At 41.2% G+C, this 72,089-nt stretch overlaps 1 protein-coding gene across 2 annotated transcripts; it reads right to left on the minus strand.

Moving 5' to 3' along the window:
- Positions 1-6,321: 6,321 nt before the first annotated feature.
- NPY (neuropeptide Y) lies at positions 6,322-15,939 on the minus strand. 2 transcript variants are annotated; one of them, XM_027102377.1, is made up of 4 exons: positions 15,143-15,939; positions 14,005-14,192; positions 9,864-9,944; positions 6,322-6,894 (listed from the first exon to the last, which is right to left on the minus strand). In XM_027102377.1, exons 2-4 carry the CDS (start codon positions 14,190-14,192, stop codon positions 6,837-6,839), a joined length of 327 nt encoding a protein of 108 aa, XP_026958178.1. In that variant the 5' UTR covers positions 15,143-15,939; the 3' UTR covers positions 6,322-6,836. The 2 variants fall into 2 exon arrangements, with proteins under 2 accessions (XP_026958178.1, XP_026958179.1); XM_027102378.1 differs by lacking the exon at positions 6,322-6,894 and adding an exon at positions 7,789-7,992 and having other exon boundaries at positions 15,143-15,932.
- Positions 15,940-72,089: the final 56,150 nt, after the last annotated feature.

Below are 72,089 nucleotides of genomic sequence, written 5' to 3' on the forward strand. Positions count from 1 at the left end.
ATAGATAAACTACTGAAGGATATACTTTAGGAAGAAGGAAATTGAACACAGAAAGAAGAAATACATTGAAAGTAGCAACAGTAAACCAAAAAAATAAACATGGATAAATATAAATAACCATTGACTACATAAAATAACAGAAATAATAATGTTTGGTTTGGGAGGACAAACAAGCAAAATGGCCAGAGAAGGTTATTGGAGTTGAGCTCATTCTAATGTCCTTATTTTGTTCAGAAGAAGGATAGAAAATACAATAGGCAAACTGGTAGAGGAAAAAAAGAAGAAGGAAATGACTTATTCCATAGAAGGCAAGAAACAAAAAAAAAAGAAGTAAAGAAAAAGTATGGTAAACAGAACAAAATAAGATGGTAGAAATAAATCTAAATCAATAATCATAGTAAATGTAAATAGTCTGAACTTGCTAGTTAAAAGAGCTTACTATTTACTTTTTTTGAATACTATATTATGAATACTACATTTTGTTATAAGAGCTACAAGAAGAACTTGAAGGCTCAGAAAGGTTGAAGGTAAATGGATGAAAGAAGATAAGTAAATACCAATGTTTGGAAAGCTAGTGTAGCTGTATTAGTACTATACACGCTAGACTTTTAGACAAAATGCATTTAGGGAATAGAGGGGGGTCATTGCATAATGGTGAGAAAATCCAGTCTTTCCTGACTCCATGGTCCAGCTCAGCAGTTCTCCATGCTGCCTGCCCCTTATGACCATAGTGATTATATAAAATTAAAGAGCAGAGTAGAATTTTACTGAGAGAGTAATAATATAATGATTTAAAATCCCCAGAGGTAGTCAAACTGGCCTGGGTTGGAGTTCTAGCTCCAGCACTTACCAGCTTTGTTGCCTTGTTTCATTTCACCTCTCTGTACCTCAGTTTCCTCATCTGTAAGATGTAGCCGAGCCATACTTGCATCTCATGTTTTGTATGAGGATTAAAAGAATTACAGTAAATAAAGGGCCAGTTTATACCAGCTTCTCAACAAATGTTAGCTCTCTCATATCCTATTTCTTATCACAAAAAACAAAACCTGCAAAACTTATAACTTCAGAAGGCAAATAGCTATTTAAGATTTCAAGTTGAAATCATTTTTCTTATAAAGAGTTAACTAACCATGAAATTAAATATTTAGGCATTCACGGAACCAATGTGCTCATAACGTTAGAATAAGAAAGTGGCTGGTCTAGAAATTACAAGACATTCTTAATGTCTTCACAGCTGATGTTTTTTCTATCATGGGAATATTTTGAAATCACCTTTTACAGTTATCTAGAGAGAATGGTGTACTGTGAGGTCAATTAGGAAAATAGCATGAAGTTGAGTGTTTGTATTCAGGTGTGTAAACGCTGGTGGCTGGTTGAGATGCTCACTTGTAAAGTAGTTTGGCACGTCAGAGCATATTTTCCCTTAAAACAAGATCACAAATAGTGATTTATTTCCCAAGTGGGGTGACCCATTGCCCTGGTTTGCCTGAAACTGAAGTGTTTTCCAGAATGAAGGACTTTCAGTGCTAAACCTGGGAAAGTCATGGGAAAACCAGAATGATCAGGTACCCCACAAGTCCAACACCCCAAAACTGATCTGCCTGTGTCAGTCACAACTTTGGGAGCCCTTCGTGAGAAGCCAGCTCTGCTGGGTGCCAGAGTTTCCCCTGTTGCACTGCTGGGCTCAGCACTTGATCTCTGACAGTTGCCTGAGCCCCTGGGTACTGATGTTACTCTGGGGTCTGAGTGTGAGAGAAAAGAGAAATATCTCCTCTCTGTTACACTTTGTCACTTAGACCCCAATGCAGCCTGTCCTCTGCCTAGAATATCACTTCTTCCAAAAACATGGTACTTTTAGGTTTGTGTACTTACTCTTCTCCCGTTGTTGCCCAAACGAGTCCCTCATTTTCAGGGTGGAGGATGAGCATTAACAGAACATCAGAAGCTGTCCTATCCTCTCCACAGTCTTGAACCTCTCGTCCCACCTCTCATTCATATCAGCTCAGATAATCAATGCTGACTCCGAGATGGATGGCCAATCACCACTTCCCCAGAGAGCTATCTCAGAATCCCACCGGGAGCTTGCTTGGGGACCTGCACAGCCTCTTTTCTAGGAATATAACATAGTTAATAATGACCTTGAGATCCGCACTAGTAAAGAGCAACCTACTGAACTGCCATTCACCAAGGTCCACTCTTAATAACACCCCCCTCTCCCTACACACCCTCGTGGAAATGTTTTCAGCGTCCCCTGTTCTTTCATAGCACTTGCTTTATGTTTCTGTGTAAACCTTGATCATGATCTGCCTTGTAGTGCAGTCGCTTAAGCATATGTCTATCTCCTTCATAAACTGCAGGTCTTTAAGAGCAGAGAAACTGTCTCACTCATCTTTATACAACTCTTAGAACCTTGCAGATTGCCTGTCGCAGAGAGACTATCCAGTAAATATCTCAGGAATTGATAAGATCCTCTGGACTTTAGAAACTCATCAGAGATCAGCTGGCTCCATTATAACTTGGTCAATAATTCAGTCTATTAGGAGGAATGACTATATTAAATTTGTTCTGCCAACATTGCTTATTCTTGCATTGAAATTCACAGACTGCTAAATTGAAATTTAGCAGGTCACGGTGGTGTGAGAAGACTTGTCAGTGATAGAAAAGATGAAGAAATCACAATAAATAAAATTCAAATTATTCTAGGTAAACTTTAATTGAAAAATCATTTGAACAATGCTGTTCTCTCTAGTAGATAATACTCAAATAGTAAGGTGTTACTGAGTGAGCAGAAAGGGTAGAATATACTTTGATATTCTACTCAAAGGTTCTTATTTCAACTTTAAATTGCCTCATAATATCATAGTACAGCAGCCAAATTAATGAGTCAAGTCAGACTTCAAATAAATACACCGAACAAATCAAGTTTCAAACTCAATTAACTTCTAGGAAAAAGAAGAATTCTGAAATTAGGACTAGATTGGAGGAATCTGTGTCTTGTAGATAAAACATTTTTTTAAAGGCTCAAATCCTTTACAAGTTTAAATATCAAAATAATCTGCCTAAGGACAAATTAGAGTCACCCCAAAGTAGAGTCAGTCAGTACATTAGTAAGACATGTTATATGCCAATATGACATACTTGTAATATGTCAACACATTAGCAATGTAAGTGTTAAAAATTTGTGAGAACTCCAAAATTATCATTAAACTCAAAGCCAGGGAAAAATTTGTAGTGACCTAGAGGCATTCCAGAGAATTTGGGGACCACAATATTCAAGGCTGAAATAAAAGTTCTTTTTGAAGTTGATACTAAAGGTAATTTAAGATGACTCGAACTTGTAAGATGATTAGAAATTAGTCTATTAACCAACAACTCTGAGAGCATCAGGAAGCTGTGGTTAAATAAACTCCTGTACTTTTGTCAAGGCCCTGCATAAATGGTACCTACACCTCCTGAAAGGATGACAGAGAATCCTTTGAGGTTGTTCACCAAACATCCCATTGGTGCTGGCTCCTCTGGGATCACTCCCAATCATCACAATCAACTGCAGGCTGCACTGTCCCTCACTGCACACCTACTATGTGTCAGGCAACAAGGCAGGTACTATCCGCACCATCACCCTGCTCCCGTGATTGTAAAGCGTTTCAATCCCGCAGCATTAGAACAAGTTTAGATTGATAACTCTTACTTAGCACATTAAAAAATGAGCCTGGATGACATACAATTAATTATATGTTATTCCACTCTGATTTTAAAAAGAGAAAAAGATTCTGTGTGATTTCACTCTGTGATAATTTTTCTAATAGGCAGAAGAAAAGGCAATAATTTAGTTGTGACACTATCATAATCCTCCAACCCATGAAACACAATAAAAGAATATTCCACTGAAACATCTCACTCGAAAGGCTGTTTTCTTTTATGATGATGGAAAAAGTATTTGTTGAATTCTGATGACATCGTAACTGATTCCAATGTTCTGCATAGAGGAGAAAAAACATTTTCCATTGTATACACAGTAATAAGTAACCATCTAAGCATAATGCATGTGTATTAGAAAGAGGGGAACAATTATTTACCCTCATGTTTGCTTTCCTGCCATCAGGGCACGAGGGGGCTGTGTGTGGGCCTACCTTCGGACAGCCATCTTTGCTTAGTGGGAAGAAGATTCATACCATGGTGTGGAAGTCCCAAACAAGTGCTGACCTTTCCTTCTCTTTATATCTGCTCCTCTGTCCAGACCCTTATCTGGCAGGGGAAAGAGGCTGGAAGGTGTTCAGGCAGCTAAAATATTGCAAAAGAGATAGCGCGGTGCCTCCTTCCTGAATTAGGGAGTGGAACCAGCCCTAAAAACAGTTATTCTCTGAACTTGTAAGTTTGTCCATAAGATCATGACTAAGAACTCTCAGGCTGAGAAGCTGAGTCCTGATTTGGCCAAATGAATACTATTGTTAGAGGGGCTGGTTTTCCCCCAGAGCCAAGTCTATAGGAAGAACAGGTGGGACTTGAGGGGAGGGAATGCCTGGGAGAAAAGGGTTGGGGGTGGCCATGGGACTCGACTTCATCCCACATTGGATTCTCCCTTTAGAGTAGTAACCCAGTGGTCCAAGCCTATCACAAAGTCAATTACAGAGACTAGGAATCAAGAATAATTAAAAACTCCTCAAAATACGTCTTGCTCTCTCATACCTGCAGATCCTCTACCTTACACCCTTCATCTGGCAGTTGGTGCTCTGCCTTCCAACCTCCGCTCAAGCACCGGTAGCTCCAGGAAGTTTGGCCTGCCTCCTCCAGTCTCACCAGCCTGGGGTGGGTGCCCCTTCATGGCTCCTGTAACACCTCCTGCCCACCTCCTGTTAGAGAGGGCGGAGGTATCTCTTCCCCTGAAACAGTGGATCACAGCTTTGAGTGTATTGAATTCAAAGGGCTTAAGTTTTAGTCTTGGCCAGTAGAGGCTTCTGGCTGTTCCTCCTCTGTTCTCTTTTACTATCTCCCCCTGCATGGAATGAAGCTGCTATTCTGATTGATTCTTGAGACCACATTGCACTGTGGGCAGGGATTTTTTTTTTTTTTTTTTGCGGTACGCGGGCCTCTTACTGTTGTGGCCTCTCCCATTGCGGAGCACAGGCTCCGGACGCGCAGGCTCAGCGGCCATGGCTCACGGGGCCAGCCGGTCCGCGGCATGTGGGATCTTCCCGGACCAGGGCACGCACCCGTGTCCCCTGCATCGGCAGGCGGGCTCTCAACCACTGCGCCACCAGAGAAGCCCAATGGGCAGGGATATTGTCCAGAAGGTAACACGCATTCACGAGTGTCCCTTCTCTTCCCCCCTCTGCTGCTGGACGTGGCAGGCTGCCTCTTCCTGTTTGTGTGCTGTTTGCGTAAGTGGATTTGTGAGACTGCCACACACCTCACTATTCCTGCCGCTCCCCACCAGGGTGCTGAGGTTTCGTAAGGGGGCTGGGCTACCCTAGAGGTTCAGGCCTCAGCCAGGTGCTCTGATTCAGCTTAGGGCAGCCCTGTCTTTGTCTTCATTGGATACTTGCCCATCTGGTACTTTGTTCTCCATTTGCCAATTGATTGTTAAATCTATAGCTCCTTTGTCAGGAAACTGCAAAGGGAGGCATGATGAGTGGAAAAGAGGCCCCTAACATCCCCAAACTCTAACACTCCCATCTCTGTACTTCCAACGATGCACTAATTATCTGTCTCCCTCATTGGAGGGCAAATTCCCTGAGAAACTATTACTGATCTTTGTATGCCCAGTGCTTAGTGCAACGTCCAACAGGTATTAGGTGCTCGAAAATGCTAAGTGTGTGAATGGATGAATGGATGAGTGAGTTTGGCCATTCTTGGACCTGCTTCACTGATCCAACCCTGGCCACTCTGCAAGCTGATCCCCCTCTGTGTTGAGCTCAGCAGGTCACCTCACCCAGAATGTCCTCAATCCCAGCTCAACATTCATGGTCTCTTTGAAGACTTTTCTAGCTAATTCTACCCACACTCATTTCCATTTCTAAATGCCTTTTGTACAGTTTAGTACTTTGTTATTCTCTAATTTGTTTTAAGTGTGCCACGATTATGTTGTTGACAAGGTCATATATGACCTGGTCTTGACTTACATCTTCCACGAGACATCATCGGGCAGGGTAAAGTCTGAAATTAGAGCAGCTGCTGTCAAATCCCCCTAACCTGAATGCAGTGGGGAAAGTCACTTACTTTCCCTGGGCCTCAGCTTCCTCACTTGTGAAAATGGGGGGAATAATCCTCTGCTTGAATGTGTCATGAGCACTGAAAGGATCAAAATAAAAACACAATGGCACCTACAAAAACACATACACAATTTATACCTCTTAGAATGTTGAATAAAGCTAGGATCAGAGGAGAGCTTCATAAATTCTCATACATTTACTTGATAATGACTATGTTGCTCACAGGCATTTCATGAATGAAGGTTGAATTATTCTTACTGTAACTCTCGCAAGGATTATGATTATTATTTGCAATGATATATGGGTGGTATGGTGCCTTTAAACTCATTCCAAGAAGGGTTATCAGGCTGAAAATGTTTCAGAAGTACTACTAGGGAATCTCTTGGAATGTAGTTGTGCGATTTTTTTTTTATACCATTATTGTTATTTCTTAAAGTGAATTTCTGTTTCTCAGGGATGTCTTAGTCCACTCGGGCTGCTATCACAAATTACCATAGACTGAGTGGCTTAAAAACCACACAGATTTATTGCTCACAGTTCTGGAGGTTGGAAAGCCCAAGATCAAGCACCAGCAGATTTGTTGTCTGGTGAGAGCTTGCTTCCTGGTTCATAGCCAGCATCGTCCTGCTATGTCCTCATATGATGAAAGGGATGAGGGACCTCTTTGGTTCCTTTCATAAGGGCACTGGGGAAACATTAGAATGCTTTGTGAACAAAGAATATTTTGTATACCATACAATTCCCTAAGTCACGGTGTGTACAGGGTTTTCGTAAGCAGTTTTAAGACATCACATAAAAATATTTGTGCATGTTTTTTACGGTGTGGTTCAAAGTACAAATATAGGATGAGGCCCATTTTCTTTGATTTAGAAATTACACATCAGAATCTAATACTAAGCCTATGCAAATAAGTACGTGGAGGGAGTATAATAAGTGAAGGAGAGGGGAAGTTTAATAACCTTTAGCTAAATTAATTATCATACCCCATGTTGTGTGAAAAGATAATCATCCTACTCAGTGTGTTTCTGTTTAGGACTCAAATTCTAAGAGTGGTGGCCTAAGTAAATGTGTAGGTCTGAGCTGTCTGATATGGCAGCCGCTGGAAACACGTGGCTATTTAAGATACACTAAAATGTAAAACTCTGCTCCTTATTTGCACTCGCTACATTCAAGTGCTCAAAAGCCACATGTACCTAGTGACTACTGTATTCAACAGAGGACATACAGGACATTTTGCAGAAAGTTCCTTCAGACATCAGTCCTTTCTGCTGACAGCATAGGCTAACAAGGTTAGCAAGAATTCCATATGAATGGGGGAAAAAGTTCAGCAAATTGTTAGAAATTAGCATTGCCCTGCTCTGTGTTTCCAAATATGTCTGTTGTTCACACACACCCACACACACACTCCCCACAGCTGAGTCTTGGTCGTCATAAATCATATCTTTATATCTTCCATAGGCACTGTTTTAATATTGGTGAAACAAACCTTGAATCTGCTACTTGAGGGAGATTGTGGTTTAATGAATAACTTCAAATAATTCTTACTACTGCAACAGCAGATTCTGCATTGAGGAGCATACACTTTTGAATGCGTGGTACTTTATTTAAACGCACATATATACAATGTCGACAAAAGGAAATTCTGCAGAGGTGAGCAAAGGGGCTGCATGCATTGGGAGGACCGGCAGACTCTAGTTTTACAGGATGAAATAGGGGTTGAAAAATAGGCAAAGACCGGAGAGCAAGTTTCATTTCCCATCACCACATAGAAGGGTCTTCCAGCCTGTCAAACACAAGAAGCAAAGCACGTAAGAGAAGCTTCCCAACTTCCTGGGAGCCTTGCCAAGAGTGAGACATTCAGTTCTGAACTGAAAGATGATCAGAAGCTGTTGAAAAGTCTGCTGTTGGCATTCTAAATAGGAGGCCATGTAGACTATCAGAGCGGGAGACAGTGGCATAATGTACAGAGACCCAGCTGAGTAGCTTTCACTCATGTTACCGAGAGTCTCGGGCAAATCTCAGAGGGAGTATTTAAAAGGCTCTGTATTTATCAAAGAAGCCAAAGAACCCTGCAATATTTCTGAAGATCACAACTACAGGAATCACATGAAACTGTAAAAAAAACTTACTGTTATTCAACTCTGAATGTGCTTCCTGTATTTTCCTGCAAGTCTTTTTATGTAGTAAGGTGCTATTTATTAGACTATAAAGAACCCTTTTAAATAAAATAGCATTCACAGGCAACTTCAAGGCTGTCAAGTTTTGTCTCCTTCTAAGTACACATGATTGAGCCTGTCAATCAGAGTACGATTAACTCTATTTCATGCACCAACCGTGTGAGGCTTGGCCACAAAACAAAGAGCAGAAGCAAGACAGTAAGTCGGTCTGGACGATTATATATTTCTAACCCTAAGTAGATAGAGCATAGCCTAAACTTTTTACGGTGGCAAACATCATATGCCTATCAATGAAACATTAAGAAGTATGTATTGCTTAGTATGAGATTTCCACCTGCTTCCCTTGCATTTGATGTTCAAGTCTTGGCTGCTACCGCCAGGGACAAGAGCACTGGAGTTTTATTTCAGTCCAAATTGGTGCTTCCTTCAGAGAGAACAAACCTGACAACTCTACACGTGCACCTTCACCCTGGCTGGCCATTTCACAAGAGAACAGAGGGAGGGTGGGAGGGGAGGCGGGCGGCTCAGAGGGTCATCGGCTCATCCTCTGGGGAGAACCCAATGAAGAGTGACAACCAGTCACACGTGCTGAGCAAGTGTTCTAGTGACCTCTCCTGGGGAACTTGGTTCTTGATGTTGTAGAGCTCTGGGTTTAAGGCGGACTAGCTAGCACAGAACTGGATAAACCATATGCCATGTGATCTTACTGGTGGGTAGGGGCAGGGGGCCTGGGACAGGAGAGTCAGTTATGGAAACGGAGGAGGACCAGGCATCTTTTCACTCACAGTCTCCTCTCAGGAGGACCCCAGCCCAATGTCTGACACCTAGATATCAGAGGGCACCCTTCCTAAGGCAGGTCCACACTCCAAGAAAGCCCCAAGGCTCCAGACAAGCCCTAAGAATAATGTCATTCTTGTTCATTCATTGAATGTGATAAATTATGATGTGACATCAGTTGAACTAAAACATGTCAAAAAGTAAGCAGGAGTACCCCTCGACTTATCTACAGCTTCGTGTAAAACCAGGAAGACTGGAGTGAGAACCAGAAGGGGCATTTCCTAGGATGTGGAGATCCTCCACCTAGGGTATAACAACTAAAGATGACCTCAGCCAAAGATGGAGAGTTGGTCATTTCAATGTAGAGATGGGCTGCTTACCCTATGCTTCCACAATCTAAGCCAGTGAGAAATTCTCTATAGAGTAATTTCTGAGATTAAAGTCACTCATATTTAACATTTCAAAGGAGCATCAAATAATTTGAGCCAGAAAATATTACCCCACAGCAGTTTAGAGATTTGCAAATGAGTGTGTGAAGAGAAAGGTCCTCCCTGCTCTGTTCCCCACCCCTCTTTCTGTCCAAATCCTACCTGGTCTAGAAGACCCCATTCCAAACGCCTCCTCCCAGCAGCCCTCTCTGATTTCCCTCTCCTGGGTACCTGAACTCTGCAATAATGTCCCCACACAAGCGTTTACATACCTAGTTCTGGGAACGTTTTCCGTGCTTTCTCTCATCAAGAGGTCTGAAATCAGTGTCTCAGGGCTAGATCGTTTTCCATATCTAAAAAAAAAAGCGGGGTCGGGGAGAGTAAAAGTCCTTTAAAGCAAGTTTGGAGGAACCATAAAAACCTTTAGGAAAAGAAAAGATTTGTGGTATTAAATATAAAAGTTATTTTCAGTTGATCATCTGCTAATGAGTAATCTAGGTGAATGAAACATACATGATATAGAAACATCATAAATATGATTTCAAATTACATATATATTTAAATTTTGCTTAAATATTTAATAGATAACTTAGCAGATTATATAAGCCAACCAAAATTCCTAGTCAAATTCTTGACTTTTTATATTATCACAAACAATACATATGTATAGTTTTATAACTAGGTGACAGGAAATAAATTTAAATACATCGAAGTATGATTTTAAATGTTTCCATAATTAGATAATTGGCTTACAGTTCTGATGATATACATCAGTTTAAATCAAAGAGACCAGATGATATTTCAGAAACAGGTCTATGAAAAACTCATCAGACTGAAGTTCTAGACTCACCTGTGTCTTTGAATCTCAGTTCTCCCATTTGTAAAAACAAAATCATAACTCCTGCTTAGATTAGAGTCTTGATGAATATCCAATGTAAGTCACAATGCTTTGAAAGTGACAGAGCGATACACAAGAATGCACATTACTGCTGTTGAAATGCACCCATTCTCACAGCTGCCAACAGATCCTGAGTCCATACTTATTTGGGGTGCCAAAAGCTAAAAGCCTTCTCTCATGCTGTGATTTTAATCTGCCCTGAAAATATGAAGGAATCCTTCTGGTCCATGGAAATGTTCTTGGTCTCTTTTCTCCCACAGCAGGATATGGATAGGGCGATACATGAATTCAAGGTTATGTTCTCCTGCCAGGGTAGTATATGCTGCTGGTTCCAGGTAAGTGAGGACATTAGTCTGTCTGTCTGTCTGTCTCTCTCACTGCTAAAGGATCTGACAAGTCTACACCAAGTTGTGTTTTTTGAGGAGTCTGTTTTTCCCTTTCTTAGAAAGGGCATTGGACATCAGCAGCTGCTTTTTTCCACAAGTGAAAAATAAGCCTGGCGTGGATTGATTAGCTAACAGATAAAACAGCGGAACAAAGCTGATGGAGGATATATGCTAACTGCCTATTGAGCACAGTTAAATCTAAATTCTGGGGAAAGATTTCCTATTATTGCTCCTTTGCTGGAACTCAAGGGATGCAAATACAAAGCCATCCACCCTGTCCCCATCATTTGTAAGATTTCCTCAAAGATTTTCTGGAGTTGTAGTATCAGGCTGCAGGCTTCTGCTTATATGTATTTATTCTGTCCATCAGTTGATTTTACTAATGCTAAAACTCTTGGGCAACCTTAAACTCATTTATCCTCATCATACTTCAGTGAATTAAAGAACTGGAGAATATTTTCTCCTATTTACCATTAGAGAACCTAAGTCTGTAACAGCAGAATTTACACAGTCAGAAAGTGGTACCCAGAGCAGCACTGATGACTGTTCTTCCATCTCTAATTAATTCTGGATTATCCTTCTTCTCCACAATGCTTTAACTTTCAAAGATAGCATCTCTAGGGAAAAGAATTTTAAACCTGACCGCATATTAGAATCACCTGGGGAGCTTTTAAAATCACTGTAAAGCCCAGCCCCGTGCCCCACCCCCCACGGGGAGATTCTGATTTAATTCACAAGTTTATTAAATATACTGATGCTGCTGTTACAGCAGCATCAGTATATTTTAAAAGCTCCCAGGTGATAACAATGAGAGACCAAGAGGGAGAAACTCTAGTCTAGGGCTGAGTTTCTCAATCTTGGCACTGTATACATTTTGAGCGGGATAAGTCTTTGTTATCAGGGGCTGTCCTAGGCATTGTAGGACGTTTAGCAGCTTCCCTGGCCTCGACCCACTAGATGCCAGTAGCACCTTCCCACCCCACCACTATGACAAACGAAAATGTCTCCAGACATTGCCCAGTGTCTTGGGGAGCATAAAGTCAGCCCCAGTTGAGAATCACTGACCTAGGAGACTGTATAAATAAAATGTGGTAGATCAGTGCTCTAGAATAAACGATGCCACCTATGGAAGCGATGAGCCAGGAGTGTATGGCTTTAGAACGTGAACTGAGTAGCAGAGGGGAGGAAAGAGAATGATATCACAGTACCATTTATGCCAAATTAAAACGTATGTTCACAAATGTAATTTTCAAAAATACAAACATGCGTATGAGTGGACGTGTGCAGTGGGAAGATGATAAGAGCACAGAATGGAGGTGATGGGTGCAGATCATAAGCCTTTGAGTGTTTCTAAGATGGAACTTATATGAAGATGAGACAGAAAACTGCTTCAGGACCAACTCCTTCCCACCTAACCTGAATCTCATCCCTTTCCCTTATTTTCTCCTCATCAAGGGTGTTGAAGATCACATTGACTGCTGACAGTGGTGACAACATCCAAAGATCGATAGGAGGAGGGCTCCAATTTAATCATCACTAAAAAAGGGTTTTCATGAAATGTTCTTAGTTTCATGATCTGTAAAATGGAGATAATTATACTCACTTCAAAGCTTTGAGGTAAAGACTGAAGAAAATAATGCCTAGGAAAACATGTTGAAATACTAAAGCTTTATACAATAGTAAAGGTTTACAGCAATCATCTCTGAAAAATAAGTTTTACTGTATGCTATAATTAACAGACTAAATAACTAATAAAGGCTTTCCTAGAAGAAAAAGAACAATTCGTAAAAGTTCTTTTCTCTGGTCTGTATGATAGCATAAGCAAGAATTTGAAGCAATTAACTTTCTGAAAAGTCTATTAAGATATAAGACATTTTTGCTTTTCACTAATGAAAATTATCTGACTTTAGGGACCATAAACCAATACTTATTTAATTCCGGCACTTTCATGTATTTCTGATTCTATATATATTGGTACTTTAAAAAAAGATTTTCAGGATGAAACAGCTTTCTGATGAAACAGAAAAGATGTTAAAAATTAAGAAATATAAATTCTCCCCACTTTGGATCCTTTCCAACTATTCCCTGAATATAGTAAAACAACAAACAAAAAACAATATTTTACAAAACGTAATTTAAATATGTTAAATAACATTAATGCTTGTAAAGAGCTCATTGTTTTTAGCTTATTAAGGTCATTTGATCTCAGTAATTAAAATAAGATACTGAATGATTCAAAACTAAGATGAACCAATTTTGGAAACAAATTTTAAATCCTATGTTATTTGTAAAATATTTTGGATTTGATTTTTTGCTTAAGATCTGATGTTGAGAGTAAAATATGGCCTTTCATCTTAGCTTTCCGGGGGTTCAGAATAAAGATGAATGACAATTTCTCAGATTACACGGAATCCCTGGATTCACCCTACAGTGAGTACACCACTGTAAGTTTCTCCTTAGAAAAGCACCAAGTGGGCATTTCCTTTTCAGAACTCACCTGCTATGAAATGGGTAAAGTCTCACCATGTTACATCAACTATTTTCTTGCTAAATATCTACTTATTAGGAGCAGGATTGTCAAGTGAGGGGCTGAGACTGCAATAAAACACTGTACAGAAGGGAAAAAAATAGTTCTATTTGTCTTTTCCTAAATACCGTCATTCACTTCGGTCTGGGCAGGTTGGAAAACCAGGCAATGTCTTTGGCGACTCAGCTGTTTCCTCCTTAGCTTGTGCTGTTGTTTTTCTAGATACGCTGCTCTCCCTTCTCCCTACAGCACCTCCCTGGCGCCCTCCTGACCCCTTTTACGGGGTACTTTCCTATTCAGGTTTGCAAACAGAACCCCCAACTGCTCTAAGAACAAAAAAGATAAGGGGGTGGGTGACAGGAGATGGCCAGCCACCCAGCCTGGGGAACCTGAGTTGGGGATCAGGATTTTGTAACTGTAGTTGCAGAGGGAATGTACTCAGTGCCCTGGTATTTACTGATAGCTGAGTATGTGCCCGATACTGTCCTACCCCGGGATACAAAGAAGAAAAAGAAAAGGTGTCTGTCTTCTGAAATCCCCACGATCTCCGGGTGCGCAAGCGGGTTGGTCCCGGAGTCGTCGCTCCCACGTAGCCCACGTACCTTTGCCTGGTGATGAGATTGATGTAGTGTCGCAGCGCCGAGTAGTATCTGGCCAAGTCCTCCGCCGGCGCGTCCTCTCCGGGGTTGTCGGGCTTGGAGGGGTACGCCTCGGCCAGAGCTCCCAGGCACACGAGCAGGGACAGGGCGAGGGTCAGTCCGGACAGCCCCAGTCGGTTGCTACCCAGCATCTGCGTACACCGAAGGGGCAGCGGAGGGGGCTTGGGGGATTCAGAGGATACACACTCCGCACCTCCTTCCTCTGGACCCCGCGCCCATCCCGCTGCTACCACCCCTACCCCACGTCCACCCCCAGTCCGCGCTCGACCCAGTCACGCCGAGGGAAGCGGAGCGTGGCGAGCACCACCCTGCGGATTTAGGTCCAGATATGCTCTGGCCCGGCCCCGCTGCTCCGTCCGAAAATTCTGAGCAACTTTGGTCAAGTAGCAGAGCCGAAGATCCCGCGGTGAGAGGCGCAGAGTTGGGGGAGGCGCCGGCGCCAGTTTAAAACACTTTAAAAAACAGATTAGAAGTTCCTGCCGCTGCGTGGAGGACTTATCCCTTTCCCACCCTCTTCCCCAAACCCCCTGTTAGAGGAAAGAAGTTTCTTCTTTTCTACTTTTGGTCTGCCCGGCCGCAGGAGCTCGACAGTGATGGCTGAGAGTACTTCAGGGTGGCAACTGGGGGGTGGGGGGGGGGGGGGAGAACTGCTCCCGGGCCAGTCAGTCTCAGATCGGATCCCAAGGATCCCGAGAGGCGGCAGGGAGCGCGTCTTCCAAGCTCCGGGGAGTCCTCATTCTGGGAGCGCGCCTTGGGAAAACTCCCTCCAGGCGGCGACCCTCGAGGAAACCGCCAGCTGCTCTGGGATGCGGTCGTGTTCTCCCTCTTTATCCGCCTAAAGATAACCCAGAGGGGCGAGCCAGCCAGGAGGGTCGGGGAGAGGGCAGATGCACCATCAGAGGGGACAGGAAGGAGCAAGTGGAATTTAGCCGCCGAGAGCCCGGCGCGTAGGGGTTGGGGAGCGGGGCGCGACCCTCCCAGCGCCCCTGGGATCTGCAGAAGGTGAGACGGCGCCCCGGGCAAGTTCACAGGTGCCCGCACTCCCTTCGCTCCCGCCAAGCAAGCGGGTCGTGGCACTCACGGTGGCTGGCGGGCTGGCGAGCGGGCGTGACTGGGCCGCGAGTGCTGTGCAGTCCGGCTCGCCTCTCCGAGGGGTGAGAGCCGGCGGATGGGGTGTCCGGAGCAGGTCGCAACGGGCCTTTTATGGCGTTCCCTCGCCCCGGCAGGAGGGGCTTCGGGCAATCACGTTCGGTGACTCCCACCCCGCCGCTTCCCACCCCCGTTGGCGCGGGAGGGGGGAGGGGGCTAGGACCGCTGCCGCGCGAGATCGGCTCGGGGAGCCACCCACACCCGGACTCGCCCGCGCCAGGCCCTGCCGGGGGGAAGGCAGCGCGCTCCGAGGGCGCTGGACCACGCCAAAGAAGTTCCTGCCCTCCCGCGGCGGCCAAACCTCGCTCTCCTTCACGCCCCACCTATTCCTGCCAGAGATAGGAGCAGCCCAGATCATCTTTGTCACCTGTCACCGTACCAACGAGCTGGGCGCCAGGGCTGGGGGTACCCGAATCCTCTACTTGGTGAAGCCTCTCCGGGATCCGTGCGGCAAGGGCGCGGACACTGCTCCAGCGCGCTTTCAGGGGTAGACTATTCGGTGCCCGGATATTCCTGCGCTTAAAGCAGGTCCGGGAGCCAGCCCGAAGTCCAGAGCTAGAGGGTCCCAACTCCCCGCTTCTCCCAGGGGCTGAGAACAGGTTTCTGTGGCTTCGCCCCTTTACCCAGCTTGTTTTTCGTGGAGATCAGCCCTCCCCAAGAGCTCGCCCAAACGCTAGGCGTTCGGGCGGTACCCGAAAGAGTGTAGCGACTGAAAACTCCTCAGAGGGGGGACACTTTCTGGGTTTGCTGAAAAAGAGCGGAGTCTGAAGCTCGGAGAGACCCCTTAAAGCGCGAACGCAAAATTTTGGTGCAAAGCGACCGGGTAGTTAAATTAACAGCATTTTCTCTTTTATCTGCTGGCCGTTGCATAGTCCCAAATATGTTCGATTAACGTTGATTGCGAATGCGGGCTCTGATCGAAATGAAACAGGTAAAAAAAACAATCACCATTAATTTGCACATCCCACTGAACCTGTAGAATGAATATGAAAGATGCATAAACTATTTTTACAGGATCAGAATTTCATGTAGTGGACTAGGTCTTGAAGTTCCCTGAATGAATGCTTCTAGAAGTCTGAATCTTTCTGAATAAAAGGCATGTTAGGGAATTAAAACCCTAAGTTACACGTTATTTTAATGCTAAAATGACAAGTGAGTCAAACTGACATTTTGTTTTTGTGCTGTTTTGACAGCGTTGAATTAAATATCAATTACTGTGCAGCAAGCAATCCTGAGTGTGTGTGTGTGTGTGTGTGTGTGTGTGTGTGTGTGTGTATGTCTCTGTGTTAGCAATTTTGAAGACCAACATCCGTTTCACTTGGGTGACTGCCTCTTTCCCCATCACCCCAACATATACCAGGAACACGATACCAGGCTCTCAGCTTTGCTCAGGGATGCTTATGTGAAAGAGCCTTTGGTAAAGTTAGAGCAAAACACTTTCTAACTCTGATTCCACTGTTGATAAGAAGAGGCGCTTCTAGCAGCTGAACCGTTTTGTTTCAAAAATCGTGTAGATGTTTATTCTTAGCAGCTTTGTTGAGATACGATTAAGATATACTAGGTTACAAATGTTTAGAATATTCCATTGGGTATATTCTTACACAAATAACGTCACAGTGAAGTCATCACCACAATCAATTTCCTCATGTCCCTTTGTAATTCCTCCCTCCTGCTTCTCCCTACTCCCCTCCTACACTGATCTGCTTCCTGTCATTATAAATTTGTTTGCATTTACTGGAATTGTGTCATAATGCAATTCCATGGTACGTACTCTTTTGTCTGCCTTCTTTCTCAGTATTATTATTTTCAGATCCACCTATGTCATTGCATGTATCAATAATTCATTTTTTAATTACTCAGTAGTATTTCATTATATGGATATATTTTAAACTTAAAAATCTATTCAACTGTTCATGGACTTTGGGTTGTTTCCAGTTTGGACTATAACAAATAAATTTTCTATAAACATGTTACAAATCTTTGTATGGACATATGCTTTTATTTCTCTTGCGGAAATACTTAGGGGCAGAATGGATAGGTCGTATGGTAGGTGTATGTTGTCCCACAGTTCACTGATGGTCTGTTTTTATATGTTTTGTTCTTTTTTCCTGTGTGTGTTTTATTGGATACTTTCTATTGCTATGTCTTCAAGTTGACTAATCTTTTCCTCTGCAATGTCTAATCACTGCAAAGACCATATAGCTTTTATCTCTAGAATTTCAATTTGGATCCTTTTTATTTTTCATGTCTTAACGTGTCCAGTCTTTTCTCTGACTTCTTGCATATGCATTAATAATAATTTGTCTACTACTTTTATCATCGGTGTCATTTCTGTGCTACTTTGGATTGACTGATCTTCACCTCATTACGGCTTGCATTTTCCTTCTTTGTCTGCCTGATAATTTTGGAAAGGATGTCAGGCATTGTAAATTTTACCTTGTTGTCTGTTGGATGTTTTTGTAATCCTAAAACTATTTTTGAGCTTTGTCCTGGGACACAGTTTAAATAGTTGGGAGTAGTTTCATCCATTCCGGTCTTGCATCTAAGATTTTTAAGGTGGGCCCAGAGATGGCTTTAGTCTGGATTTAATTTTCCCCACTCTGAGGCAAGCACCTTCTTCATACTTTAACTGATAGCTGATGCCCCCTGAATTGTGAACACCCTCTGGCTGTTAGTACAGGACTATCAGCTGTTTGTGAGCACTGGACACTATTTCCTCTCATCCTTTTGTGCAGTTCTTTTCCTGGTCTCAGGTGGTTTCTTCAAGTGCACGATCTAATCAGCAGTCCATTAAGCATTTTAGCTGGACACTCTGAAGATCTTGAGTGTTCTCTCTCTTATCTGGTACTCTATGCATGAACTTTAGCTGTTTCAATTCCTCTCTCTGCACTGCAGCCTGGATAATTTCTTCAGGCAGTGGGCTGAGACAACTGTAGGGCTCCCCTCAATTGTTTCCCATCTCTAAAAGATCACTGTCCTTTGTTGCCTGATGTCGAATGTTCTGGGTGTTGTTTCAGGTATTTTTGTCTGGTGTTTCAGTTGTTTCAAATGGGAGGGCAAATCCAGTTCCTCTTTTTATTTCTTAACCAGAAGTGGAAGTCTCATAGTAAGGCTTTGGAAAAAAAGATGTTTCTGTTCATTGTCTCTTCGTCACCTTTGGTTCTGGTCATGAAACCACAGCAATACAGGTTCTGTCTGAATCTACCTACTGAAACTGCCATCAGTAAGACCCTCCTAATTGCAAGCTGCAAGGCCCTTTACTAGTTATCTGACTTACCTTCACTGTTGCCTTCACTGGTCTCCTCTGGGTTACTTCCTTGCTCTCTGAACTGGCCACAGTCTCCTTTGCTAACTTTTCCTTCTGTACCCCAAGCCCCAGGCTTAACCCTTCCATTCTGCATACACTAAACAAGAAAACTCATCTATTCTCATGGCTAATGAGTCTGAAATCTCTACCTCCAGCTAAGGGCTCATATCTGGAGTCCAGGGCTATATGTCCAACTCAGAAAATCTTGATCAAGCCTCCAGTTTAGATTATCTAAAATAGAGCTTCCATTAACATAAATTCCTAGTTTTCTAATTCCTAATTCCTAAATTCCATATGAAGTCCAAAATATTTTCAGAATCCTTAAATTGAAAAGCAAGGCTCACATATTTTGAGCCTTACCTACCTCCTAGGTTTATCTAACTTTTTTAAAAAATTAATTAATTTATTTTTGGCTGTGTTGGGTCTTCGTTGTTGCATACGGGCTTTCTCTAGTTGCGGTGAGCCGGGGGCTACTCTTCATTGCAGTGCACAGGCTTCTCATTGCGGTGGCCTCTCTTGTTGCAGAACACATGCTCTAGGTGCACGGGCTTCAGTAGTTGTGGCTAGTGGGCTCTAAAGCGCAGGCTCAGTAGTTATGGCACATGGGCTTAGTTGCTCTACGGCATGTGGGATCTTCCTGAACCAGGGCTCAAACCCATGTCCCCTGCATTGGCAGGCTGATTCTTAAGCACTGCACCACTAGGGAAGCCCCAGTTTATTTAACTTAACTTTCTCCTTCATTCCTTACATTCCTGTCCTTTGGCTTTCTTTCTGCTCCTTAAATAACCTTTCAATAACCTTTCCCACTTGGGTTTTCAATGTGCTATGTTCTCTCTCTGAGATATTCTCTCTCTCAACTTTTTACCTGGCCAAGACTTACTTACACATCCTTCTAGTTTTACCTTGAAATGTCACTTCAGATTTTCCTAGTCCTCCGGGCTGGATTAGATCCCCTGTTATAAGTTCTCAGGGGACCCTGAACTTCTCATTAATTGCCCTTAGTTTCAGTTGAATTTTGAGGTATTATCTAGTTATTATATTGATATTTGTTAATAACTGCTAACTCTGTAAGAGAAAGGACAACACATTTTTAATTTACTTCTGTATCCCTAGTATGATACCTAGCACTAAATAGATCCCTAATAAATATGTCTTGATCAGAATAAATATTTTTATGAAACTGAGGTTTATAACTGAGTTCTAAAGAAGTCTGTTATAATTAAGAACAGGGATTGGCAAACTACCGCCTTTGAGCCGCTGCCACCAACAAAGTTTTCCTAGAACACAGCCATGCCCATTAATTTACCTATTGTCTGAGGCCACTTTCCTGCTACAAAGGCAACATTGAGAAGTTACGACAGAGACTGTACTGCAGAGATTCTAATTCTGGCCCACAAAATCAAAAATATTTACTCAGGCTCTCTACAGAAAGAGAAATCTCTCTTTGATTTAGAACTTAAGCATTTTACGTGAGTCACAATCTGAGGGTCCTTAATATGCCAAACTGCTTCCTGCTCAAGGGCCCTTGCATATGCTTTCTCTGCCTGGAACACTCTCCTTTCCCTTGACTCTTTGCTGGCCAACTCCCACTTATCCTTCATGTTTTACTCTGCTTGTCATTTCTTCCTAATCCCTGAATCTAGAATAGGTTTCTCTCCACCTTGCCTCATTGTGTGGTTCCCTAAACTTAAACTTTCCCTATAAAGATCCTTTCATAGCTGTCATTGTCTAATTAGGTGTACAGTCATATGTATTATTATTTGCTTGGTGTCTCTAACATTTCATAAGTGTAAGCTCCAGGAGAGCAAGGGTGTATGTTTTGTTCACCATTATACTCCCAATACTTAGAATAATGAGTTCTATGGAGAAAAGCAATAAGCAGAGAAGGGAGATTGAAAGTGCCAGTGGAGGGTTATAGGAGAGTCGGGTGGTAAAATTTTAAAAACACGTGTTTTTACTCTATTCACAACACTTCTGACAGCAAATGTGTGGGTGTTTATACATCAAGCAATTCTCCAGTTCTCAGTGGACATCGACTGTATGTCCTACCACTTAACTTAATTCTGACACTAACTGCCTGGACTTAGTGCAGACCTCACAAGTTAAGGGTTCAGTCTCATAAGACTGCCCCACACTTCAGATGACAATCTGAAGTCCAAGGTTGTTAACTATACTTCTGGCCAAGCAGCTGTAAGTTGGGAGTTCCCACAAGCCCCTCCTCATGTTCAGTAATTTGGTAGAATGGCTCACAATACTCATGGAAACATCTACTTAAGTTTTTTTTGTATATTATAAAGGATTTTACAAAGGACACAGAGGAAGGGGCACATAGAGCACGGTATGGGAAAGGGGCACAGAGCTTCCATGCTCTCTCTGGATGTACCACCGTCCCAGCACCTCCAGGCGATCACCTGGAAGCTCTCTGAACCCCACAGTTTAGGGATGTTTTTATGGAGATTTCATCAGAAAGGTGTGATCAATCATTAGCTCAAGTTTTAGCTCCTCCTCCCTCCTCAGAGGTTGGGGGTGAAGGGTGGAGCTGAAAGTTCCAAGCCTCTAATCAAGGCTTGGTTTTCTGTGACAGCCCCCAACCTGAAGCCATCTAGGGTCTCCCAGCCAGTCATCTCATTAGCATACAAAAGACACCCTTCTCACTCCAGAGATTCCAAGGGTCTTAGAAGCTCCCCTGTCAGAAACTGGGGTTAAAGACCAAATATTAGAACAAAAGATACTCCTAGCACCCTTATCACTCAAAATTACAAGGGTTTTAGGAACTCTGTTCCAGGAACCGGGAACAAAGACTAAATATATTTATTATATCACAGGTGGTCAGGGCAGATCTCACTAAGATGACTTTGAGCAAAGACTTGAAGAAAGCGAGGGAGGGAGCCAGGCAAATAACAGTGCAGAGGAAAGCCTGATTTAAAGATGCTAGGGCAGGTATGTACCTGGCATCTTCAAAGATCAGAAAGGAGACCATTGCAGCTGGAGCAAAATAAGAGAGAATAATAATAATAATAATAATAAATGAGGTCAGAGAGGAGTGGAAGAGGAAAGATCATATAGGGCTTTGTATTACATATTTTGCCACTTCCATCAGTGAATTGGAGAGTCATTGTAGGTTTTGAAGCAGAGGAGTGATATAATCTGACTTATTTTTAACAGAGTCACTCTGGCTGCAGTGTTGAGAACCTGATGAGGGGCCTGGATAGCAGTAGGGAGGCCAGTTTGGAGGCTACTAGAGTAATCCAGTGAGACATCATGGTGACTAGGACCAAGGTGGTAGTAGAAGAAAGATGAGAAATAGTTGATTCTAGATATATTTTAAAGGTAGAGCAAAGAGTGTGAAAGAAAGGGGAGAAGAATGATTCCAGATATTTTGGTCTGAGCAACTGAAAGGCTGGGGTTGCCTCCCACTATAATGGAAGTAACTGCGGGTAGGTTAGGTTTGGGGTTGACATTGGAAGCTCAGCTGAAAACATGGTAAGATCTTGATGTTTATTAGCCCCCAAGGGGAGAAGTCAGGTGTATGTATGAATCTAGAGTTAAGGAGAGCGATCTAGCCTTGAGACTTAAATTTAGGAGGCGGTTGCCTTTAGGTGACATTTAAAGCTGTGATAATACATAAGATCATCAAGGAACCGAGGTAAGAAAGAGACAAGAAGAGCCCCAAGTTGAGTCGTGCTGTGAGTCAAAATTGACAGGTCAGGAGATGAGAAGGGATGAACAAAGTAGCCTAGATGGAGCTAGGGACCAGAGAGGTAGAGGACCAAGAGTTTGATGTTTGGTGTTCTCGAATCCAAGTGCAATTTTTTTTTTCAAGGAAAAAGTGAATACCTGCAGCAAGTGCTGCTGAAAAGTAAAGCAGGACACAGGCTGAAATTGACCTCTGTCTTGAGCAATGTAGGGGTCTTGACTAGAGCAGTTTTGGTGGACTGGCAGGGCTTAAAGGAAGGAGCAAGAGAGGAAAGATCTTGGAAACAATTCTTTCCAGGAGTTTCACTGCAAAGAGGAGTAGAATACAGGGCAGTAACTGATGAGAGAAATGGGGTCAAGAGAAAGGTCTTTTAAGATCGGGAAAAGGAGCAGGAATAATGAGGGAGAAGGAAAAAATAGTGGAGAGAGTTCTAGAAGTTTTATATATTAGGAATTTTATCCCTTTGTGAAATGAGTTGCAAATATTTATTGGTGGTATGTCATTTTATCTTTTGACTTTGCTTAATGTGTTGTTTTTGCCTTGTAGAAGTTTTTAATTTGTAGTTCAAGGTATCAATCTTTTCTTTTGTGGCTTCTGAGTTTTGAGTCTTAGTTTAAAAGGCCTTCCACATGGTACATCAGGGGTTTGTGAAATATGGCTCAAGGGCCCAAATCCAGCCCTTTCATTGTTTTTATAAATAGAATTTTATTGGAAAAGAGCCACACCCACTTATTTACATAATGTTTGACTGCTTTTGCACTACAGTGGCAGAATTGGGTAGTTGCAAGAGTGACCCTCTGGTCCACAAGTAAAAAGTTTACTATGTGGCCATTTACAGAAAAATACTGCCAACTCCTGTTCTATAGTTAAAAAAAAAGACTTTGCCCATGTTTTTTTGGTTTTGGTTTTTCCTTGTACTTTTATCATTTCTTTCTTTCTTTCTTCTTTCTTTCTCACCCCCACTCCTCTCTTTCCTTACCTTGAGACCTGGAATCTACCGTGGTATGGTGAATATGTTAGGGTTTCAAATTTCTTTTCCTCTAGATTGTCTATTAGTTTTCTCATACCACTTATTGAAAAGTCTGTAATTTCTCCATAGATTTGGGATGCTAACCTTTAACACATACAGTAATAAATTTCTGTAAATATGTGTGTCGATTTCTGGACTTTCTGTTTTATTCCACTGAACTTTCTGTCTGTACAAGCACCACACTGCTTTAATGATACAGGTTAATATGTAGTTAAGGTTTGCTCCATATCCTCCATCATGACTCTCTTTTTAGAGGTTTTGATTTACTAGTAATATTTTTTTGTTAAGTTAGATATATTTGTAATCTTCTATCATCTTACTTTACACTGTGGGATTTTTAATTTGTTTATTTTAATAGAGCCTTGCCATTTCCTTTGTTTTCTACTTTTGCTTTATGACCTGTGATATTTTTTATATCTTATTTCTGGCATTTTGGAAAGTATATGATCTGTTTTATTTCTTCTAGTGATTCTCATAACAAATTTGAATAATTCGAAGTGAACAATGGCTGTTATTTTGGCTGCCCACCCAGTCGCCACTCCTGCCTTTTTCTTTGCTAACAGATCCCAATTTGGTTCTGATATCAATATTTCCAGCCAAGGGACTGAATTATGATCATTCTCTTGCCTTTGCCAGTGATTGGTTTAGGGGTGAACATGTGATCCACTTCTGGCTGATGAAAACCAGGATAAATAAGCTGAGGGCTTTTAGGAAAGTGTTTCCTTTCTCAAAAGGAAGAGTCATCCTTTGCTGTGATCCCCCTGTCTTCCTGCTTTGGATACTACTGAGTACAGATGTGAATCTTAGAGTTGTGGCAGCCATCTTGTGGTCATGAGGAGCGATATTGCAAATACATGGAAGGTGACAGAATGCAAAGACCAGATGGGCCTAGATTATTGATGCAATCAGTGAGCTGCCAAACTAATCTTTGGACTGCCTTCCCCTGGATGTCTCCTTAAGTAAACAATAGATGTCCACATAGTTTAAGCCCCTGTTAGCTGGGTTTCCTGCTACTTGCAGCCAAAAGCATTCCTAATTAGAACTCAGTTTTTAATTCTTGATTTTCTTTACTTTTTTTTCTCCATTACTTTTGGTATTTTATTGGTTTTTATTTTCAGATATTTATTTTTTGATATGGGAAACCTCTATTTAAGCCTTATATTTACCTTTCTACTTGTAATGCATTTTCTTTGACTCCCCTTAGGCCTAACTTAGGCCTGTTGTATTCATGGGTTGTTTTATATCTGCTTTTCTGTTGTCTGAGAAGGTGGCAAGATGGGGCTCAACTGGGTCTGGGGTGGGAGGGTGGAACCAGGGCTGTGGGTTTCACAGTTGGGGGACTTCGTCACAGAAGACTTTCTCTGTGATTTAGTTAAAAGTTCTGTACTGAGATTTACTCTGAATAGTTAAAGGTGTATCTGACCCAGTGAGAAAAGCCTTTGGTTTTCAGGTTGTTCACCAGATGCCAGGGAAGCCAAAGCCTCCTTTTCTCTAAAAGTTGCCTTAGGTGGTAACTTCCTCCCCTCTTCTCCCTGCTTGTCTACCCTGCTCCCCTCTGGGACCTGGGTGGAAAAGGCATGAAAAAATAGGCAAACTAGGAATTCATCGTATTTGTCCCTTCCCTGCTTATATCCTGTGTTTCTCTTAGTAAAATAAACAAGCAAAACATGCCAATTCTTAGTAGTTCTTCCTGTCTCTAATGAATGAATCTGTTTTTCTCTCACTGAGACAGGCAACCATTTAGAGAGACTCCTGACACTTCTCTTTTGAGCTTCATTTCCAAGCGCCATCCCTCACACCATCAGCCTGCTACCCTCTAAATGAGAGGTAGAGTTAGTTTTTTCAGGACTTTATTCCTTCACATTTTTGTCCACTGTATTGCTTCTGGAGGAGTCAAGTAGAAGCTACAGTCAATTTCCAGAATCTTCTCTCTGTAGATACTATTTTTAAATTGTTACATTATGAGGCTGTGCTTCTTCCTTAGTTTGGATGCTTCTGACTTTTTTTTGCTATTCTTATTTTTGTTCATTTTATTACATTTGAGAGAAGTTTTTTGATTCCTGTATATCTTTCCCAGCTTCTCTGTGGAACTGAAACAGGGTTTACAGACAGTACTGCTTTGATTGCTGTATATTTTTAGCAGTGTCTAGAAGTACATGTACAAGAGAATTTGGGCAATTATAAAGATCGTTTGGACGAAAATTACGCCCAAATTTATCTGAAACATCTAGATAATTGTAGGAAAACATCATTTTTAAAATTTGAAAGTATTCTGATAATAGCTACAATTCTCTCCTCTACTTTGCTTATGCAGGAAGAAACTGAAGATTCCAAAATAGCACCTGCAGTGCTGAGTTGAGACTGGCTTTGTGTCCTTCTGACCACAGTTTCTAATAAATTGTTATTATTATTATTAACTCAAGTCCCATGCTTCTAGTCACAACAACCTGTGCAATAGCAAAACACTTACTTTGCTGAGGAGAGAACCTTAAATGTGATTGTGGGAGTATGAGCACATTTCACCACACTGAAAGCAGACGTTCTAGGAAGGTATTGACTTCCTTTTGTGTAGCTGGTTAAAATGCTGTGTAGAGCAACCTGCCCCTCAGGTGATACAATTGACTAACCATCAGGCTTACTGAGGAATCTTATCTTCATTCCTGATAGAGTTGAGTTTGAAGACCATTCCGTTTCTGGTGTGAGGCTCTATCGTTTTCATTTGGGGGTTGTGGATTGATGTCCCTAGAGAACCACTGCAGGACACCTCCAGCCTTCCAGGACTCCAGTAGCTGGCATGTGGCCATGAGTTTCCCAGCCTCCCTTGCTACTAGGGTTCAGGTGTGACTTAGTTCAGATCCAGTTGTTTGAGATCTTGATTCAAAATTGAGTTATAACACTATTAAGATGTCCCATATTCTCCAGGCATATTATTAAACATAAAAAAAAGTTTTAAACAACCCTGAGTTATAAAAGAACTAAGTTATGTGGGGAGAGAAACAAGCTGTGAATATCTTCTTCCTGACCCAAACAGAACAGAAGCAGTGTGGCCTGGAGCAACTGGCCCTGATGGAAGAGTCCAGGTTCTGTAGCTTCCTGACTGAGGCAAAGATATCAGCATTCTTGGTGGTCTGTTTCTGTGATGAAGTTTGGGGAGTTGTTTCTGGAAGCTCAGCCTAGAGTCTGCTTTTTTAGCACTTACCTCCAAAGAGTCTACCCTTTAATAAATCCTTTTCTGAGTGAAGCAACTAGAACAGATTCTGCGACCTAACACTAAGAACTCTGAACTCCACGGGACCATGGCAGAAACAATGCTAAGTCAGGGATTTTGCTGCCACAGATCGGGTCCCTTGAGTCTCAGAGACGGGAAACGCAGGCCTCCGTGAGGCGTTTCACCTTGTCTAGTTACTTCCATGGGCTCGTTTAAACTGATGGAAAATGGTCATGTGGGAAACAGAAGACCATTCTTAGATATAAGAATGCTCTCAAAGTATGACAGTGCATACAGAGCCATGGGACTCCCTCAGCCTTACCTGTAGGAATGTGATCTCAGGGCATTTTGCCAAAACTTTCTTTGCAAAGGATGCTCTCTTGGGATGATTTGGCTGAAAGTAATAGAGAAATCGGGTTTGGTTGTCTAAAATCATGATGAAAATTTATAATCTCACAAACTAAGAAGCCCAAAGATAGGGCATCACTACTAAAAGTTAATTCTGCAGCTCAGCTATGTCAACGAGACCCAGGTGCTTTCCATCATCTGCTCCACCATCTAGGTGTGATGGCTTTGACTTAGAGACTAGCCCCAACTCTGCATCCAGACATACTGACATCCTTTCAAAGAAGATAATTAATTTACTCTGTCCTTTCTTGCTGAACATGACTTTTTTCCCCTCTGTCTCCTAGTATTACAAAACATATATCAATGAGTAACTTTGGATATTCGTTCAGACACAACTGTTGGAATTCTAGAAATGGAATTTCTTGGTCTAAGCAAGCATGCATTTGAAATGTTGATAGCTCTCGCCATATTGCCTTCCCAAAAGATGTGTCAACTAGAAATGTATGACAGAGCGTGTTTTCCAAAAGACGTTGTGCGCTTTTACGGATGAGGTAGCGGGGCTGATTCTGTGAACGATGAATCAGAGGTACCTGAGGCTAAGCTGAGGAATGTGCCTGCTTAAATTTCTGGTCCCTTCATCTGGCCTCATGATAGGATGGAGGGGACTCTTTCCAAAGTGAAAATCCATGTTTGTGACCAAAGTACCTTTTGGTCCTTATAAGGACTGGAACCCAAGGGAAGTGAAAACTAACTCAGCCACAAGGCAGAGCAAGTTTAATGAATGGACCCAAAATGAGGCTAGAGAATTCCTGCTGTTTCTATTAAGCTGATAGGAGTTACCCGAAGGCTGTTTTCACAAACCTTTCAAACTCTGATAGGCTCACCAGAAGTGTTTTTCAGAGTACACTTTGTTCTAACTGTTTCAGTGTTCGTTCAAGGAAAGTTCTTTTTAGCTTCAAATAACTTTAAAGTTCAAATTCTGAAATACTACAACTTTTCCATTATGGAATTCTGAAGGTTTTGCAGTATTGGGAAGTAACAGCTTAGGTTTCATAAATGTATTCTGGCACCTTAAGTGTGCATCAATTTGCAAGCTTTCCCAGAAATGTCAATGCACGATATTCCTAACTTTATTTTTTTATTTTTTAGATTGTATATATATATGTTAGCATACGGTATTTATTTTTCTCGTTCTGACTTACTTCACTCTGTATGACAGTCTCTAGGTCCACCTACCTCACTACAAATAACTCAATTTCGTTTCTTTCTATGGCTGAGTAATATTCCATTGTATATATGTGCCACATCTTCTTTATCCATTCATCTGTCGATGGAGATTTAGGTTGCTTCCATGTCCTGGCTATTGTAAACAGAGCTGCAATGAACATTGTGGTACATGACTCTTTTTGAATTATGGTTTTCTCAGGGTATATGCCCAGCAGTGGGATTGCTGGGTCATATGGTAGTTCCATTTTTAGTTTTTTAAGGAACCTCCATACTGTTCTCCATAGTGGTTGTATCAATTTACATTCCCACCAACAGTGCAAGAGGGTTCCCTTTTCTCCACACCCTCTCCAGCATTTATTGTTTGTAGATACTTCGATGATGCCCATTCTGACCAGTGTGAGGTGATACCTCATTGTAGTTTTGATTTGCATTTCTCTAATGATTAGTAATGTTGAGTATCCTTTCATGTGTTTGCTGTCAATCTGTATATCTTCTTTGGAGAAATGTCTAGTTAGGTCTTCTGCCCATTTTTGGATTGGGTTGTTTGTTTTTTTGATATTGAGCTGCATGAGCTCTTGGTAAATTTGGAGATTAATACTTTGTCAGTTCCTTCATTTGCAAATATTTTCTCCCATTCTGAGGGTTGTCTTTTCATCTTGTTTATGGTTTCCTTTGCTGTGCTAAAGCTTTTAAGTTTCATTAGGTCCCATTTGTTTATTTTTGTTTTTATTTCCATTTCTCTAGGAGGTGGGTCAAAAAGGATCTTTCTGTGATTGATGTCATAGAGTGTTCTGCCTATGTTTTCCTCTAAGAGTTTTATAGTGTCTGGCCTTACATTTAGGTCTTTAATCCATTTTGAGTTTATTTTTGTGTATGGTGTTAGGGAGTGTTCTAATTTCATTCTTTTACATGTAGCTGTACAGTTTTCCAAGCACTACTTTTGAAGAGGCTGTCTTTACTACATTGTATATTCTTGCCTCCTTTATCAAAAATAAGGTGTCCATATGAGCGTGGGTTTATCTCTGGGCTTTCTATCCTGTTCCATTGATCTATATTTCTGTTTTTATGCCAGTACCATACTCACTTGATTACTGTAGCTTTGTAGTACAGTCTGAAGTCCGGGAGCCTGATTTCTCCAGCTCTGTTTTTCTTTCTCAAGATTGCTTTGGCTATTCAGGGTCTTTTGTGTTTCCATTCAAATTGTGAAATTTTTTGTTCTAGTTCTGTGAAAAATGCCAGTGGTAGTTTGATAGGGATTGCATTGAATCTGTAGATTGCTTTGGGTAGTAAAGTCATTTTCACAATGTTGATTCTTCCAATCCAAGGACATAGTATATCTCTCCATCTGTTGGTATCATCTTTAATTTCCTTCATCAGTGTCTTATAGTTTTCTGCATAAAGGTCTTTTGTCTCCTTAGGTAGGATTATTCCTAGGTATTTTATTCTTTTTGTTGCAATGGTAAATGGGAGTGTTTCCTTAATTTCTCTTTCAGACTTTTCATCATTAGTGTATAGGAATGCAAGCAATTTCTGTGCATTAATTTTGTATTCTGCTACTTTACCAAATTCATTGATTTAGCTCTAGTAGTTTTCTAGTAGCATCTTTAGGATTCTCTATGTATAGTATCACGTCATCTGCAAACAGTGACAGATTTACTTCTTCTCTTCCAATTTGGATTCCTTTTATTTCTTTTTCTTCTCTGATTGCTGTGGCTAAAACTTCCAAAACTATATTGAATGATAATGGTGAGAGTGGACGACCTTGTCTTGCTCCTGATCTTAGAGGAAATGCTTTCAGTTTTTCACCATTGAGAATGATACTGGCTGTGGGTTTGTCATATATGATCTTTATTATGTTGAGGTAAGCTCCCTCTATGTCTACTTTCTGGAGGGTTTTTATCATAAATGGGTGTTGAATTTTGTGAAAAGCTTTTTCTGCATCTATTGAGATGATCATATGGTGTTATCCTTCAATTTGTTAATATGGTGTACCACATTGATTTGCGTATATTGAAGAATCCTTGCATTCCTGGGATAAACCCCACTTGATCATGGTGTATGATCCTTTTTATGTGCTGTTGGATTCTGTTTGCTAGTATTTTGTTGAGGATTTCTACATCTATGTTCATCAGTGATACTGGCCTGTAGTTTTCTTTCTTTGTGACATCTTTATCTGGTTTTGGTATCAGGGTGATGGTGGCCTCATAGAATGAGTTTGGGAGTGTTCCTCCCTCTGCCATATTTTGGAAGAGTTTGAGAAGGACAGTTGTTAGCTCTTCTCTAAATGTTTGATAGAATTCACCTGTGAAGCCATCTGGTCCTGGGCTTTGGTTTGTTGGAAGATTTTTAATCACAGTCTCAATGTCAGTGCTTGTAATTGGTCTGTTTATATTTTCCATTTCTTCCTGGTTCAGTCTGGGAAGGTTGTGTTTTCCTAAGAATTTGTCCATTTCTTCCAGGTTGTCCATTTTATTGGCATATGGTTGCTTGTAGTAATCGCTCATGATCCTTCGTATTTCTGCAGCATCAGTTGTTACTTCTCCTTTTTCATTTCTAATTCTATTGATTTTAGTCTTCTCCCTTTTTTTCTTGATGAGTCTGGGTAATGGTTTATCATTTTGTTTATCTTCTCAAAGAACCAGCTTTTAGTTTTATTGATCTGCTATCGTTTCCTTCATTTCTTTTTCATTTATTTCTGATCTGCCCTTTATGATTTCTTTCCTTCTGCTAACTTTGGTGTTTTTTTTGGTTCTTTCTCTAATTGCTTTAGGTGTAAGGTTAGGTTGTTTATTTGAGATGTTTCTTATTTTTTGAGGTAGGATTGTATTGCTATAAACTTCCCTCTTAAAACTGCCTTTGCTGCATCCCATAGGTTTTGGGTCACTGTGTTTTCACTGTCATTTGTTTCTAGGTATTTTTGACTTCCTCTTTGATTTCTTCAGTGATCTCTTGGTTATTAAGTAGTGTATTGTTTAGCTTTCATGTGTTTGTATTTTTTACAGATTTTTCCTGTAATTGATATCTAGCCTCATAGCATTGTGGTCAAAAAAGATACTTAATGTGATTTCAATTTTCTTAAATTTACCAAGGCTTGATTTGTGACCCAAGATATGATCTATCCTGGAGAATGTTCCAAGAGCACTTGAGAAGAATGTGTATTCTGTTGTTTTCGGATGGAATGTCCTATAAATATCAATTAAGTCCATCTTGTTTAATGTATCATTTAAAGCTTATTTCCTTATTTATTTTCATTTTGGATGCTCTGTCCATTGGTGAAAGTGGGGTGTTAAAGTCCCCTACTATGATTGTGTTACTGTTGATTTCCCCTTTTATGGCTGTTAGCATTTGCTTTATGTATTGAGGTGCTCCTATGCTGGGTGCATAAATATTTACAATTGTTATACCTTCTTCTTGGATTGATCCTTTGATCATTATGTAGTGTCCTTCTTTGTCTCTTGTAATAGTCTTTATTTTAAAGTCTATTTTGTCTGATATGAGAATTGCTACTCTAGCTTTCTTTTGATTTCCCTTTGCATGGCATATCTTTTTCCATCCTCTCACTTTCAGTCTGTATGTGTCCCTAGGTTTGAAGTGGGTCTCTTGTAGACAGCATATATATGGGTCTTGTTTTTGTATCCATTCAGCCAGTCCATATCTTTTGGTTGGAGCATTTAATCCATTTACATTTAAGGTAATTATCGATATGTATGTTCCTATTACCATTTTCTTAATTGTTTTGGGTTTGTTTTTGTAGGTCTTTTCCTTCTCTTGTGTTTCTTGCCTAGAGAAGTTCCTTTAGCATTTGTTGTAAAGCTGGTTTGGTGGTGCTGAATTCTGTTAGCTTTTGCTTGTCTATAAAGGTTTTATTAGTTTCTCCGTTGAATCTGAATAAGATCCTTGCTGGGTAGAGTAATCTTGGTTGTAGATTTTTCACTTTCATCGCTTTTAATATGTCCTATCACTCCCTTCTGGCTTGCAGAGTTTGTGCTGAAAGATCAGCTGTTAGGCTTATGGGATTCCCTTGTATATTATTTGTTGTTTTTCCCTTCTTGTATTTTCTCCATTCTATTTCCAAGATTTTGGATCATCTTTACTATCATTACTCTGAATTCTTTTTCAGGTAGACTGCCTATTTCTTCTTCATTTGTTTCATCTGGTGGGTTTTTACCTTGCTCCTTCATCTGCTGTGTGTTTCTCTGTCTTCTCTTTTTGCTTTACTTACTGTGTTTGGGGTCTCCTTTTTGCAGGCTGCAGGTTCGTAGTTCCCGTTGTTTTTGGTGTCTGCCCCCGGTTGCTACGGTTGGTTTAGTGGGTTGTGTAGGCTTCCTGGTGGAGGGTACTAGTGCTTGTGTTCTGGTGGATGAGGCTGGATCTTGTCTTTCTGGTGTGTAGGACCACATCCGGTGGTGTGATTTGGGGTGTCTGTTACATTATGATTTTAGGGAGCTGCTAATGGGTGGGTTTGTGCTCCTGTCTTGCTAGTTGTTTGGCATAGGGTGTCCAGCACTGTAGCTTGCTGGTTGTTGGGTGGAGCTGGGTCTTAGCGTTGAAATGGAGATCTCTGGGAGAGCTTTTGCCATTTGATATTACGTGGAGCCAGGAGATCTCTGGTGGACCAAGGTCCTGAACTCGGCTCTCCCACCTCAAAGGCTCAGCCCTGACCCCCGGCCAGAGCACGAAGACCCCATCAACCACACGGTTCTCTCCCTTCTTGTAGTTACTCCAGTCTTTTCAGGTTCAAACCATCATAGCCTAGAAGTTCAGTTTGTGTGGATTTATCTACTCTTGAAGCAAAAGTTTTCTGTAAATGCTGAACTTTCCTGAAGTTGGGAAATTAGCTCGTCCTTCTCTTTCAGCTGCAGCTTCAGCGTTGAGTGTTCATCTTTCTTTTCATCTATCCTGGCAAATCCTCTACCAGCTAAACCAGGAGCTCCAGCACTAAGACTGCCTAGGAGAGGAATCCCCCTAAGTTTATTTTTTAAATTGCCCTTTTTTTTATTTGAGAAATTAACATAGTTCTTGATTTTACATTTGGAAACATGTATTTTAATTGTTCAAAGTCTCTTTTTCAATTCATATTCTTTTTTTTTTCTTTTCTCTTAATGGGCCCTGGTGGAGATAGTTTAAACCCAACTAAGTGAGAAGCCCTTCAGGAATAATTGAAGGAAGCACACACTGTATGCCCTTTCAGCTGTTCTCACCAAACCATCAGAGAATTCTCTCTGACTCAGAAACCCATGGCAGCCTACCCACGAGACCATTATTCTTTAAACTTCAATGCTACAGCTAATATCACCTCATAACATAATTGTCTCCAGTGGGATGAAATTAGACCAAGAAACCAAAGTTCTCTACCCTCATTCTAAGGCTGTGTTTTATCCTCTCTTATTCCAACAGGCCACAGGCTACCTCGGACCCCACTGTGACAACATCCCTAGAGCAGTCTGGTTTGAAGGCATATTTTTGCCTCAGTATTTCCATTCCCACACCCTCTCGTGGCCATTTTATTTTATTTTTACAAGAGGAACAAGGATAGATGGCCCCAAATGAAGTAATGATGACCTTGAATCATGGTGCCTTGATTAAATAATGTTGGAGAGTTATCCAACCAAAGCACATCCACAGGTCACATTCTGGGCCTTCAAAACCACTCCATACAAACAGCATTTCATATCTAGACAGTTTTCTTACCTTCTTTAATTGGATCTCTTTGCTAACTTGTATTATATCATACTGAGCTTTAAACTCAATGATCACATGAACTCATCCTACTGAAATTTGTTTTAGCATGTATTTGCCATCCTTGAGTCCACTTTTGATTCACAGACTGAAATATAAGTTAGGATTATGTTTGGCACAAGTACCATAAAACTTAATGAATGTGGACTTACACAAGTATGGGGTTTCTTTACCTCAGTGAGAAGAAGTCTGGGTTTAAGCAAATCAAGGCTTGTTCAGCACCTCAAAATGCCATCAAGGGTCTGCGCTTTTTCTCTTCCTGTCCCATAATCCTGTGGATGACTGATACACCTCCAATATCAAGTTCACATTCTAGTCAGGGAGAAAGAAGCAGCAGAAGATATAGAACCAGCCGACTTGAGCTTATATCTTATTCACCACATCTCACATGGTCTCTTTTAGCTGCAAGGGTATCTGGGAAGGAAAGTTTTAGTTTTCCACCTTCTATGGTACAGTAAGGCATGAGAGGGTATGTGAATAGGTTTTGAGTGAGCCAATTTAAAATGTGTACCTAGTAGGTTTGTGCTTTCTGGCATTTGGTCTGACCCATTCCACGTTTGGTCTTCATCCTTCATCACTGAGAGACCGCAGCCATCACTTCCCCTTCTGCTGCTGAGATTGAGCCATGAAGGCCAAGATATAAACAGTGTTTGTAGTTTGCTTAGAATTTTTTCTAAATGATGGAAAAAACACAATGATCAGAGGTCAGAAAAGCTGCATTTTAGTCTGGTATTATTTATTCTAAAATGTCACATTTCAGGCATATCACCTCTCTGAGTCCTAATCTCCCATATATAAAATAGAGGAGTTGAGCTTTAATCTTCTGTTCTTCCCTCTTGTGTAGGGTGTCAAACATCTATTATTAGATCAGCTTTCACCCATGTTCCCATGAGGACTCAAAGAGGTTGGGCCCAAATAGGAGGCCTCACCGTGCCGTCATCATCCTCATGTCCCCCTTTCTCCCAGTCATCTCTTAGGACCACCTGGCACTTAGGGAAAATGGAGAGGAATTTAGGACCTGTGTAGTAAATGACATTTCTCATTGCCCTCATGTGACTTTTGTCTTAAACGTATGAACTAGTCCAACCTTTGTTACTGTATTAGAATTCAATTCCCCCTGCAGGTAGTTGTGGCTTCTCTGGGGTCACAGGAGTGACTGAGAGGTCAGGCCATTGAAATGGTATCGTCTGCCAGCTTTTCATTGCCTCTTGGCCCAGCATGGCACAGGAAGCTGCCTTAGAGCCACAGCCTCCACTCTTGAGAGAAGAATCCTTTTCCAGGCCCACTCCTGTAAGCATAACACCTACTTCAGTCTGTAAGTTATTCCCACAATTTGCTTAACTGTCCAGAATCCTGTAGTATTGCTAAAGCTGGAGGTGTCCAAGTATGCAATTGACTGCAACTATTATAACTCTTTTAAATAACTTGGCACCCATCTGGGGGTGTGGGGTTTGTGGTTAATTTTCAGATATATTCTGCAGCTGTTCTCATTAGTGTCTCCTTTAGACTTCATTTAAGACCAGGCATCTTTACCTATATCACATAAATTCTGTTTTGTCAACTTTGGTCAGAGAGTAGGACTTTCCCTTTAGGCCCTGACTATCCTGGAAGATGTTCAAGCCCTCTCTTCTAGTGGCTGGTCCACGTGAGAAGAGTGCACAAGGCAGATTATTGAGGGATTGACCAGAGATTGTGTCTCCAAAGACTTCATGCCCAGTGGGTAACAGGCTGAGTTACCAGGCTCCTCCTGGATGGAGGAGGGTGTTCTCCACAGCCATGGCTTCAAGGAAAGCTTGGAGCTGACTTAGCTCTCCAGGACTCTTGGAGTCTCTTAGAACATTCTTCTCATCTCCTCAATATGGGGTGGCTCCATCTCTTCCTCTCTGGCCCATGATTCATTATCTAGAATTTTCCATGGTGTGAGCGGAAGAGGCAGGAGGTGGGATATGATCAGACTCCTCTGAAACTATTCACCTGAAAATTTTACTCTCATGCTGCCTTTGTTATTGTTTCAGTTGTCAGAGGGTTAGGAGATCGTAGCAAGAGTTCTTAATAACGGGCTTGTAGATAGAATTCAGGATGCTCATGAACTTGAGCAAAAAATATATTTCTGTTGTCACTACTCTTTAACTAAAAATTGGTATTTCCTTCATTTATGAAGGGGGGCACTGACCATGGCTATGTTAGCGGTACCTCTGACTTTGACAACAGTAGAAATTACAAGTTTCACATCACATTAAAGTTGATGCCGAAACTTCAAAATAGTACTATGCTCATGAAATTTCAAAAGTGTTGTGTTTTGGGAATTTCCTGGTGGTCCAGTGGTTAGGACTCTGCGCTTTCACTGCTGAGGGCCCAGGTTCGACCCCTGGTTGGGGAACTAAGAGCTCACAAGCTGTGCGGCATGGCAGAAGTGTGGTGTTTATTAGACCCACCACTTTATTAGACCCACCACCAAATCTTGTTATCTAATGCATTAACAAACTATATATCTTTTTATATCACATTAAAAGATTTGATAACTGTATTTTGATATTAAAATTTTTCTTTGAAGCCTATGTTTTTTGTCATGCGTTTAAAAACGGTTTTCTAAGAAGGGATTTCACCAGACTACCAAAGCAGTTTATGTCACAAAAATAAGTTCAGGGACCTCTACACTAGATATAATTTATAAAATCCATAGAGAACAGAGATGGGGGGGAAAACACACTTTAAAATTTAGACAGGTTACCATGCTAACTAGAGTACAAAAGAACTAAACATAAACCAATGTGCAAAAATTATTTATCTAACTTGTATTGCTCCAGACCTCATTAGCCTGTGGCTATAAATTAGCCTGTGGGTCATATTAATGCTAACATGTACCTACCAGCTAATGTAGTATCTCCCATTTCCCCCCAGATCTTTGTTTTTATGGGAATTCCTGGAAGTGTCTTATGTGAGTTCATCCAAAGTTTTCTCATTTTCTTCCTTTTTAGCTACTCCTGTTAATAGTATCTATCGATTTGTCCCAGAAGACTCTGGGTGGTAGGCATGATGATCCCTCCCTGCCCCCACTCTGGGTACCTTCTTTGAGAACCAAAGGTTATCTCCTAAAGTTCCCTTGTTGCAAATCCTCGTTTGGCCAGGGAAGTGCCCCATTCCCTGAAATTCTCCACCTCACTTCAGTGAAATAGGGAGCATATTCCTCTCCTTGGTCTATAGCAAGGTCCAGAAACTGGGGCTTCCTTGGCTCAAAAAGTCAATTTGGGCTCTAGGGATAAATGAAGAGGGAAGGTAAGACTGAATGGGGATGGGATGTTTCCCTCGTGAAAAGTCACCTCTGCTTCTTCCATCAGCGCCTTCCTTCTTGAGGTTCACACCTGAGTACATGGGCAGGACTCCAGGAAACGACATGCCAGACACCATGCTGTTCCATCTCCCACCCCCCTCCTCCTCGTTCAAGGTCACGTCCTCTTGTCTTTGAGCCCCAAATGTTAAATTAACTCATTCAAAGAGATTCTTGCCAGGCCTGCCCTCCCGATCCATCAGACCCACTAACACCTAAACTAACAATCCCCATATGCTAAACATTCCTCCCCTGCAGACCCAGTCCTACCCTTCTCTACCCTGCTCTGTGCCTGAGGAGGTGAATATTACGGTCAGCAGCAGCAGGGCCCTTGTCCTCTGGCTCCCGTTCTATTGGGTTCAGCTGTGGGGATGCACGATCATAGCAGGACGAGGGAGAAGCCAGGGTCTTTATTGTTTCCAGCTTGCTCCCTGCCTGGTCACTCTGAGCTAGAGACACCTCTACTGAAGACAGGGCATCTTTTAGGTACCTCCCTCTTAGATCTACGGATGTTTCCTCTGGGTTCTGGTAATACAGTAGTCCTCCCTTATCTGTGGGTGATACGGTTCAAGACCCCCAGTGGATCCCTGAAATCAGGGATACTACTGAACCCTGTATATACTATGTTTTTCCCTATACTTACATACTTATGATGAAGTTTAATGCACAGTAAGAGATTGACAACAATAACTAATAACATAGATATTATAGATAGATTATAACAATATACTGTAATAAAAGTTATATGAATGTGGTTTCTCTCTCTCATTGTCTTATTGTTCTCTACTCACCCTTCTTGAGACGATGTGAGATCATCAAAGGCTACGTGATGAGATGAAGTGAGGCCATAACTTTTGCAGCTTGAGATGCAACAGCAAAGCTAGCACAAATTTCTTTTTCCATCTTCACAATTTCACAGATAGAAGATTTGTCCTTTTCATAGATCTTCGCTCCCTCAGCATACTTTTTTTATTCCTTTCCTTATTAAGTTGAGAACTTTCACCTGTTCACTTAAAGGGCGACTTGACGGCTTCTCTTTGGTATATCCGGGTTGCCAGCATCACTACTCTTTTGCTTTGGGGCCATTACTAAGCAAAATAAGGGTGGATTAGAACACAAGACAGTTAACCTGATAACCTAGTTGGCTACTATGTGACTAACGGGCAGATACGCTAGACAAAGGGATGATACACATCCTGGGTGGGATGGAGCAGGACAGAGATTTCATCACACTACTCAGAATGGCACCCAACTTAAAACTTAAGCATTGTTTATTTCTGGAATTTTCCATGTAATATTTATGTACAGAGGCTGACCATGGAAAATGAAACCGCGGTAAGGGGGGGTACTATTCCTCTTTTCTCTCACTCTGGCCTAGCAGGTAAGCGTTCTCACTGCTGCTGGCCTTGGAGTGTTGCACGGCCCTTGCTTCACTTAACACAGCCTGTACCTCCTGTAAGCGGTTCCTCTCTGGAGCTCTCCTCAATTCCCCATCCCAGTGCACTCTCTGCTCCGAAGACCCCATTGATCCACGTGACTGCATCATTTTGGTCCTGAGTGAAAAGCTCTCCATCTTACTTCTGTTGTGTTGGAAGGAAGCATAAGAAAACAATATTGCCTCACCAGTTCCGTGACACTGCTCTGTCCATGACAGACGCTGCAGTCAAAAGGGAAGGCCCTGCAGTAGCTCCCCTGCCCAGTGACTATGAGCACGTGCCAGGCAGCCCCTGTGCAGACTGAATCCTGGTGTGAAACCCACTGACATTGACACAGGGTTTTCTGTACCACATCTCCCTGCCTGTGCAGATTCGCCAGCATGGGAAGGACAGAACAAGACCTCTGACAACGGCTCAACTGCTGAGACCATAGAGGGTAAATAAGAAGGAATAAAAATACAGATTATAGCATCACCAAAAGGGGGCATTAGGCCAAGAAAGAACTTGCTCAGTATTATTGGGACGACTTTACCAGAACTTAAGACGATGGAGAAGAGACCTTTAGATTATGTGTGCCTGAGTGAGTCCCAGCGAGTGGTCATGCTATTCAGATTAGCTTATTTCTGGAATCACATTGCTCGAATCATTTACCTTCCAGAAATCTGGCTGCAAAAGTGGTCATTTCTATCCTCACTCTCATCCTCATGCTTTATTTCCCCCACTGCAGGAAAGACCGTGTGATTGGTGCTCCCACAGGGGTGGGAATATCTAGGGAAAGCCTAATGCTGCCCAGATGGACTCAGGTGTCATCAGTTAAGTGAAAACAGTAATGTCCAAAGCAAGGCAGGAAGAGGAAGGCACCGGGAATATACATTTATTTTAAAGCTGCAATCTTTAGGAAATATGCATGATGAGGCTAGCTGGTGGTATAATGCCTATTGCAGATATTTCCCTGCCTATTTGCAAAGCCATCAACCACTCTATGAAGCGGCACTGTGGGAAACACAAAAAGGAATAATAACAATTAATTGGGGCCCACTGTGTATTAAACATTGTATTTGAACTCATCCAATTCTAATGACAGCACTATGAGAGAGAGATTATCCCCATTTTACTGCAAAGGAAATAGAAACTCGAAGAGATTACATAATCTGTCAAATCACACATAATAAGGGACAGGGCAGGACTATAACTGAGAGCCTTAAGCTAAAGTGGAAATAGTTAAAACTTCAAGCTACAGTGTACATGTTGGACACACTGGCTCTATATTTGTGAAGGTAGGACTGAGTATACCTATATATTCATATACAAAGTGTGTAGTCAGTATAATATATGACTGAGCCAATACAAGGTTCAAATGGGGGAGAGGGAAATAAATATAAGACTACTTAGAGAATTCTTGCTTCTGAGTCAGTCCCCATGGATGTGAGATTTGAGCCCAACTTTGAATAGCAGGGAAGGTTTGGGATAGATGGGCCAACTCACAGGCATGGAAAAGTACCAGTTTTGAGCAAGTGCAGCAGTTTGTCTGGGGGCAAGGTTCACAGGAGGAAATAATGGGAAATGAAGCTGCAAAAGACTGAGAGAGACCAGCTATGAGGGAAATGACTGCAAGGCTACAGTGATTAGACTTCATGCTGTTAGAAAGGAGATATGAAATAATTAGGCAATGTTTCAGAAAGAGTGACCAGGTAGTCACATGACAGATGCCTGGAGAAGGAAAGTAACTAGATTTCTGAAGCCCAGGAAGAAGGCTTCACCGGTCGTCAGGTGTGGAGTGAGAGAGGCCTGGATTCAGGTGGTGACTGCCAAGTGAGTATGGAAAGAAGGCATGAACAGAGACATTTAGAAGGAAAAATCAAGAGGATATGCAAGTAACTCATAATATTAATAATGATAATAGTAGCTAACATTTATTCATTTCTACAAATGTTATTTAAGTGCCTTCATTATACCAGGCACAGTTCTGGGCCCTGGGTATATAGCAATGAACAGGACAGATAGGCTGCTTCCCTCATCAATTTACATGCCAATGAATGAGATATATAATAAATAAATAACAGATATACAACAAACAGATAAACAAATGAAATATAACTTCAGGTGGGTGATTTGTGCAATAAAGATGTACAAAAGAGGGTTAAAGGGCTAGACAGTGAGGGGGCAGGGAGCTTAGGTCAGAGTAGGTATCTCTCAGGATAAGAGATGTGAATGAAGTTGGGGAGTGTGCCACGTGAATAACTCTGGGGAAAGCATTCCAGGCAAACAGGGCAGAAGTGCAAAGGCCCTGAGGCAGCTGCAGTCTCCCTGTGATCAGAACAGCACAGCCAGTGTTAGCAGAGGAGAGTGAGAAGGAGAAGAGTGGGAGTGAGGTTGATGGACAGCAGGGGCACAGTGAGTGCTTCACACTGTATTCCGAATGAGAGAGAAGTTGAAAAGTTTTGAGAAGGGGATATGAGTTACATTTTTAGAAGATCACGCTGACCACTTCAAGCAAGCTGACAAGGTGGAACAAGAGTAGAAGCAGGAGACCACTTAGGAGGTTATTACATTAATCCAGGTGAACGTTGCTGGAGGCTGGGACTCGTGGTGAAAGTGATGAGAAGCAGTAGGACTGGGGATGCGTTTTGAAGGTAGAATGAAGAGGACTTGGTGATGGATTTTACGGAGTATATGGAGTAAAGAAGGAAAGAAATTAAGAAGGTACCTCTGAGAAGCTATGTGCTCTTAGACTACTTAAAACTTATCTTGGGGTGGGGATTTTCTTGATTCTTTTATTTTCCTAAATTCCAATCATGTAATCCATCAATAATGCCTCCAAAACAGATCTTCAATCTGGCCTTCCCTACAACCACACTGGTGCATACACCATCATTTCCTTCTTGTACTACTGCAAATGCCTCTTAGCTAGCCTCCCTGCTTCTGCTCTTGCCTCTTTCCTGACAAGCAATTCTGTAGAGAATCTATGGATTTGACTGGCCTTTGCTAAAACTTCTTTAGTAGATTCTGGCAATAAGAAGCATTTAGAATAAAATCCAAATTTCTCACCTAGGCTTACAAAATCTTACATAACCTGGCCCCCCGTGGCTTTGCTGACTTATCTCATACCACTGCTCCCCTTGCTCACCGCCCTCCCAGTCACTTCCAGTTTCTCAGACACATCAAGCCCTTACTCTTCAGTTCCTCTGACCAACCAGTAGGTAAGCTTTCTCTTTGCATCTTCAGGGTCCAATCCTTCGTATTATTCAGCTCTCGGCTTAAATGTTACCTCCTCAGTCAGCCTTCCCAATCACCCAAGTCATTGTTAATTTGAAAGGAAGGGTCTAATTTCCTTCCCCTGGAATCTGCACTGGCTTTAATGACTTGCCTGACTGATAGAATGCAGTGAAAGTGACACTGTAGGACTTCTAAAGCTAGGTTCCTTGCAACATCTGCCTGGGCCTCTTGGAACACCCTCACCTGGAGCCCTGAGTTGCCACATAAGAAGCCTGACTACCCAGACACTGCCATGCTGGACAGGCCATGTGCAGGCCCTCCAGACAATAATCCCAGCCTTCCAGCCACCCCTCCCAGGCACCAAATATCTATACAAGACCAGCCATCGGCTGAATATCACCCGGCCAACCCCATGTGGAGCAGAAGACTCATGCAACTGAGCCCTCCCCAAATTTCTCACCCACGAAATTGTGAGATAGTAAAATGGTTGTTTTGTTAAGCCACTAAGCTTTGTAAAAGTTTGTTATACAGTAATAGATAACTGGAACATTATCACAATATTTTAATTCTTTGTATAATATTTATCACTATCTGCTATTTCCTTATTTAGTTACTCTATGTGCCAACTATTTTTCTATGTATGTATGTATGTATCTATCATCTAGTTATCTGTGATCTCGCTACTTACTGTCTACTTTTCCTCCACTAGAATATCAGCTTCATGAGAGCAGGGACCTTATCTGTCTTGTTTACTGCTGTACCTTTGACATCTAAATTGGTACCTATAACACAGACAGGTGCTCCATAAACACTGTTGAACAAATGAATCTCTGCATTTCTGAATATCCATTTCTTAAGGGCAGCAAGGGTGAAATGAGTACAACATACACATACACCCACACATACAAATGCAGAGAAGAAAACCTGGGTAAATACCTCCAAATATTACCCTCCAGGTTCCCAGAGCCAGCAAAAGGCAAAGCCTGGGTTTAAGACCAGATAATATGATTTTCTATCTGTACTCTTAAATGATATGCTCTCCTGTAAAAGAAACAAGAGTGAGGGAACAGTTAATGATTTTCCAAGATTATATACTTTGATAGAACTGGAAAGGGAGAGAGGGAAGGAGGGGTAGGAGGAAAGCAGAACCAGAGGAGCTCTCCCTAACCCTCACTTTTTCATCTCTAATTTATCATTTCTAGGGCAGACAATTGCTATGGATTTTAAAATAGCAATTTAATTTATTATATTTAATTTCTAGATTATTTCATTAATTTTAACAGATTTTGGCTTTCTGATAGTTTTCTTAGTGAATAATATTAATGATGAAAATATAATTTTTGGATTTTCCTATATGTTTACTGATAATTTCTGTTTCGTCTTATTGCATTCATTAAAATTTCCAAAAATAATATTGAATAATAGTAGTGTTAGCAAAGATATCTGTTCTATTCTTGACTTAAAATTCCCTCATTTAATATGACATTTGCTTCCTGTTTTTGGTATAGTCTTCTTCAATTCTAAGAACTGTAGCTTTCTTTTATTCTTTTTTACATATTTTTAAAAACTAAGGATGGTTCCTGAAATGAGTCAAATATCTTTTTCAGTATCTATTAATCATGCAGTTTTTGTTCTTTAATTTGCTAATATGATGAATTATATCAACTGATTTCTTAATACAGCACTATCCTTACATTCTAGAATGAATTCTATTTTATCATGACTATTATTCTTTGATATGGTAACATTCTATATTGGAATTCTGCATTTTACTCATAAGTGAAATAGTTCTATGTTTCCCTATTTATGTTCTGTGTTTTTAAGATTTTAATATGAAGATTATGCTAGAGTCCCTGTGGTCTGGAATGGTTTAAGTAAATATTGAAATGATTTGTCCTTTAAAGATTAGATAGAGCTCAGCTATAAAACCTTCTGGTTCCAGTTCTTTAAAATAAATCATCTTAAATTATTGTTCCTGTCTTTATTGGTCTGTTCACGTTTTGTATTGCTTCTTCAATCACTTCTAGTAGATTTTTTAAACTAAGAAATTATCTGTTTCCCCTAGATTTTTTAATTTATTGCCTTATACTTACATATACTGTTGCCTTTTAATTTCTATCATCTCTTCAGGATCCAGGATTCAGTCTCATATTCTCACTTCTTACATAGTATATACTTGCTCTTTTTATCCTCAATCAGACTTAACAGAAGATTATTTTATTGTTCTTCCCATAGAACCAACTTTTGGTTTTATTTTTCCTTTCTACAATTTTTTTGTTTTCTATTTTGTTGATTTCTTTTATCTTTATTATTTACCATATTCTAGTTTCTTTTGTTTTACTTGGTTGTTCTTTTCATAAATTCTTATGGTTGAGTAATTACTTAATTTCCTCTTATTTTTTCTTAGAATTTTTTTGCAGCTCTAAAATTTCCTTTGACTAGAAGTTTATCTGTGCTGGAAGTCTTTTCTATGGGCTATTTATACTTTGCCTCTTTCTAGATAATATATAATTTTACTTTTAACTTTTTTTTGGTTATTTCTTTTTATTCTTTCTTCCCAAATTAGTTTGGAAGTTCTAGTATGTTTTTCATTTCTTCTAGTGCATACTTTTCCTTCTTAGTTGTCAGGATTCAACTTTCATTTGTGTATTAATACATCAAAAATGCTACTAACAACATCTCTCTTCAAGGCGTTTTACTTCCTCACTCCTCCACACCCTACTTCCAATCATGTTTGGACTTTTCTTAATGCTTCCAAGAGCACAGATGAGAAAGGATTGTTGAGTTGCTATATTAAGCCCATAGCAATTGTCTGCCCTAGAAATGCTAAATTAGGTATGAAAAAGTGAGGATGAGGGAGTGTTCTATTCCCTATAGTGACAGAAACTGTAAAATATCTATATAAGTTGAAAAAGAAAGTTTTAACATGGATGGAAAAAAATTATAAAATCTTATTGAGGGACATAATACAAGTTCTGAACACAGGAAGAGGCATACTATACCTCCCATATTGATAAATGACTTTATTGTAGATGTTATCATATCTTATTTTCTTAAATAACCACAATACTATACCAGAATTAACAATAATTCTTTCATATTATCTAAAATCCAGCCTATATTTCAATTTCCTCAACTGACCCTAAAACATCTTTGACAGCTTACAGTGTGACTCAGTAAAGATCACTTATTGCATTTGGTCATCATGTCTCTTGAATCTCTCTTAACCTTGAGTGGAATCCCCACCCCCATCATTTTTTTCCATGGTAGTGATCTGTTGAAGAGGCTGGCCAGTTGAATCACACAATGTCCTACCTCCTGGGTTACCTCCTTGTAGCTTTCCTTATTGTCGCTGTATTCCCTGTAAACTGAAGTTAGATCTAAAGGTTGATTAGATTGAGGCTAAGCACTTTGGGCAAGAGATTTTGCAGGGGATGGACCACATCAGGGGGCAGATAATGTCTGAAGTCCACTACTGCTGGTTCTAGGATTGTTCATTGGGTCAACGTGGCAATAACCTTATCCTACACTGTAAAGCTGTGTTTCCCAGCTGTGACCAGTATGTCATTTATGAACAAATGACAAATATTCTGGTGACACGTAAACATACATTTCTCCATTCGCCTTTCCCCAAATTGCTTTGGCATCTACTGATAATCTTAACTTGAATGAATTTTTTTCACCATGGGTTGAAAAATGGCAATTTTTTAGTTTTATCACTTGTACAACATTTATTACCTGGAATTCTTCTCTAAGACCTGTCCCTCTTCATTAAGGTGGTCCCTAACCAGGTATTCCCCACTTTTTGAAAGTTCACTTTAAGCTACTTCCTTTTATGATAGACCTATATTAGCACCTGATTTGGCTAATGGAAAGAGATCCAAAGAAGATTTTCACTTTTAGGAAAAAAGGCAAAAAATGAAAATAGCATGCAGTGTGTTTCACAGCCAGTGGTTACAGAGGCAACACACACCCTGAGCAGTGAGAGCGGCACTGCCAAGCTCCTTCCCCTGGAACCACACTCAGCATCTCAGCATCAGGACGCCCTAGCTTTGAACTGTGTCTGTGAGCATCTGTGCTTGATCTCGATTTATTTCATGCACCTGTTAGCAAGATGTGTCCTTTGGTAATTGCTTCTTCACCTCAACGCCATTTCGGCTCAGGAACGTTGCTACTTTCGGATAGCGGGGGAAACCTTTAGAGAGTACACACTGAAAAGGTGGGATAAGTCACTAATTCCTTCTGCTTCATTAGCAATTTTCAGAGGAAGGAGTAGGTCTAAAACCTACCTCCAATGATGACTCATGAGGTTCCTCTTTTCTTTCTTACTTCAGAAAATTTGGCTTTCTCTTTTTCTGTATCCACCTAGCTCCCTAGCTCCCTGCCTACCTATCAGGGAAAACAAGCAGCCCCTGATATCCGAGAATAACCTGATACCCACAGCCAGGCCTCCTGTCCTTACAGATGGGCCTGATGCTTACAGTTGAGCTGTGCTGTTCTATTCTTGGAAATAAACAATCTCACAGAACAGCTACTTCAAAGTCGCCATACAACCCACAAAATACCAAACACTCCCCTCTGGCGGCTAATATGAGTGACTTCTGCTTATGAGCCATTTCAGCTTTATCCTCACTCTAGTCCGCCTTCCCTGTAGATAACACTTATGAGATATTCAATCACAGTATTGCCGCTGCTTTCTGGCAACACCCAATTTAGAACAACTCCTTAGGTCTGCCCCCAAGTTGCCCAACCAAAGCCCAAAGTTCATATTAGGCTCTTTCTCACTCTGTTCCTGAGATGCCTCCTTCACTGCCCCCTCTCACCTGCTTCACCATGGTGTACAGTCTTTCCTTGCTGCAGTGAGTGAGAAAAATAAATTCAACTTGTTCAAGTACAGGTGTCCCTGATGGCCTTTTGATGAAGGAATCGAAGAATATACACATATATATGTATGTATTATATGGTGTGTTTCAACCTATTTCAGTTATTATTCTTTTTGATGCTTAAATTATCCCAATTTTGTTAGTGAGAGATCCTTCAAGCCAGCTTAAATGACTCTTTGGCAGGACACCATTAGTCACCGAAAGCATCCTTGTGTTTCGGCACACAAAGATGTCCTAAGCTCATTAGGTATATTCCCTGTCCCAGATCTGCATAAAAATTAAAAGAGTAATATGACCCAATGACTTCTAGGATGTGGTAAGTCAAATACTTTCATAGCTTGATGGTTGAAGTTGAATTTTTATAATGTTTTGGGAAAGAACTGTAAGATATTTACTAATAATAGTTAAAGCATTCATACTTACTGACTCAGCAAGCCCAATTTGAGAATCTAAGAAAAAGGAACAAAAGTAAGAGAGTGTAAGAATTTATGCACAAGGATATTTAGTGCAACACTGTATTGGCAAAAGAATGGAAACTGAATATCCGTCAAAGAGAAACGGGGGACTAAATTACAGTACATAATATAGATTATAGAATATAAGGCAGCTGTTTTTTTTAATGAGGTAGAGCTATAGCTACAAAATATCCATGTAATACTCATAAACAAATGAAACTTTTTGCAGTGTGATGTATATGCAACATAGTCTAATTTGGAGGGAAGAAAATCATCCTATGTTTGTACTTCTGCTTGGACGCGAAGGAAGTTTATTACACTTAACTCGAAGGAGTGGGGATGGAGGCAAACCATCTTCGATTTGTTCCAGTGTGCAGCACATACATATTCCTCTTTCATTGGCCAAAAAAAGTAAAATATGAGGAAAAATAAGAAACAATAATCAAATTAAAAAATGGATTTTGATTTAAATAGCTTTTTGTTTATAACCAATCTGTAAGATAAAAGATAGACATTTTAGGGAGTTTCTTAACAAGGGCCTGGGTTTCTCCCAGGAGGCTATGGCATCAAAGCCTCCATCTGGCATATTGAGACCCAGGTCTCAAGTTAAGAACTCTTGTGGCTTGGACTGAGCTACTCTTATTTCTTCAACCCACTGTAACAAAGAGAAAAGGGCTTGACTCAAGTAATGAGGAGAGAGTTCACCTTGTAGCATCATAGACTGCCCATAACTAAAGTTTGTGTTTGGCCGTTGACCACAAAATGTACAAACATGGAAATTTTATGGGACTGGGGACAAAACAACTCTGGGAAAAGTACCTAAAGTCATTATATTTTTGTGATTTAAAAATAAATTAACAGAGTTTTTCAAAGATATGGGCACTAAAGCTAAATGGAAAAGAAAGCTGAAATGAGAAAAAGGTTCATCCTTACCACAGCAGAAGAACTTTCTGCCCAAGTGATTTCCGTTTTCTAGGTGATTGGGTTTGCATTCTGGCTACACTTATGCAATAGTTCTATGTATGAGTAATTTTAGAGTTCCACTCAGCAATTCTAGCTCCACTGATAAAGCCTTCTTGTGGGTGAAATAGTATGTTTACCTTTATCAAAAATGCATTTCCATATGAGAGTAATTTGTGACAAACATAAGAAAAATAGAGATGCTATAAACAAGCCAGGGCTCTGCTCATGGCCGTGAGAGCTTTCAGTAATCACATATTACGTAGTTTAAGTATAGTTTTCTGATGGCACAATAGCCCCGAGCAGTTTTTTATGTTTTGTTTTTAAGACATGAGGCATTATCCAGCAAGTACACTGCCTGCAAACCTAACGTTACAGGAACAGGAAGCCTAATCATTCCCCTCTTTCTCTGAAAACACTCCCCATGTATCTTGCTGTGGTTTCAACAGAGCTGAGAGGAGGTGACTCTCCCCATGTTTAATCTCATGACATAGCTGTAACAGCTGCTGTTTGGGGCACCCATTTGTCACATTTCCTGCTTAAATACCTTCAATAAATTAGTTACGGGGGTGGGCAGGAAGTGGGGAATGGTGAGTAGTGAATCTTCTCCCCAAGCAAAAATACTTAAAATTTCAAGTTTCACCTGGGACCAAATATTCTCTATAACTCACCTAATTTCTTCCATTGGTGACCAGGGTTGTTGTGCTACTTGCCTTCCCTTATGTTACTTAAATCTTAGAGAGTATCCTTAGTCAAATAACTTTTGTCTTCTATCAAAAAAAATATTTCTCTAACTTTACTATCCCTGGGGCATACCACACTCCCTTCCCTTTCTTCGCTGCATGCCCCCCGCCATGAGGTTGATGATAGCATTGGACTATGTGCTCCATATCCCTTCTCTGCTAATGTAACCCCCTCCTGCCTTCTATTCTTTGGATGGAAACCTCTATTCCAGGCTTGGCAAATACCTGGTGGACACTCGAGGCTATACTTTCTCTCTACAGAAGCTGGCACATGAGACTTACCATTCTAGGTATAGGATATTTCTTCTTTTCCATTTAAAATGATTTTTTAATATAAACACACTTTATATAAACTAGCACAATGCCAAGCACATAGCAGACAATACATATTTGTTAAACTAAATATTCTCAGTCATAAATCTGACTCTTACATACAAAGCTTGGGGTGATGTGGCCCATTGTGAATAGATGAGAATGATGTGATCGGGAGATATGGGTTATAAAGAGTCAAGGCAACACACAAGTGCTGCAATCAATGAGCAATTTATCAGCACCCGAGTCACTTTGCCATTGGTTGGAGATGGCAGAAAGTGGTCCCTACCGGTTCCAACTAAGGCAGTTGAAAGGACTGCACACTTAAGATAATCTCTCCCAAGAGATTTTAGGGTCAATTCTATGAAAGGAACTTATCTAAGTATCTAGAAAATAAGTCAGGCACAGAAATAACTGCTCACCTCTAGAAATGGATAAAAATACATGCTGGATACATAGAAGAGAGCAGTAATTTCATTCATTTTATTATGAGTATATTTCTATAGACCACGACTGGCTGGTAAAACATTCTTACTTATTGAATCTCGTACTTATTTACATGGATGTTCGCAAATAATAGCAACAGTAAGCAACATTACTTCTAAAGGTCCAAGTGCCTTATATAATTCATAGTGTCAAAATCATATTATTTTAACTGATATAATCCAAAAGGATATGTTAGAACAAAATCCAAATGTCTTCTTTTAACTAAAAATGTTGGAGGTATAGCATGAAAATGGCTATAGCAACTTGAGTTCAAATTTCCACAATGCCCAGGGAGTTGCACAAACTCTCAGAGCCTTGATTTCTAATTCAAAAGAAGACTTATACTCATGAGCTTCCACTATACACTGGTCAACCTTTCCTCTTAAAATTCTTCCCAATTTAGCAAGACCGTCCTACACTCCCTAGATGTGCCAGATGGCTAAGGATTATAGAGATTGCATTTATGCCTTCCCATCTTTCTGCCCTTAAAGCATGGAGAGTTCTGCCTCCTTTATTTTTTAACTTGTATTTCAAATAATAATAGTCATAAAAAATAGCAGTTACAAAGAATGCCTCAATACCCTTCACCCAGATTCTCCAAATGTTGATATTTTACCAAAATTTCTTTATCATCTTCTCTCTATACATACATGTATATGTAAAGTATTTTTATATATATATATATATATATATATATATATATATATTTTTTTTTTTTTTTTGCAGTACGCGGGCCTCTCACTGCTACGGCCTCCCCCGTTGCGTGAGCCATGGCTCATGGGCCCAGCCGCTCCGCGGCACGTGGGATCATCCTGGACCGGGACACGAACCCGCGTCCCCTGCATCGGCAGGCGGACTCTCAACCACTGCGCCACCAGGGAAGCCCCTAGATATATATTTTAAAGAACACATGAAACTAAGTTACAGACATGCTTTCCCTTTACTCCTAAATACTTCAAGCTGTATTTTTCTAAAAAAAAAAAAAAAAAGACATTCTTTATATAACCACAGTATAAATTACAAAATCAGGAAATTATCGTTGATACTATACTGTCCTCTAATCTATAATACTTATATAAATTAACCATTTTTTCTCACTAATGTTCTTTACAGAAAAAAGAAAAAATCCAGTCCACATATTTTTAGACTCCTTTAATCTTTCATGAACTTAACAGTTTTCATGAGTATTGGTGAGTTATTTTGCAGATTGCCCCTTAGTTTGAGTTTTCCCTATGTTTCCTCATGATTAGATTTAAGTTATGTATATTTGGTAGGAAGAGCAGAGGATGATGTCATATCCTTCTCAGTGCATGATATCGGGAGGCATATGATTTGTGTTTGTTCCATTACTGGTGTTGTTCTCTTTGATTACTCAGTTTAGGTGTTGTCTGCCAGGTTTTTCCACTGTAATGTTATTGTTTTTTCCCTTGGAATTAAAAAGTAACTTGTGGGAAGGTACTTTGAAACTATATAAATATAATTTTCTCAACAAATTTTCATCCTTAGCATCCACTGATGATTTTTTTCTGCTTCTTTTAAAGTTTCTTCTTGCATCACACAGCATTTTCTCAAGGTAAACCGATAACATCCTCCTTTTCCTTATAAAAAATATTTTGTAATGGCTTGGGCAATTCTGTAGAAGTGCAGTTTTTGCTGTAGTAACTTTATCCATTAGAATGTTGTGAGAATTTAGTAGAAAAAAAAATTAAGCTTTCGATTCCCCCCTTGCTTTATGTGTAGAATTAATAGCAGATAATTCTAGTACAATTAAACTAGTTCCATAATTCAGCAAAACTGTTAAGACCCATTGATTAAAATGTACTAACAGTAATTACTTTAAAAGACATGAATTTGATAAATCTCAAAATGGGCTTCCAGGGAGGAGGTGAAAGTGAGAAAATCAGAGATGACAAGCTAATGCTGTTGTTATTTAAATTCACAATAACAAAGGCAGGCCTGAATTATCTTGGCATATTCAAGATATACATTTCTTCCAGCAAGACAATGAGTGAGAGAATGAGGCTCTCCATTTGAAATTAAATATTGATGACATTGCTTTCCACACTCTTTTTCCTTGAGGTTGCTAGAGTAGTTGTTTCTTTGTTTTACAAATATTTATTTGAATCATAGGGCTTTCTGTTTTATTCTGAATAATCTCTTCATCTCTCAGGATGTTCCTTCACTGCCTTCAACTCTGGGAATGTAAATTTCACTCATGGGTGGCAACTGGAGAAAGAGTCATAGAAAAAGTGATGGAACTCCTACTGGGCAAGAAACATGAAATTATTCACTGGAACCAGAAATATATTCATTCAGATCTCGAGATCACCTAAAAACCATTTGTGGCTATATTTTCTCTGAGGTTCCTAATAGGGTACGGTTTTAAGGGTCTTTAGCAGTTGAGACAATACATCACCTCAATGACTTCAATGGAAGCTCTTTAATAATGTGGTCCATTCCTATGAAGCTCCACTCCATAAGCAAAAAGCACCATATACCTGGAGAGCACTAGCCTTCAACCTTGGCTGTACATTGTAACCACCTGGCTCCCATTCTGACTTCTGATATTAGTAGTCTGGGATATAGCCTGGCATTCAGGGCTTTTAAAAGATCCCCAAGTGATTCTAACAGGCAGCCAAAGTTGGGAACCTCTGCTGTAGAAAGGTTTTGTTTTCCCCTTCAGGCCTAAGAAATAAAATTCCTTATTTATGCAGATTTCTGTGACTCACGATACTTTCAGGATCCCCCATCTAATGTATTTCTATACATATGAGTGGACAGAAAAACAATTCAAGGCTGAGAACAACAGAAGATTCCCAAACAGCCATCACTGGGGCCAATGTTATCCATAGGCAAATAGCTGCCTAAATAAGTGGTTTCAGAGGTACTGGAACTACGTCCCTAAAATACCTCCTTCCTACTAACTGCTGGAAGTCCCTCAAAAGGAGAAAGAATCTTTTATTCCATATTTAGAATGAAGACTTAAAATGCAAACAGCTTGGGACAAGGTAACTCACTGTCTCAAATTCAGTGGTTGACAAGAGAATATTTTCTGGGAGCAAGTTTAAAGGTGAACACACACAGAGACAGATGGCAGGAAGGAAATCTAAAAGAAGTGTGAAAGGGATGCTGAAAAGGGAGGCCAGGGCTGCTTGGTCCTAGGACTGTCACCAAGAGAGACTGTGGAATCTCCTTCTTCAGCAATATATTCTAGCTGAGATGATTGCATATTATCCCACTTGAAAGAATGCTGGTTGCCTAAATAATATCTCAGATTTTAACTTTACTTTTTTTTTTGATATACATTTCTACAAATGCTTTTTCTGCAAAAATTAATATGATCATGTGTTTTTTCTTCTTCAGACTGTTAATTTGTTGGATTACATTGATTGATTTTGAAAACTGAATTGCCCTTGCATTCTAGGGATAAACTGCACTTACCATGGCGTATTGTTCTTTTCCATATATTGCTGGATTTGATTTTGTTGATGAATATTGCTGGAATATTTTGTTGAGGAGGTTTTTGTTTATATTCATGAAGGACACTGGTCTGTGGTTTTCTTGTATTGTCTTTGCCTGGTTTTAGTATCGAGTTAATGTTGGCCTCGTAAAATGAGCTGGAAAATATTCCCTCCTCTTTTTCTTTCTGGAAGAAAGTGTGTAGAACTAATGTTATTTCTTATTTAAATTTTTGATAGAATTTACCCATGAAACCATCTCAGCCTGCAGATTTCTTTTTCAGAAGGCCTTTAACTATTATAGTACTACAAGTTATCTATTTCAACATGGCTGAGGAATTGTTCCATTTAATCTAAGTTGTTGAATTTATATTGTAGAATTGTTCATAGTATTGCCTATTATCCTTTTAATGTCTGTGGAGCTTGTAATGATTTCCCTTTCTTAATTTATGACAATGGTAATTTGTTTCTTCTCTTCCCCCCTTCCTCCCTTCCCTCCTTCCTTTCTTTTTCTTCCTTCCTTCCTTCCTTTCTTTCTTGTCACTCTTGCTTGAGGCTTACCAATTTTATCGCTCTTGCAAAAAACAAGATTTTGTTTCACTGGTTTTCCTTGTTTTTCAGTTTTCAATTTCATTGATTTCCGTTCTTTATTATTTCTTTTCTTATGCTTGCTTAGGTTTTATTTTGCTCTTGTTTTCTAGTTTCTCAAGGAGAAAGTTGATTGATTAAAGACCTTTTTTTTTTTCTAATGTAAGCATTTAATGGTGTAAATTTTCCTCTAAATAGTACTTACTTTTCAGAGCCCTCCAATAGCTCCTCATCGCATTCTTTCCAGGTTTTATAGCTGCATTCAGTGCGAGGCACATGATGGAATATGCTTACTCAGAACCAGCTAGTCTTTTTAAATAAAAATTTTCCAAGAGTCTTCTGTCAAAGAAAATGCCTCTATTGCACATTATCTGAGCACTTAATGTGCTTCATTATTTAAACAAGATAAAAGTGTGGCACTTTTCTGGTGATTTGCCAGAAGTGCATGCTTAAAGCTAATGGTTACCATGAAAAACTTTTTTCATGATTAGTGCTTAGCTTTTGCACAATTTATTATTAATTATTCCTCCAAACTCCTGTTAGAGAGGAAAATATTATTAACCGTTCTTAAGAAGAAAAAGCCAGGGGCCTCACAAGAAAAGTCTTTCGGTTGGAGCCTGAACTGATATATTCTCTAGCACAGAGTCATTCCTCAGCTGTGCCCAGTCTACTAACAAGCCTATTAGAGGCATTCTTCATTTCTGTTACAGTGTTTTCCATCTCTAGCACTTCTTCTGTTTTTTCCCTTGGATTTTCTCTCTCTGCTTACATTGCCCATCTGTTCATGAATGTTGTCTACTTAACTCATTGGAACCCTAGGCATATTAATCATATCATGTTTTAAATCCCTGGTCTGATAATTCCAATATTCCTGCCATGTCTGGTTCTGATGATTGCTCTGTCTCTTCAAATTGTGTTTTTTGCATTGTAATTTTTTCTTACTAGCCAGACATGATGTACCAGGCAAAAGGAGCTGCTATAAATAGATCTTTAGTGATGTGGTGGTGAGGTACTGGGGGAAAGGAAGCTTCTACAGTCCTATGATTAGGTCTCGGTCTCTTAGTGAGCCTGTGCCTTTGGACTGTGAACTTCACAAATGTTTTTCAATTCCTTCTCTCTCCTTAGGTGTAACAGGATGGCTAGAGTTGGGTATTTCCCTTCCTTCAGGTCAGCTATATTCTGATAATCCATGTTAGGCTCTGTTTAACTAATTTCTCCTGAAGGCAGGTTTGTTTAGAAGAACAGAATGCTCTGTTGTGTTTCACAAAGGTTCCTTTCCCTTCCCTCTGCCAGAAACATGAGGCGATTTTTCTTCCATATTTGTTGTGGGAATCTGGTCAAGCTTCTGGAGGTAAATCTCACAATATTGTGGGGTCTCTCATATGACTGGGTCCATCAGTTTTCAATTCTCAGATCTGTACACACTGAGCCTCCAGCAATTCGCCAATTACAGTTCAGGTTTGCCTACCCCAGGCCTGGTTCCTGTGGCCATTACTGCTTGTGAGTCTCTGTTCCAGAACTGTGACTCCTGGTATTCACCTGTCTCTCCAATCTTGGGGGCAGTGGTTTACCCTGTGTCCTCCCTTCTCTTACAGAGCCAAGAAGAGCTGTCGCTATTTCAGTCTGTTCAGCTTTTTAACTTGTTGTTAGGATGGAGAGGTGACTTCCAAGCTCTGTATGTGTGGAACTGGAAACTTGAAGTCCCGGCTGGAGCCTCTAAAGATTCAGTCCATGCCCCCAATTCAAACGGCACAAGAGAAAAAATGGACTCCCTCTAGACATTCCTATGACCCACCTTGTTGTCTCCCCAGTCCATCTGGTTGGACCTAGAAACAGCAAGTGGACTCAGATGAACTAAGGTAGCTGATCTTATGGCACAGTTATTTTTCAGTGTTTATAAAGGAAAAAAAAATAAGGGAATAGGGCTTCCCTGGTGGCGCGGTGGTTGAGAGTCCGCCTGCCGATGCAGGGGAAACGGGTTCGTGCCCCGGTCCAGGAAGATCCCACATGCCGCGGAGCGGCTGGGCCTGTGAGCCATGGCCGCTGAGCCTGTGCGTCCAGAGCCTGTGCTCGGCAATGGGAGAGGCCACAACAGTGAGAGGCCCGCGTACCGCAAAAAAAAAAAAAAAAAAGGAATAAGCCAGGTTTATGCTTCCAAACCCTGAGGCTGCAGAGTGTTGCTCTTACTCTCCTTTGTCAATTATACAATGATACTTTACCATTTTCTTTCTAACCCTAGATGTTTTCATGCTTAGTATTTGCATTTGCTAAGAAGGCATCATTCTGGCTTCTATCTTTGTAGTCATGGTCATGTTTCTCTTTATTAATTCATACAGAAATCAATATAAACAATGCACATCACTCAGATGAGTATGTGAGGCACCAGCTTATACATCAGACCCTTAAATTCCACATTTTGTCGCAGTGATTCAGGGTGCATACTTCCAGCCCCTCAATTGTACTTTGTTTTTATCCCTTTCTTAGTGAAGATGAACAACAGAGAACCCCCTACTTTTCCTTCCAGGAATCACTATTCCTTCACTATTACAACTCTATAATTTGATCTTTCATGGCTGTAATTATAAGAGTAGAACTTTGGAACTAGTTTCTGAACATTAAAATAAGCAAATTTAAATAAAGCTACCAACTGAGGGGTCCTTTTTACCACGGAGTAGTTTATGAGAATCACTGTATGTGCTTTGTCCCTAGAATACCAATTTTTAAGAATTTGAACCCAGAAAAAAGTGAATTAAGCCCTATAATGTTTGCCAACCTCATTTAAACATTGCTGGGTGATTTTTAAGCCTCCCCTGAAATCCCGCAGCATCTTCATCATAACCATCAATCACATTTGGGGAACAGATGTGCAGAAGTGACAGTTCGTAGAGAATTCTGGTTAACGGAATGTCAGCTAACCAAGAGTTCACTCTCCAGGCAGTGTTTCAGGCACCAGGAAGGATTTACTTACATATTGACACAGATGACAAGTTCTTTTTCTGACCTGTCTGAAACTTTTCTACTCTGCCTGCAGTCAACTCCCAGCAGCATCCTGGCCACAGATTATGACCATCTGGATCATAATACTGGAAAACATGATGCTTAGCAAAACCGACATGAGGGTGATACCAGGAGTTGTCCACATCGTAATATATATGTGGTGGGAAGAGACGTGAATTTACCTTCCCCAGAGAAGCCCAGATTTCCTCAGGGATGAGTCTCTGCTTCCTGCACCAACTGCTCAGATTGTAGCATGTTTCATCTTTTTCTTGTCATCAAGGCATGACTTGCTGAGAGCCAGAGACAGCTTAAATTTCACTTATATCCTAAATGACAGAAGAAAGCAGAAAAGTCTATAATCACTGGTACTCATGGTTACCAGGACCCTCATGTGGTGACATCACTGTGCCTATTTGTCAGCCATGACATTCCCTCCTTAGATGTTTTTTTCAGTCTTTATCTCTACTCACATCAATTGCATATACCCATACATAGCTTCCACCATCCATTGATAGCATACAATTTTAAGAGCCTGGAAATTATTCCTTGGGAAAGTTACTTACTCTTTTCAAGCCTCCATTTCCTGTAAAATGGGGATAATGACCCCTAACTTGCAGAAGTGTTGTGTCTGGGACAGAGGAGATGCCCCGGAATTGGAAATTATCATTGGCAGCTCTCCTCTCCCTTGAGTACCTGACTGTTCTAATTACCAAATAAGGTCACCCCATGTGTCTTTCAAGCTGTGCCTCATGAAGCAGGGTCCTACCAACTCCATCTGGTTCCATCACACGGGACATGCCAGGACACGGTCAATCAGATTGTAAATCAGGAGACCTGCTCTCAGCATTTGATCTATTTAAAACATATCAGCATTTAGGACGATGGTTTGTGGGATCTGCTAAAGCTCAGAGGGAAAAAGTAACTTGAAGAAACATAGAATTAAGGTAAAAAAAAAAGGGGGATATTCACCTGATTATAAGCTCAGAAAAAGTTTTTCAAGGGATGTCACTGGTTTTAAACTAAACAGAAACAGAAACGTGTTTTAATAATATTATTTTGTAAGCTGGCTAATTTGTGCAGGCATATAGATGTGGAAATACCTCTGACCTATATCCACAGTTTCTTTTCCTGTGACCATAGACATTTCTGTTCGAATGCAGTGTTATACAGCTGACAGGGCTCTTCTAGTCCCACAGCCAAGCAGAGGGCTCTTTCCTTCCTGCTGATGGTTTTAAATCTTCTGTCCCTCTCCTCTGTGGCTCCTCCGCTCTGGGAAAAAGACACACATGAATCAACACAGCGTCCATGTCATAGTGTCATCCTTCCCCTATTTAGCAATCTCATTCAAGCTAATTAGTTTGTAGAAATACATGTCCTGTTGAGTCAGGATAGAATGTATGTGATCTTTAACCTAGATGTTTGCTAATTACTCCTCGTCTCTTTCCCTAAGCCCATCCTACCCACTCAGGATGTAAGATCAAGTTTTTCCGTGCTGCTGTTTCAGGTCTTTCAGCCTAAGTTCCTTGGTACAGGTTTTGATGATCAGTTTTACAGATTCAGAAATAAATTTAAAAATTGGCCTGAGGTGTATTAGTCTCTGGAAGAGGGGCTCACCTAAGAGATACTAACAACAGACAGATTTATAAGCTATATTGCCTGTGTATCAAAATATAGGGGGATACAGATGCAGCTAAAGAACCATGTCTGATAATCAATAAGTGGCAATGCCTCAATTAAGGGTCCGTCCTGCTGGGGAAAAGCTGAGATAGAACAGAAGGTTATTTGGTGACGGAGTATCAGAATAATCCATGTAAGATGCCCCTAAGGCAGTGGTTTTCAACCAGGAGTGATTTTACCCCCTAGGGGATATGTGGCAATGTCTGGAGACATTTTTGGTTGCCACAGCTGGGAAGGGGGTGCTGCTGTCATCTTGTGAGCAGAGCCCGGGGGCACTGCTGAGCCGACAATGCACAGGAGAGCCCTCCCAGCCAAGAGTCATCCTCCCCAGAGTGTGCACACTGCTGAGGCTGAGGAGCTTGCTTTAAGAGGCAGTTCTGACCAAGTTTTAAATCTCTCATCTCCTTCTTCTCAGTGTACAGGTGAAACACAAAACTACTCAATAAATCAAATTAAATGATTAACCTTCCTATAGGGCCAACAAAATGCTAACTAGCAAATGTCCCAGTTGTTCCCCACAACAAGCAGTGAATGCTTTCTGGCTCATTTTTTCTTCCTCTGAATGAGAGGTGACAGCATCATTTAAGAATATGTATTTCCTTTTAGGCACTGTTTGCGTGAAAGGAGGAAAGTGAGCTGGGAGGAAAATCTTCAAGTTCTGATCAAGCCACGAAAGGACGATAAAGCCCACATCCCAGGCTGGATGAATGTAGAGAAAACTGCCCACAACCAATGATAAATTACTGCTGTTAAAGAGCTCATCAAAGCTTCAGGGGAGAGAAAGAAAAGCTTAGTTAAAGAACATTCTGTTACAGGCGGGAAACACAAGCTTCTGAAAGCTTTTGGATTGGGGTGAGGAAGGGAGGGAGTAGGGTAGAGGTCAGGGTCTGGGTAGTCACAGCTGTAGGTGGGGGGAGGCATCTGGTGAACCAAAAAAAGAACGGAAGGCTCTTTGGGATTTAGGGGTTAGGGGTGCAGGAGATGGAGATGACATGGCCCTTGGATAGGATTACTGTGGGCTTACCACCAACCTTCCCAAGCCCTGGTCCATCTCCCGAAGTTCCAGGTCCTTCGTGAGAGTAGAGCAAGTTGACCGCAGCTGATACAACCCAACAAATAACATTAGCTCCTGGCACCATGCCCAGATCTCTGGCTGGCAGAGCAAAAGAAGATGCACGGAGAAATGAGGGTTGACCCCAGGGAAGGCAATGCTGACATCAGTGGGTGGCCTGAGGTCTGGGGAAGCACGCAGGCACAGAGCTGGGAGGCACCAGATGAGACCTAGTTCCACTGGGGTGAGGCTGTGGGACCTCTGACTTCATCTCCATTTCTGTAAAATGAGGAAGTTAGATTAGATCATGGACAAGGTTCTTTCCAATTCTGAAAGTGCTTGGTTTTATCATTCATTTCTACTACCTTTCTGTACCTTTCTATAAATCAGCTAGTGCCTACAGGTTTTTTTCTTTAACGTTAATTTCCTTCTGCTGGCTTTGCTCTGTCCATAATGCTTAAATTTGGAAAACATTTTTGAATCCAAAATTGTTTAGAAAAAAATAATAATGTGGTTTTGAGGGAGCCAATTAATCACAGCCTTTTTTTTTTTTTTTTTTTTTTTTTTTCGCAGGCCTCTCACTGTTGTGGCCTCTCCCGTTGCGCAGCACAGGCTCTGGACGCGCAGGCTCAGCGGCCATGGCTCACGGGCCCAGCCGCTCCGCGGCATGTGGGATCTTCCCGGACCGGGGCACAAACCCGTGTCCCCTGCATCGGCAGGCGGACTCTCAACCACTGCGCCACCAGGGAAGCCCTAATCACAGCCTTTGTCTTGGTTTGGGCTCCCCCAGAAGCCAATCCTGAGATAAGGATGTGAATATAAGTATTTTCTTGTGAGGTGATCCCAAGAAACGCAGATAGGTATAGGGAGGTGAGACAGGGAGGGAAGGAAGCAAAGTGTGTGTGGCCAAGTCTGTTACACTGAGGGCAACTGGAGCTCAGTCCATGAGCTTTCTCCCCACTGGATGGCGGTAAGTTGAGGAATTTATCCACCAACTCCTCTCCAATGTGCTTGATGCTGCTTCCCCAACATTAACTCCTTCTGTACGGACTGAAGTGCTCGGGCAGAGAGTGGCAAGTGCCTAGAATAAGCAGCCTTCAGTGGGTGGACATGTCAACAAGATATGGACGAGCCACCAACAGCATCTTCTACCAGACCTGGATGCAGGAGCCAGTTGGGAACCAAACGGCAGTTTTCTCACTGGTAAAGCTGGGGTGAAGAGTGCAGTTTGGACCTGAGGCTGAAAGCAAAGGTAGGCAGATCACCCCTAGAGCTGCAGGCCACTCCTGGGGGTCAGAGAGACTTGGCCTCAGAAAACTTACCCTGTGGAGCACACACCCAGGCCTATGGATGAGCAGCTCGGAGAGAATGAGAGCAAGAGCACAGGGGAGGCTGTGAGGCTCTCCCTACCCGCAGGGGAGTTAGGGCAGGGATGAGGGCAGAAGCCTCTGCCTCCCAACTTCTCTGAGGTGGTGGGAGGCTTGACCCCAACCTTAGGAGAAATTCCAAATATGTGTGCCCCTGCCAGAAGATAGGAAGAACAACACAGGTAAACAAATTAGGAGTTGTGCAAGGCAGTTACCCTTGGCCTGCAGCCCCCAAAGGCCCACTGACCTCAGATTACTGAACGACATCTGAGACCTCGCAGGGTCCCCAAGCATTGTCCTATGTATTGAACAAATGCAACACCTGGTGCTTATACAATTACTTTTCAAACAGAAATTCTTTTAAACGTATGACTGAGTTCATGGTAGCCTTTAGTCATTTATGTATTTTTTCCAATCAGTGGACGATATATGCATATGTGGGGTTATAAAATTATTATGATTTTTCAAAGAAACTACAGGCATTGAATTTTACACCCATATCCTCTTGTATGACCCTCACAACAACCCTCCGAGGCAAGCATTATCTTATCCATATTTTGCAATTGAAGAAACTAAGGCTCAGAGACATTAAGAGAAAAATCCAAAATCACAGAGGTAGAAATCAGAGGCTCCAACTGAAAATCTGTTGTACAGCTTCTGCAGTGCTCACAGCCTTTCAGTTTAAATTCACGTACAAAACAATTTCACATGTAAAAATCATTTAAATGAATGAGGTAATCAAAATTAGTAGCATGTAAGTACGCTAATGTTTGCAAGATTGTCTCACCTTACACTCCAGGAACAGTACTGTTTAAAAAATTAATTACTTTATTATTTTTTTAATTTATTATTTTTGGTTGCATTGGGTCTTCGTTGCTGCACACAGGCTTTCTCTAGTTGTGGCAAGTGGGTGCTACTTTTCATTGCGGTGCGCAGGCTTGTCACTGCGGTGGCTTCTCTTATTGCAGAGCACGGGCTCTAGGCACACAGGCTTCAGTAGTTGTGGCTCACCAGCTCTGCAGTGCAGGCTCAGTAGTTGTGGTGCATGGGCTTAGTTGCTCTGTGGCATGTGGGATCTCCCCGGACCAGGGCTTGAACCCATGTCCCCTGCATTGGCAGGCAGATTCTTAACCACTGTGCCACCAAGAAAGTCCAGGGATAGTACATTTTTTTAATGAATAGACCGTCTCTCCCTCTGAAAGCAAGCCCTAGAGTCTCACTCCACATGCACCAACTCCCATAGTAGGAGAGCTCCTGAGACCAGGATGACTTCCAAGCTGGGCCTTAATTCTTGGCCTCTGAATTTGTTGTAATTCTCTTTGACTCACCCTTAATTGACTACTTTGCAAGAGACATGTCCTGGAATAGCTGCTGAAGTCTTGAAATCAACTTCCTCCCCCATCCTTGGATACACAGAGGTGGTCCCAACATTTTCTGTGTGATATGACTCTGCCCCTGGCCATCATGATGGGTGATCCAGAGGGGCACCTGGCCTGAAACGAGCTAGTAAAGTTTCTCTTCCCAGGAACATTAAGTTGGGAACTGAAAAGCACACAGCATGGGATTGGAGGGGTAGAGCCCTGCTCCTAGTGGGGCTCTGGAGAGAAGGTCCTCTGACCTCTGTTACCATTCGTGGGCCCTGGAGCTGCCCTTCAAGAGATTTTGTGGCTCATGTGTTCTGCTAATTCCTTGATTAGCAGTATTATTCCACTAAATCTCACCTTTCACTTAAGCTAACCAGAGCCCATTTCTGTTGCTTGCTACCATAGGACTCAAATGGTCACTCTCATGAGAGTCAAAGCCTCACCAGGCATGAGACCATCCACAGGATGGGACACAGTCTCACGGAGCTTACACCCTACGGGAGAGAGAAGATATGCATCCAAATAACCATCATAGGAGGCCAAAGGACAGAGTGGGATTGTAGAAGCAGAATAAATTGACTGCAGGGATTGAGGAAAGCTTTATGTAAAGGGGCACTTGACCTGGGCCTTGAAGGATGGGTAGAAGATTAACAGGAGAGATGAGGGAAGGGAGATCCTGGGCAGAGCAGACATCATAAACAAAGGCTCGGAGTGCAGACAGGGGAGGGAGAAGTGGGATTTGTCTGCAGTATGGGAAGGGACTGGATAAAGTCTGGACAATGGCTTGGGACCAGAAGCTTTTTCAGCAAGATTCTTTGTAGCCCTTCTAATAACAGCCTGTGAATAAAAACATAGCTTGATATAAATGATTTGTTTTTCATTCACAGTATTTTACTTCCTCCTCCATTCAATCATCTAGACGTTCTGCACTACTCCCTCAGGGAACAGAAAGCAGAAAGCAAACAAAACAGCAGTCAACTCCTGGCTTCTGAGTTTCCAAAACCCAGCCTTCAGGGAGGGACGGTGGTTAAGATACAAAATAGAAATGCTATAGTAAAACACACCTAGAGAGAACTGGTCCAATAAGTATGACTTTTTCAAGTCATGTCAAGGATCTGGGGCTTATTTTTTTAAAAGCAGCAGCAGCAGCTAGCCGTGGCTTGGTACTAATCCAAGCGGCTTCGTTCCAGGCCACTTGAAAAAGTCATTGACTTTGAATCCCAAATGTAACCAGCTTATCAGTCACCAACATGGAGCAGCTCAGCAGGCGAGGTTCAAAGGATTTCCAGGAAACGCGTTCCTGAGCATTAAAAGTAGATCCTTACTGTTGCTAGTCTTCAGGAAAACTCCATTTCTTCTGACCTCTCTTACTTGCAGTGTCCTTGCTTTCTTTAATCCTCAGGCTTTCAACTCCAGTGACCCTCTGGACTCCCATCTTCAACCACGCTTCACTCTTGACCCAACCTGGAGATGTCTCAGACGACCTTTCCTCCAATGCCAATTCCCAGCCCTCCACACCCCACATGTGCCCATTTCTGCTGATTATCCTGTTTTCAGAGAATCCTATTGATTCTCCATTTCTTGCTGCCCTACACTGAGTGCTGGAACAGACCTACACAGGGTGTCACCAAGGCTCCCTTGCTTTCCAGCTGTTGGTTGGGTTTGCCAGATAGGAGGGGCCTGGAGAAGATCAGAGCATGGAAAGAGAGGGAGGTAAGGGTGTTTGGTCCCCCATCTTACCCCATGTCTTCCCCAGCCCTGGCACTTGCTGTGTTCCTCCACAGCAGTCACTCTGACCTGCTGGCCCTTCCTCTAGGGTGCCCAGCTCTCTCCAGGCTCCAGCAACACTGTCCCTTCCCGTCGCCCCTTGAGGCTTGGAATGGTAATGGCAGACTCTTTACTGAGTTCAACCCTTTGCATGTGTCAGGTCTCTTGCTAGAACCCTAATAGCTACATACTTCCTACAGCTCTAGTTTTTCTCCTTACTGGAGAGGACTTTGCAGTGGTGCAACTCTAGTTGTTAGATAATACCCAAGCAGCCTCTCAATTACAGAAAAGCATATGGTTGGGCAGGGATGGAGTTGATTGTGGGGACGGGTAGTGACAAGCAGGAAGATCTGGTTTAATAGAGCCTTTGATTGGGTAGTCAGGCACCCACATTCTAGCCCTGAAATTCACCACATGATCTTGGACAAACTCTTAAAAGTTAGTGCTTAAGATCAAATTTTAGGGTTAATCATCTCTGTGTCCCAGTGTTCTTATTTTGGACCTATCTTCATTTAGTCACCTATTACCTGGTATTAATATGACTTGTTTTTATCTGTCTCTCCCATTGGGCAGTGAAACAATAAGCCAAATTGTACTCATCTTTGCAACCCAGCACCTTGCAAAGTGCCTGGCTCCAAGCAGGTATTCAATAACTTTTTCTGAATGAATGGAAAGGTGATCCCTCTGCTTAAATTGCCTCTGACAATTGAGCTGCCAGTGTTCACATCCTGACTCTGCCACTTACAAGCACTGTGTAGCCTGGGTCAAGTTGCTTAACCTTTATGTGCCTCGGCATCTCAGATGTAAAATGAGGATTAATAATAGTACCTACTCAATGGGCTGTTTTATGGATTAAATGATACAAGCACTTAGTACAGAGCCGGACACATATGTATCTCCAAAACACTGTCAGTTATTGTTGGTGGTGGTACATGGGGAAACCCTCTGCCATACAGCATATGGCTGGGAAAATTATTGTAAAACTGACCTTGTAAACTGAGATATGCTAGACCAATGTTAAAATAATAATGTCAGTGTTGTAAAGAAATCTTTAAAGGATTTTAAAGGAATCAGGAAAGTAGAGTTAAGGCAGTGGTTCTCAACTGGAGGCGCCTTTGTCTCCAGGAGAAACTTGGCATTGTCTGGAGACATTTTTGGTTGTCATAACTGGGGGATGTTATTGGCATCCACTGGGCAGAGGCCAGGGTTACTGCTGAACATCCTACAGTGCAAAGGACAGCCACCCCCACAGAATTATCTGGCCAAATGTCAACAGTGCCATCTTAATAAATGAGGACTCAGTTTTGCACCTGAGACTCCAAAACTCCCAGGCCAGGGATACTTGAGCCTTTCTGTTACCCTGACTCTCTTATTTGGTGAAAACCAATGTGTACCTGGCTGTGCTCATGGAGCACGTTGTACCCTCCCCCGTCTGCTGTCTTCCCCCACTGGAGGCAACTCCTAACCAGGAATAGACTATTTCCATCAGCATCCTCTTGGGTAATATATATTTTAAATGTTTACAGAGCAACTGGCAAGGGTAAAAATTCAGAGAACATTTGAGAACACATCCACTCATGTCTCTTTGTTCTTGGAACCATGACCAGCATTAGAGCCACAAAGAACAGGGTTTGTGTTCCAGGTACTAGCATAGAAGCAGGGACATTAAGCACCTGCCTCACTGTCCATGGCATGTTGCTTTATGCATTGTCATTGCCAAGGCCAGGTTTTGTCATCATTACCGGTTAGATATTGTGGCATGGGTCTCGCCCGCTAAAAACTGTAGTCTCATTACTTCATCTCCTTAAAATCATCTTATTAATATGCATTTAATGCCCGCTTCACTTATGGCATCATTTCAGAGGGTTTTTTCCCCTCCAACTGATCCTTATTAGTTTTCACATTTCTGGCTGGAACTTTCATAGCAATAATTGCTGAGCCAAATCAGTTTCCTTGAAAGTCATTCATTGATTTATTCATCTATTCATTCACTGATTCATTCTCTCATCACTACTACAGTTAGTAGGATTGCCAGGTCCTAGGGTACGTGTATGACATACCTTGTGCTAAGCTCAAGGTTACAAAAACAAAAATAACAGCTCACAGTCTAGTTAGCTCAGATAGAATTATTTTTAAAACTGCTGCACATCCTATGACTTAGCAATTCCAATTTCCAGGAGCTATCTAGGAAAACACTCACATACGTGCACAAAGATGCAGAAATAAAATGTTTATTGTAGCATTGTTGGGCTAGAAAAAAATTGGAAGCAACCCGAATGTCCATCAACATGATTAATGCTAAATAAAAATGTGGTATATGCATACCATGGAATTTTATGCAGCAGTTAACAGGAAGGGTCTATTTCTAAATGTATCAACACAGATAGATCTCTGAAACATACAGTCTTGGAGGCAAAGTCCCCAGAGATACACACCAAACTCAGAGCAGACGTTACCTCTGGGCACATGGGAGGGGAGGGAATGTGGATTAGGAGGGGTGGTAGGATAAGACTTTAACCTTATTGGAAATAGTTTTATTTCTTAAAAGGGTTAAATGTGTTGCTTATGCCTGTTGCATATAAAACTAATAAAATACCACTTAGCAACTATAAGGCAAAGTGTTAGTATAAAAAAGTGAAGGCTCCACTCCGCTTGAGTGCATCAAGAAAGCTTCAGAGAAAAAGAGACATATGAACTGGGCCTTTAAAGGCTTTGTAGGAGCCTGACAGGCTGAGGTGAGGGGGGGATTGTAACATACAGGGAACAGCAAAGATGCCGAGATATCATTCCCTTGGAGCATTTCCACATGACTGGCCCATTCAGTGGAGAGGAGTGGATTGGGGGTAGGGGAATGTGATACTGAAGGGGGCAGATGCATCTGGAACCTAAGACTGCACTGAAAAATGAATGCTTTTATGTATCTTGCTGATGAGTTTTAAATTTTCTCCTGTAAGCAATGAAAAGGCTACAAATGAGGGGTGATATGACCAGATGTTGAAGTTGGAAAAAGCAATAAAATAAGAGTGATTTTTTCCTCCAGAGGTTGCAGAGAACAGATGTGCCCACTACCCAACCCATCTATGGCATCACATCAAACCATCACATGCACATACTAGTTTTCCACATATTGCCTAGCACAGATAGGCCCACAATAATTATTTTGTGTAAGGATTTTCAAACGTAAAGGGAAGTGTGAGGTATATAATGCCCAATATCCAGACTTTAATATTTATTAAAATACACCATATACATGGAAGAGTGCATGAATCTTAAGAGTAAGCTTGATGCACATTTACAAAGCAAATACACCTAATTAACCACAATACCAATCAAGACATAAAACATTACTAGCCCTCCAGGAATGCCTCTCATGACCTCTCAGAAGCTGCACTCCTGGAAGATAACCACTACGCTGACTTCATCTGGAATTGATTTTTGAGTACAATGCGAGGTAGGGATCAAGGATTTTTTTTTTTCCCATACTGCTATCAAATTGGTTCGGCTCCATCAGTGGAGTCCTGAAGTGACAGTTCTGGAGAGAAAAGAGGAATTCTTAAAGATAGGAAGCTTAATGAAGAAGGATGGAGAGAAAGAACACACTTAAAAGTCCACATATTGGACTTCCCTCGTGGTTCAGTGGTTAAGACTCTGTGCTTCCACTGTGGCGGGGTACAGGTTCAATCCCCGGTCAATCAGGAAAGTAAGATCCCACATGCCGTGAGGCACATCAAAAAAATAACTTTAAAAAAAAAGTCCATGTATTGAAACTAGATAGAGGTGATGATGGTCACACAACATTGTGAATGTTCTAAATGCCATTGGATTTTACACTTTATTTATTTTTTGCGGTACGCGGGCCTCTCACTGTTGTGGCCTCTCCCGTTGCAGAGCACAGGTTCCGGACGCGCAGGCTCAGCGGCCATGGCTCACAGGCCCAGCCGCTCCAAGGCATGTGGGATCTTCCCAGACCAGGGCATGAACCCATGTCCCCTGCATCGGCAGGCGGACTCTCAACCACTGCACCACCAGGGAAGCCTGGATTTTACACTTTATAAAGGTTAAGATGCTTGGGGATGGGCAAAAGAAATAAAAACAAAAATAAACAAATGGGACCTAATCAAACTTAAAAGCTTTTTCACAGCAAAGGAAACCATAAACAAAACAAAAAGACAACATACAGAGTGGGAGAAAATATTTGCAAACAATGTGACCAACAAGGGCTTAATTTCCAAAATATACAAACAGCTAATACAAGTCAACAAAAAAACATGTAACAACCCAATCAAAAAATGGGCAGAAGACCTAAATTGACATTTCTCCAAAAAAGAAATACAGATGGCTAATAGGCACATGAAAAGATGCTCAACATGGCTAATTATTAGAGAAATGCAAATCAAAACTACAATGAGGTACCACCCCACACCAGTCAGAATGGCCATCAGTGAAAAATCTACAAATAACAAATGCTGGAGGGGGTGCAGAAAAAAGGGAATCCTCCTACACTGTTGGTAGGAATTAAGTTGGTACAACCACTGTGGAAACAGTACCGAGGTTCCTCAGAAAACTAAAAATAGAACTACCATATGATCCAGCAATCCCACTCCTGGGCATATATCCAGACAAAACTATAATTCAAAAAGATACATGCACCCCTATGTTCATAGCAGCACTATTCACAACAGCCGAGACATGGAAACAACCTAAATGTCCATCAACAGATGAATGGATAAAGAAGATGTGGTATATATACAATGGAATACTACTCAGCCATAAAAATAAGAAAAAAATGAAATAATGCCATTTGCAGCAACATGGATGCAACTAGAGACTATCACACTAAGTGAAGTAAGTCAGAAAGAGGAAGACAAATACCATATGATATCACTTATATGTGGATTCTAAAATATGACACAAATGAACCTATCTATGAAACAGAAACAGAATCATGGACATAGAGAACAGACTTGTGGTTGCCAAGGCGGAGGGGGTTGGATGAGGGATGGAGTGGGAGGTTGGGGTTAATAGATGTAAGCTTTTATATACAGGATGGATAAACAACAAGGTCCTACTGTATAACACAGGGAACTATATTTAATATCCTGTGATAAACCATAATGGAAAAGAATTATCAAAAAGAATATATATATATATATATATATATAAAAAACCAAATCACTTTGCTGTACAGCAGAAATTAAGTAACATTGTAAATCAACAACACTTCAATAAAAAAATATTAAAACTGAAAAAAAAAAAGATGCTTGCGGGGGAGGGGGTAGATAAAGTCCATGTATACAATACCTAAATGCTGTCTGCACAAAACTATTTGATCTAACATTCTCTATATATTTATTCCCCACTACAGTTTTGAAAAAGAAATTAGACATGGGCTTATAGGGTAAAATCAAGTCCAAAGTGTAAAAGCCACGAGGAGACAGTTTGGGCTCAATGCAAGGAATACTGTTTTACCAGTCTGAGATGTCCAAAAGCAAAACAGGCTCTCTTGAGGAGGTGGGGTCAGTAAGTGCCCATTGGTGGATTCAAGAACAGACTATAAATGCACTTGGAATTGAGAACTGGCTGACAGGCTGGTGGGCTGGGGTCATTCTAAGCCTTTGCCAATTCCAACTCTGACTCATGTTCCTTCTCATTTGAAAGTTGTCCAGGCCTTCCACCTTACCCATAAACACCTTCTTTACATAGACAAGACATTATTTTGTTAAGGAGTCGAGAAGTCTAGGTATCCAAAGGGCTTTGCCATTACATGGTAGTGAGTCAAATTTCCTGAGGATTAGAAGGTTTTGCTTGAGCACACTTTGGGCTGCTCCTCTGATACAAGGGTATTATAAGCCCAGGTTTGAAAATAGTGATAGAATAACAAGCGGGGCAATCATTTCCAATAAAAATGACAACTGCTGTTTGTACCAGTTATTTGTGCTGACCCCAAACGTGGTGGTTATAAAATGACAGCCAGGATTCTGTGGGTCAGGAATTCAGGAAAGGGATGGCAGACACAGCTTATTCATGCTCCATGATGTCTGAGGCCTTGAGTGTCTGGGGGCAGCTCAGTGGCAGGGCAATCGGGATTATCTGGAGGCTTCTTCACTCGCATGTCTGGGGCTGGGACGGGGCGGTCAGCAGGAGTGCCTCCACATGGCTTCTCCATGTGGCCTGGGTTTCCTCATGGTGTGGCATCCTCAGGGAAGCTAGATTCCAAAAGCAGTTGTCTCAGGACACAAGGTAGAAGCTGCGTCATCTTTTATGACCTAGCCTCGGAAGTCAGGCAGCATCATTTCAGCTGCATCCTATTGGTGACAAGTGAGTCATAAACCCATGCAGATCCAAGGGGAAGAGACCTAATCCTCTTGCCCTGAGTGGGAACGTGGCAAGGACACCTTAGAGAAGAGCATGTGGGATGAAAGCTACTTTCACAGCCACCTCTGGAGACTATAATCTGCCATGCAGTTAAACTCCTTCTATCAATATAATATCAAGATGTCCCTTACATCCGAAAATTTCTCTTCCTCCCCTCCCCCCATTCGGTAACCACTTGGCCCCCCGCTTTCCACATTACAGACAGCAAAGTGTACAAGTTACTTCCCCTTTCTTTTTTTTCTATAATCACTTTTAATTAATCCAATCTCAAGGCATCCTACTCTTTAATTTCCTCTCTTATTCCCTTCTTCTCCCCATATCTCTCCTCTCCCTTTATTTGATTTATGAGTTGGGGGAAAAAGCTCTCAACTCTTACAACAAATAATAAAAATCTGCTAGAGACACATGAAGGAAAAGGAAGCTGGATGTTTTGACGTGTGCTTGGACATAAGGAGGAACAGCCCTATGGAAGTCCTTCAACATGCCAAGGAGGTCTTTTTTAGAATACATAAAGTCCCTCTCTGCCTTTCTAGGTAAGCCAGATTTTTCTCAAGCACAAGAATTTAAGATAAATCAAGAACTCTTTTATCATATTTTATTTCAATTATATTACAGCTTAATAAACCTTCATGGCTTCGCCTGTTTTATTTACCATGTTATGTTTCCACCAACAGTGCGCTAGGGTTCCCTTTTCTCCACACCATGAGAGCCCCTTGTGAGTACTTGCTCAGCTAAACATACTGGTTATTGGATCTAACCTCAAGCCAACTGTAACACTCACCAACTGGATTACCAGTTTGTGCAAATGTGACATGGCTATTGTAAAATTATAAAAATAAAGAAGAAAACAGTTGTTCCCAGCAGACTGCCACAGAAAATGATCTCCACTTTGCCAATGAATAAAAGCATGGAATTGTGGGGTTTATTTCTTCAAGACTGTACAGGACCTTGAACATAGGGTTACATGGTAAACTAGAATAATACTAAATTAAAACCTTGACAGCCATCTCTCATCAACAGGTAAGTGCCTGCACTCCAGTGAAATGCACTGGAGCCTGTAATCCCAGAGAAGCCAAGAGTCAGTGTATCTTCATATTGCATGGTGAAATCAGTGACTGATCTTGTCTGCATCTTCATCAGTAAAGCATCTGCATCCTGTCATTCTATAGGTTCCTGTACCTCTGTGTTCTCCCAGGACCCTATATTTCCTCTTGCATTGCAGGTTAATCCAAAATCAGTCCCCTAAGGACAGAGATCACTTTAAATACTTTGTTCCCAATAGTTTTTTTTTTTTAATTAAAGCCCCGTTTGTATAGGAGAATAATTTTCTAGATGGAAAACAAGAGACACAACTTGCGTTTATTTTTAATGTCAGCACCAACAGGCTCAAAGTCTCCTGCTGGGATGTTAGGCTACTGAATCAGTCTCCTTCAAGCTATTTGTAGACCCATTAATTGAGAAGTTAGAGAAATAAGGGTACATACCCCTATGTAATTAAACTGCCCATTTCACCTTCCTTCACTAAAGCAGTTTCCCAGGATGTTAATTGGCTGGAGAGTTTCTCTGTGCCTGGTAGATCTTGATAAGTTGTATATTAAAAAAGCACTGCTCCCACCCTTAAACTGTCAGGAGGCAAAGCAGACTTAGCACTTGGAAGAGTTAATTACAAATCTAAGGGATATTTTTTTCTGTTTGTGTTTGCCTCTGGGCATATTGGATGCTAATGGCCCCTTCCTTCCATTAAATGATAAAAACTTCCTATTGGATTTTCTGGTTTGCTCTAGGCTTAGAGGAAAGGCTTTCCTGAGAGCAGTCACCAGATTGCTGCTTTGTTTTCAATAAGCCATTAATTTCCTTGCT

Source organism: Aethalodelphis obliquidens, unplaced genomic scaffold (genome assembly GCF_003676395.1).
Source record: "Aethalodelphis obliquidens isolate GAN/ISIS:26980383/991018 unplaced genomic scaffold, ASM367639v1 scaffold5, whole genome shotgun sequence".
Lineage (NCBI taxonomy): Eukaryota > Metazoa > Chordata > Mammalia > Artiodactyla > Delphinidae > Aethalodelphis > Aethalodelphis obliquidens.

Excerpts from the sequence above, each read along its gene's own strand:
- NPY (XM_027102377.1), bottom strand. The coding sequence starts at position 14,192 with ATGCTGGGTAGCAACCGACTGGGGCTGTCCGGACTGACCCTCGCCCTG. Across the intron at positions 9,945-14,004 it reads AATCTCATCACCAGGCAAAG|ATATGGAAAACGATCTAGCC; the intron begins GTACGTGGGCTA and ends TTTTTTTTTTAG. Across the intron at positions 6,895-9,863 it reads GAAAACGTTCCCAGAACTAG|TGCCCTTATGAAAGGAACCA; the intron begins GTATGTAAACGC and ends ATGTTTCCCCAG.